Genomic DNA, 72,089 nt, shown 5'->3' with positions numbered 1-72,089 from the left:
TTTTTTTTGAGAGTGTCTTCAAATTCACTGTCTTCTGGCCTTGGTCTCCAAAGCTGGGACTTCAGGCAAGCAACCCTGTAGCTGACACAATGTTACTTTTATCCTCAATTTTAAGTGAACAAATAATCATTGAGCATCTACTGCTTCTGGAACTGAAGAAGACATCCCAAAGTTACAGTTCATGCAATCTCAGTGTGTACTGGAAACGTAAAGAACCTCCCAGTTCAGCCCAGGGTACCCACTCCCCTTCCATGCACCGAAATGTCTTTCCTCCTCGTATTTGCAATCTCATATCTAAACACAAAAAAAAACTTGCCATTTAAAATAGCAATATAATATTTCTACATATTATTTCTTAACTATAAATTGATAAGTGTTACTAGTCTGTTACCAGCTTTTCACCATGCCAAGAAGCTGCCTATATGATATTTACTTCAAGTAATGTTATAGTTTGGTCATTTGTAATTGATCCCTTAGAAAAATTAAAACTTTTTGGTTTGTTTTAATCTCCCGAGGGTCCAGTGACAATTTTCTGGATGCTGGTACAATGCATTTCTAAACTCCTGGTGAGTTTAGAAATATGGGTGTAGATGTTGGTCAATCAAATTACCTTTCAAGCATTCCATGCTCCAGCTCTATCATTAAAACTGCATGGTGCTGTCAGAGGAGGAGTGTGCCTGCTGTGCCTTTCTATTATTTTCCTTTGGTCACACCTGCATATTTACTCAATCAGTCCAAATAGAAAGCAGAACTCATAACGTGTTAACAGATACAAGATACCGTGATCATATTTCTTCCCTAGAGGAACATGCGGCTTACTAGAGAGAGACAGAGGACATACTGATGAACCTGCAAGCCTCTGCACACCAGTTCTTTAACCAGAGTTCAGCTGAGGCAAAAAGCTCATGTGTCAATGAGTCCATGGTGTGAGTATGTGCTCACTGATATGGACAAACACATACATTTCTTTTTATATTGATAAATTTTCTCCCTTTGAGAGAGTAGATAGCCATTTGTCTATATCTTCAGACTTTAGGTTTCACTTTTTAAAAAGTATAGCAAGAATTCACTTTGGAGTCAGGCATGGTGAGTACTTCAGAGGCAAAGGCAGAAGGATCATGACTTTGAGGTCAGAGGATATGGTAAGTTCCAGGCTAGCCTCAACTCTGTAGTAAGGCTCTGACTGAAACAATAAGTTGGTCTGTGACATTTCCATTGCTTCTGAGAGTCCTCATGGATGGAATGTGAATAATATGAAAATAACGTCATTGTGAAGGATGCAGAAAATACTATTGAGCATAAGGACAAAGCCCACATAGTGTTCAGCTTCCTGAGTGACAGTGACTAGCTCAGTGCAATGGAGTTCAGCTTCTGTCCAGCCAACCGTCATCTGAGGTGGGACAGGTAGGGAGTAGAGAGGAGGGAGTGATTATCTGCCCTTGTTTACTTGAGGGGTACAAAAACACTCCCTTCTACTTATGAGAAGACAATTTCTCCAAATCTCAGTTCTGTTAACATTGGGTAACATGGTAACGAATAGAATCCCTCTTGTTTTAATTTGTGTTTTCTTAATTGCTTTTCAATCCATCGCCACATTCAATAATTAAATTATCTTGTGCTTTGTTATAGGTTTGCACATGTTTTTGATGACTTAAATTTTAACTGTGGATCTTATTATAAATATTCTCTTATTCCTATCATTTGTTCTTCAGTTTGATTGCTATTTATTTCCAAATATAGGCTTTTTATTTTTCTTAAATTAAGGATCCATTTTTCTTTTGTACTTTTCTGAGAGAATTTTGACTTCATTTTTAAAATCTGTATCAAGATCTAACTTTAAATGTTTCAGGAACGTTACAAAAAAAATCTGCTATCTAACCTTTATCCAGATTTACCACTGTTGACATTTTGTCTTATTTGCTTTGTAGTTGTCTCTCTGATACACATGGATGCACATGGTGTGTATGGAAACTGTTAGTGAATTAGTTTAACACATTGTACATTAATCTCTGTATATGCTGTATATTTCCTAAGGAAAAACTGAAATTCCATTACATAACCATAGCATGATTATTTGTCCCCAAATGTAGTTTAAATGCATTTTTCTCAGCCTATGATCTAATCCAGGATTGTGGTTCACATTTTGTAGTCATTTCTCCTTTGTCTTCTGATCTAGGAAAAATTTCCTTCTTTTACTGACTCAAGACTTTTAGCAGGGTATGGCCAGGCACTGTGTAAAACAGCCTTGAGTTAGATTTTTTTTTAGTCTCTCCATGATTAGATGCATATTATATATTTTAGAATAGAATATTACATATGTACCCCTGTGTCCCTAATATAGCAGTGACTCTATGCTATGTCCTACAGTCCCTCTGTGACTACTCATCCTGCCTTTGATCATCTAATTGGGTGGTGGCCACTTTAAGTATTTATTGTCCCTGTTGTTGTGTATATTATACAGAAACATATTTCCTTTTTACATATTCATCTCTTATATACTACATCCCAACTGCCATTCCCCTTCCCTCCTCTCCTCCCACTCTCTCCCCACCTTTTCTCTGGCCCAGATACACCTCTGCCTCCCTTTAGAAAAGAGCAGGCCTCCCAGGGACATCAACTAAACATGTAATAGTAAGTCCAGGTGCATACCGGCATATCAAGGCTGGATGGAGCAAGCCAGTAGCAGGAAAAGGGTCCCAAAGCAGGCAAAGAGTCAGAGATAGCCCCCACTCCCACTGAAAAAAAGTACTTTAAATAAATATCCTTAAAACATTTCTAAGTTTATCACCCATTAATAATTCTCACTTAAACTATAACAATAATTGTAAAATTGTGACTTTTTAAAAATGGCATTCTGTTTATGTTTATTAATTGGAGATGTTGGATTTAAGAAAAGTTGCTCCATTTCTCTGAGATGTACTCTGCTTGGGGGAAATCTGACGATGTCCCATATGAAACCAATTTGTTGGTCATAATGTGCTGTGAATGTGTTAGGCAACTTTGATTTCCAAATGCATTGGGTCCCAAGCACACACCTTTCTCCCTACCTAGTCATTATGCCAGAAGCAATGAAGACAAAAGCAATATTGCAAACTGTTACCAAGACCAAAAAAGCAACTCGTAAGGCAAGTCCTGATGACTAATGAGCAGACAGACCATATTAAAATACAAATGGATGCAAGTCACTGGGGACTCTGTTTGGTGGGATGTTCCTAGACATTGTTTCTTTTTGCTGGCAGAAAGAGAAAAAAGCTTTGTGAATTTCTCATTCTACTCATGTTCCATTAGATTGACACCACAGAATCAAAGTGCCCAGTGAAAACCAGCAGTCTAGCTCTTGTGTGCAGGTCAATACCACACTTTTTTGTGGAAAGATAATAGGCCATGTGTGTGAGGCAGGGTGGAGGGGAGTAGTGGAGAATAGGAAATAGCCTAGAATACAATATAACAAGACCATATTATGATAAACCTCGTCCCTCTAACTTTAGTATAAGTCTCTATAGCTCTCCATATGTAAGTCTTCAAATAAAAATAAAAAAGTTGTTCAGGACACAATTTAGCCACTTTGTTCAATTTTGGTTTTGTTTAGATATTTAGACTGTTGGTGAAGTGATATTAATTAGAAAGTATTGATGAAAAATATCTCCACGGGGTATGTGAGTCTAATGAAGAAGAACTAAATTTAATACTCACACAAAGAAGCGAAGATGGAAAAGTGTGGGACAGTCCATCAAATATGCTTCCAGGTTGTAAATCCAGCAGTCTGCATTCCAATACCACCTCACCTCAAAGATCTCTTCTTTAGAAGCTAAAATCTTTATTAAAGAGTTCAAGGTAACCTCCCTAAGTCAGTGTTTTCGTCATTGAATCTCAGCTCACAGCCACCTAATTCCAAGGCCATAAAGGTTTAGAGTTAAAAATTAACAAAGAGAAAAGAGAGAACACATTTCTTATTCCAAATATGCGTGCCTCCATGGTTCCTGCATGGATTTCTATAATTCCATCTCTGTATACGTTTTATCTGGGGCATGACAATACCAAAGTTGGGAAGGAAGGAAAGAGGTTGCTGGAGTTACAAGCCTGCTATAATGGATAGAGTCATACAAATTTACCTCCAAATCCCTAGTCTAGATGTGCAATGATGAGGGTCAGAGCCTGCTCAACATCATAGTCACCAGGAGACTCTGGATTAACATGTTTCTGAAGGCTTACCAGCACTCAGTTTCATTATCTGCAGCATTAAGGGTTTAGATAAAAGGAGCTACAATTCCTCCCAGCTGTGACAGTTTGTCATTCCTGACTCTAGGGAGGAGAAGAGCTGCTGTATTTGTTCATATGAAAATTAAAGGGATGGACAATGGTTGGATTAGCCAGTATGAAGATGACAAGGTAAATAACATTCTCAAATGCTGTCTTTATATTCAATCCTATACACCCCTTAGATGAGAACATAAGTATTGATTCATGAATATGGACTGAGTGCTTACTGTATGCCAAAGATTTATGTAACAAGAAAAATCTGTCACACCCAAGATCAGTTTTTGCAAGCTTAGGAGGGTTTAGGACAGCTGGAGACATATTCTACAAATAAGAACAGTGATGGGGTCTCCCATTCCTGCCCCTGCCGCTGTCCTCTTCTCTCCTCCTTGCATTTCGGACAACATTCAGAAGACAGAATGTGAAAGAAATATTTGCAAAATTTACCCCTAATGGCACCAGCTCTTCAGCAAACTTTACAACTGAATTTCAAGAACCATTTTCATCTACCATGGAGATAATCTCTTTCATCTTTAACAACCCTGTTCTTAACGATGAGTACAGGATGCATGAAAGACAGAATCATTGAGTCGGCCAGAAGTTGCTGAAGTTTACTCCTCACCTGCAATACCCCCACCAGTCCTATGGACACCAGGCCCAGAACAGCATGTGACAGCACCCCCTAGTCAGCATTCTTCTGATGTTTGCCAAAGCCCAAATATCCAGGTTTGATGAGACTTTCTTTCATTGCTGTGGGAAATGCCAAGTAGCTGATCTGATATGCTACAGGTGAAAAGGAATTTCCTATAATATTGGTGACCTTCTCTGAAAACCCATGACTTTAATGGACAGTCACTGACATAGCTGTAGGAAAACACTCAAGTATTTTAAGTCATGTACAGGAGGATGGCAGGATGCTGGCAAACTTATAAGTAGAAAGCCAGAGGTGAGCAGTCCTGAGTTGAAATGTACACTCTGTCCTATATCTGTGTGGCATTCCGTTGCTAATAGAATGTCTCCAGCCTTTCCCTATAGGACATATGGAATAGACAGAAGTATGAGCTTCAGTCCCAAGGGCCTTGAGAACCAGCTGATGAGTATGTTGATTATAGTGTTACTATTGCCAAGATTTCAGAAGTAACCTTTAAACTAATAGGAAGTGTTTTATGTGCATGATTGCTGCATGGTGCAGCATGAAAGCCACCATTTTATCGCAATGTCACCATTTGTCGTTGACAGGAGCTTTGGCAAGCTGTGCTCCGTCAATGATCTGAGTACCACAATTGTGGCAAAATTTTACACACTAAAACTATATAACAATCTTTTCCATGAATGAAATCAAAATAGATATGATTGCTTCATTTAAATAATAAACCTTGATATTTGTTGAAAGCCATCTATATCCTGAAATAGTTGTGAGACAGTACAACTTAGAACAATGGGGAAGGAAGAAGCAAGCATTTGTTGAAAATTCAATAAATCAGACACCAAACTACATATTGTATGAGTTGACCTACTTAACGCTTAATAGAAGATGGAGAATATTATCCCAGATTTGCATTTTAGGGGATGGAAACTAAAGATGTAAGCAATTTGTTCAAAGTCACTGAATTTCAGAATGCATGGTTCAAACATACAGTTTACCTGTTCTGTAAAGTCTCATGGACTATGTCTATTGGTGATTGAAATTTAACAAAGTTCTTGAATTTTATCATGAAACCCATGTTATGGTCCATGTTTTGACAAGTGAAAATTGTAGACTTACCCTATATCTTTGTTGATAGCCCATAAGTTGTCTAGAATTTAAGATACTCTTCATCAATTCAGGCCAAAGATCCCAGGAACTATAGAGAGGGGAAATTAAACAACCCAACAGTCTAACTGATCTTTGAAAACTCATGGCCTTGATGGATAGTCATGAACTTATCTTAATCAGGAAGGCTAAAGGAGCTCTACAGAAGGCTATCTGGGTTATGGTAAAGTCCAATTACATCCCTAGAAATTCCATGCACATTTGAATAAGCAATTATGCCAAATTCCTGAGGCCACAATGTTATAAGGGAAAGTTTAGGTCCATAGGGTTTGAGGGATATTGGGAGTTTAAGAAAATGGCCCTCCTTGCAATGAATAGGACGTCTAAGTGTAAACTCCGTTTCTTGGTGAAAAAATACACTACAGTGACCATATCAATGCCTTAGTATTTGGTTAGTAAATATTTATTAAATAGGAATCTGACTTACCATACTGCAAATCTACCACCTCCATAAGGCTTCCCCAACCCAGTGAGCCCCTGTAAAGTTCATCCCTCTCATTTAAAATTCACTGTCCTTATTGCCATTTTGTGACATAATTCACTTAATTATATGCTCATCAACTATACATCCTTGAGAGAAGACCAAAATCTGTGAACGCCTCTGTCATATAACCTGGAGTACTTGGTAAGTGCCTGCAGAATCACTATTTTAACTGAAAAGATGTGATGGCAAGCATTAAAGACCTGTCTTTAAAAGTAAAATATCCTAAAGTCAACAGTAACAGAAACCTGTGAGTTTTGCCCACTTTCCTTTAACTGGTGATTGACAGTAGTGCCAAACAGCATAGTCCTCTTAGGATGAGAAATGCAAACCAAAGTGCAGGCATCTTCCTCTATTTAAAAACCTGAGACTTAGAAAGTTAGGAAGAAGGGTAAGCCCAGACATTATCATTCTGTGACTCCCTTTGAAAAGCATCTGTGAAGTCAGTCATGGTGGTACTTTTGGAGCCCATACTCAGTTACATAGGAAGTTTAAGCTAGCTTAGGATATATGAGAACCTTGTTTCACACACACACATACACACACACAGAGACAGACAGACAGACAGACAGACAGACAGACAGACAGACAGACAGAGACAGAGAGACACAGAGGCACAGAGACACAGAGACACAGGGACAGAGACAGGGACAGAGACAGAGAGAGATAGACAGAGACAGACAGACAGACACAGAAAGATGTGGAGGAAGAAGAAAGAGAGAGGAGAGATGGCTGTGAGTGTACAGAAAGTAGTAGATGCAATGTCAATGAATAGCAATGCCAGTGCAGAATCCTGACCTGTAATAGGGTAATCCCCCCAACTTATAATATTAATGGGTTACAAAGACATTAAGACCTCACTCCCTGAAGCTTTGCTTCAGTGGAGTTGGCACTGTGACTCTGACCCCTGCAAAGCAGCCTAGCTGGGACTTACATGCCCAAGGCAGCCAGAACTCACATAAACAGGGGATGTGATACATTCAGGTGCCCTGGTTCTAAGAGAATCACAGAAGAGAAGAGTGTCGTAACTCTGTGGGGAGTTGTTCTGATATACTTTTGACTTTCATCCTCAATATTCTAGCACTGTCATAATCAGGAGGAGTTCCTTAGGCTATGCAAGAGTCTGATTTTAAAGTTAGGTGGAAGTGAGTTCCTGAAGAAAAGAATGATGGTAGATGACTAATAACTAAGTCCTTTAAGTAAAGTAAGATAAGTAAAGCCAGAACCTCCTCTGCACCAAAATACATAGACACTTTACGTATTATATGTTTATTTACATAATTCTCTTTCCACAGATTCAAACTTCTCCTACCTAAGGCATATGCACACACATGAACACACACACACAAATACCACTCCACAAGGCCATGTGATAAAATTTTACCAGTTGTTTTCTCTAATGAAAAACCATGTCGATATATAAATTTAATTGAAGTACTGAAATCTGGAACAGCAGACAACTGTCAATAAGTCAAATACTGCACAGTCAAAACCAAATTCAATTGAGTTCCCCAAACTGGGTTTTGAGTGCATCCACTTGGTTGGAAAATCCGAAAGGTGGCATTCAGTTTTCCTCCTGTTTGCCCATTCTCTCTTCCACTGAGCATCAAGCATTTGGCTTTTGTCTGCCTGATTTCTGTGTTCTTTCCTCTGGCGTCAGACCCTCCCACCACTATCCTGGGTGAAGCCTTCCTCTGGACTACATCCTCCCATCAACATTTCCATCTCCACCTGAGGCTGCCTGCTTCTGCCTGTTTCCCAGACTCCCTTGGCATATCCTTTCATAAACACTTATCTGCTTCTCGATATGGTGCTACAGAACCATTGCACTCTTCCTCCCCCTCCCCCCCCCCCCCCCCCCGTGGGTTCACATTTGCCATATAGACCTCTTCTATGCTACCAAACACACTTTACCTCTTCACCGTTCCCGCCTTCATCTCCCAGAAATAGCTGTCACCCCGCCCTTACCTTGCTGAAAAACTCCTTATCCTCCCCCAGGGCGAGGTGGGAGCATGATTTCTGCCACTATTGTTCCATCCTGGAAACTCTGGTACTGAGCGTGCTCCACAATTAAGGCATTAGATCACCCAGAGCCTACACTGAACCTGAGGTCACACCCTTCCTTCTCAAGAGAACGGGTCTCACCTGCAGGAGGAGGTTCCTTGAGCAGGGCTGTGTTTACATGCATCAGTCTTCAGAGATCAACAGGAGCCTCACACTTGAAAGCAAAGCTGAGGGCCAAGGAATTTTTGCGCTTTTGTGTCCCAGGGTCTTAAACAATCTCTCTTATTGGTCAGCGTGTGTAGCGCTAAAAGCAAAGACCCACGTGAGTGCCAGCAAACTATCTATTTAGATGTAGCTTCCCCATGGGTCACAAATTCCTTAATCTGGAATCCTTGCAAACTATTTCAGAATCGCCATGGTGTTTGCTTCAAATGTGCATGGGACTTTGGAATATGCATTTTTTCCAACAACAAATCACTCACTTGGTACTGCTACAGAATTTTTAAAATATTTATTATTTTATGTGTATGTGTGTGAGCCTACAGAGGTCAAAAGAGGCATTGGATTTCCCCCTGGAACTTGAACTACACACAGTTGTGAGCCACCATGTGACTGAGAACTAACCCAGGATAAGGCCCATTTTTTTTTTTTTACTGATTTCTTTTTTTTTAATTTTTTTATTAGATATTTTCTTCATTTACATTTCAAATGCTATCCCAAAAGTCCCCTATACCCTCCCCCGGCCCGCTCTCCTACCCACTCACTCCCACTTCTTGGCCCTGGCTTTCCCCTGTACTAGGGCATATAAAGTTTGCTAGACCAAGGGGCCTCTCTTCACAATGATGGCCAACTAGGCCATCTTCTGCTACATATGCAGCTAGAGACACAAACTCTGGGGTACTGGTTAGTTCATATTGTTGTTCCACCTATAGGGTTGCAGACCCCTTCAGCTCTTGGGTACTTTCTCTAGCTCCTACATTGGGGGCTCTGTGTTCCATCGTATAGATGACTGTGAGCATCCACTTCTGTATTTGCCAGACACTGGCAAAGCCTCACAGGAGACAGCTATATCAGGGTCCTTTCAGCAAAAATCTTGCTGGCGTATGCAATAGTGTCTGCGTTTGGTGGCTGATTATGGGATGGACCCCCCGGTGGGGCAATCTCTGGATGGTCCATCTTTTCATCTTAGCTCCAAACTTTGTCTTTGCAACTCCTTCCATGGATATTTTATTCCCTATTCTAGGGAAGAATGAAGTATCCACAAGTTGGTCTTCCTTCTCAATTTTCTTGTGTTTTGGAAGTTGTATCTTGGGTATTCTAGGTTTCTGGACTAATATCCACTTATCAGTGAGTGCATATCAAGTGACTTATTTTGTGATTGGGTTACCTCACTCAGGATGATATCCTCCTTAATCATCAGGAAAATGAAAATCAAAACAACCCTGAGATTCCACCTTACACCAGTCAGAATGGCTAGGATCAAAAATTCAGGTGACAGCAGATGCTGGCAAGGATGTGGAGAAAGAGGAACACTCCTCCATTGTTGGTGGGATTGCAAGCTTGTACAACCACTCTGGAAATCAGTCTGGTGGTTCCTCAGAAAATTGGACATAGTACTACCAGAGGATCCCGCTATACCTCTCCTGGGCATATATCCAGAAGATGTTCCAACCAGTACGAAGGACACATGCTCCACTATGTTCATAGCAGCCTTATTTATAATAGCCAGAAGCTGGAAAGAACCCAGATGCCCCTCAACAGAGGAATGAATACAGAAAATGTGATACATTTACAGTCTGTTTGCATCACTCATGCATTTTAATTCCTTAGGTACATAGTAAGAACTCTCTGGACAATACCACAGTCCTTCCTCAAAAAGAGGCAAGTGAGAGCTCTCAAGAGGTTCTCGTGAGAATTCATTAGCTTTCATGTGAACAAATAGTTTACAGCCCATAAAAGTGCCACATGCCTGGAGTAGGCTGTTGCTAGTCTCAGGCAGGGAAACCCAAAGAGTTTAGTTGGTTGAGGTCTCAGAGTGCCTGAATCACCGACAGGGAATCAGGTCACCAGGGCTTTTGTTTAAAAGTTTAATTCCAGAGTGTTCCAGTTCAAAGTGAGAGCAGACCTCACTTCAAGTCTAAAACTAGTACTGAAGGCCAGTTCAACTTTAAATAACATTGAGGGCAACTTCATGCATGTCTCTATATTTTATGCATTGTCCTTATACTTCATGCATGTCCTTTTATAATCTTCATAGGGTTTGTTCAAACCCTAGAGAGTCTCTCATGCTATGGAGGAGTAAAGTGAAGCACTGAGTTGTAACACCAAGGTGACAGATCCAAAAATGTAAGCTATCCCAAACACCAGAAAAATAATAAATTAACTGTGACAGCCACTGAAAAACAGTACTCTGGCCTGGAAAAATGGCTCAGGCAGTAAATGGTTATCACACCAATATGAGAACCTAGGCTGAGACCTCAAACACCCTGTAAAAAGCTAGGAACAGTTGTGCATACCTGTAACCCAAGTGATGGGGAAGTAGAAACAGGAGGAGTTCTGAGACTTCTTGGCTGACTGGTTTAGCTGAATCAGTGAGTTCCTAGTTCAGCAAGAGACTGCCTCAAAAACTAAGGGGAAGAGTTACTGAGAATGACATTGGCACAGAACTCTGTTCTCCACAAACATGTGCATATGTGCACATACATGCACACAAAAATATTGTACACTCACGTTCATGTGCATATATATGCAAGTACACAAACAGGTACACATACATACAAACTTTTTAAAAAGAAGACTAGCACCCTTTCCTAAGAACAACTCTCTATGTGAAAAGCATCCTGGACATTGACAAAAACTCTAAATGGGGACAATGACAAATTGAGTACCAAAGAGACAAATCAGACTCTTGGAGAACAGGAGTTTAAAAGAATTCTAACAGCTCATAAAAATGAAAAGGCATTAGCTCTGAGGGAAAGTACCTGGTCTATTTTATATTCTGTGTTGTGATCATGTCCTGACAAAATATAGATTCACTTAGTATTTGCTGACCTCAATGAATTAAATTAAATGTAATCAACACGTCGATTGTCTTCTTTTCCCTCTCGTCTGACAATATCTTCAGTTTTATATAAAAGTGCACATTTACTCAATTCTCAGTTGATGCCTCCTATGGAGGACATTGTCCCCAGCCCAACAAAGAGCACACAAGACAAAGATAGAAGCCAACCACTAGCTAGTCTCCCTGTGGTCCCATCATTGGTTCACTGGGGAATTTTTCCATTCAATAAACACCTACTGAGCACTTAATTTGCTGTCAGACACTGATGTGGGCACTGAAGATGCTGCACACAACAGAAAGGTCAAGGTTTCTAGCCTCACAGGAAGCAGTGGGGTGGGGAGGAGACATAAGATGTATTCATGCATACATCTTTATACATTTCCTCATAGGTGGATACAAGTATGCATGTGATATATACACACATATATATACATACATATATATATACATGTGCATGTGTGGCTATAATGTAGGGAGAATGGAAAGAGGAAAAACAAGAGGTGAAGCAATTTTGAAATCCCTTCAAGTGACCACCAGAGTGACCACAGAATTCAGATAAAGAATTAAAATTACACTTACAAAATTACACTTACAAAAATTAATGTGACAGACTAGGGAAACAGCCCAGTGGGTCATGTACTTGAGTTTGGCTACCTAGCACCCACATAAATACAGGTGTGGCTGTACTCACCTGAGTGAGTCAAAGACAGATGAATACATCCCTGTTCAGGCATGCTAGCCAATCAGTGAGCAGTGGGTTCAGCAAAAGAACACATCTCAAAAACAGAGAGAAAGAGCGAGAGAGAAAGACAGAGAGAAAGGGAGAGAGAGAGGGAGGGAGAGAGATGCCTTTGACCTCTGACCTCATCATCAATGCACACAACCATACACACATGCAGAGAGAAGACTAATGTGAGAAAACATGCTTGTGCATCTTGTGAGTAAAATCTATTGTAGAAAGTGATGAGTACAGAGTGAGCATCAGGTAGATAATGTTGTTCTATTCAGATAAAGGGAAATGAGGAGGGGAGCAAGCATGTGTGAAAGACTGTGAATTCAATGTGGCTTCCAGTCCACAGAGATGCTAAGCATAGTTGGAGCTCCACGAGGAGCCTGGAAGATAGATACTAGAGAGTGATCAGCAAGGAGCTAGTAATGGAAATCTGGGAATTGGGTCATCACAAAAGGTCCCAGTAGTTTAATCATCAAAGTATAGAAGAAACTCCTGCCACTTAATAGTTATAAACTGATTTTAATGTATTAATGACTTGAATAGAGATTTCTCCAAAGACATGCAGATGGCAACAGATATATAAAAAGTGTTTGACATCACTAATCACCCAGGAAATGCTAGTCAGAGCCACAATGAAAGATATTTGCAAACCTGGTGAAATACTTCCTATCAAAAAGTCCAAAGATAACAAATTGTAGCAAATAAGTAGAAAAATTCGAAGCCATGTTCGTGGCTGGTGAGAATGTAAGGTTGTTTTGCCACATGAAAACCATTAAAGGCATGTCAAGAAGTAAAATCAGAACTGCAATCTGACCTAGCAATCCCACTTCTGTGTATAGATCAAAAAATTGAAAAGATGTCATGACTCCAGTGTTTATTGCAAGGTGTGGGGACAACTTAAAAGCCAGTGGAGCAAAACAGGCGCAATACAATAAATACAACACATACAATAAAAAATATATTTAGTGGAAGTAACTAAAGCCCCCCTACCAGATGGAATCCATGGCTGGTACTGTGGTCAGGGCCAAGAACCTGTGGCTAACTAGATTATAGGTCCTAAGGGAGAACTTGTTACTTCTTTTGTCCTGCTAAATAAAAATAGTTGAAAGTCAACTTCTGATGACTTAATGTTAGGCCCAGATTGTACATCTCTCATTATTCATTGGTGAAGCGTTTTATTTCCACAGTAGATCATGATTAACACAGAGTCACCATTGACCAAGGTGAGGAGAATAAGAGACCACAGAATCTTCAGCCCTAACTGTGACCTCTGTATCACAGTTCCTACTCTCAAGGGTTAGGGGTCATTGTGTAGGGAGCAGAAAGACTTTAAGGACCAGAGGTTGTAGATAATTAGAAAGAAACAGTATTCTCTCAACACAATAAGGTAGTAACACAAGAAAACACACAGCAGCTGAGACAGCATGCGCAAGATCAAGTCAGACAAAATCCCAGCATGGAGGGAAAGAGAGGTAATCACTAAGTCCCCTTAACTGAAGACCTCTTGACCTTGAAGGAGAGAGGGTTTTATTTAAAGATACGACATTCACCCACACCCCTTTTATGTCATCCATACTCCAATGGATGGCTCCATACACTAGAATATATGGAAAGTAAACATCGGACTCAATGTTTTGGAGGGTTGGAGTCTTATTTATTGGGTTTTTTTATTTTTAATATTTTTATTACGTATTTTCCTCAATTACATTTCCAATGCTATCCCAAAAGTCCCCCATACCCTCCCCCCCCCACTTCCCTACCCACCCATTCCCATTTTTTTGGCCCTGGTGTTCCCCTGTACTGGGGCATATAAAGTTTGCAAGTCCAGTGGGCCTCTCTTTCCAGTGATGGCCAACTAGGCCATCTTTTGATACATATACAGCTAGAGTCAAGAGCTCAGGGGTACTGGTTAGTTCATAATGTTGTTCCACCTATAGGTTTGCAGATCCCTTTAGCTCCTTGGGATCTGGAAGGAGATAAGGAAGGAGTGAGGGGTGTATATCATCAAAATACATTGTATTAATTTCTCGAAGAGCAGGGTGGGGGCACTTCTTTAATTCCAGCACTTGGGAGACAGAGGCAGGCCAGTCTCTATTAAAGATCAGCCTGGTCTACAGAGCAAGTTGCTTAGAAGAAAAAAAAAAACTAAAGAGATAATAATAATAAAAGTTAAGATACTCTCAGCATTTTAAAAGAAATAAATTTTGTAGTACCAATAACACAGATGAAATGGCAAAAAGTGGAAAGTGACCTAAACCAGCCCAGAAAGACAAATACTGTGAGTGGGAGTTATCATTCGCAGTGTCTAAAATAGTCAAATTTAAGGTATCCATGTATGTGCTTCAAAATGTTGCACAGTGCCTCAAAAGTACATTTAATTTTCATGCATGAATTGAAAAGAAATATCGTCATTTGTCAATATCATGGGATCTTGGATGGTTTTTGACAGTTGAGGGTGAGAAGGAAAATGATAAACTAGTTATCCACAGGCATGAAAAGTCAGTTAAGAAAAATGGATTGGTTTGATAGGTCCACTGCGCGGCTCTGTACCTACAGTCAACAGTTCTCTACTGTTGCACACTTTACAACGTTTGACGACAGAGCTCATGTAAGCACTCACATCGTGATTACAATAGATGGAATGCCTAATACGAAACTGGAAGACATGTTATCATTTAAAAGAAGGAGATGCACTATGTGTTTTTCACTTGAAAAAAAAATGTCCTCAGCAATGCAGGCAGAAAAGGTGGAAGGCACCTCTAGAGCTGACAGATCTTCAAAGGATTGAGTACAACTGAGCATTTGAGACAGTGGGCAGCCCATCCATAGCATGATGAATGTCGCCATCTAGTGGAACATGAGATGAGCAGCTGGCAGATGACCATTAGTCTTCATACACATTGCCCTTGGGCTGTAACAACCTTAGGGGGTTGGCTCTGTGTGGAGAAAAAAGGCCACAGAGACAATTTCACAAGTTCTGCGGTTTCTCAAACAGTAAACCTTGAGTAACACCCAAGTCCCTCCCGGGCCTTGGAAAGGCTGCAAACCAGAGGCATTCAGAACAGGACTTACCACAGCCTGGGGTGGCAGGCTTCCTGCCTGTTTCATGAGTTCTGGGCATCCGTGGCTCAGAGTCCTCCTGTAATGACTAATTAATGGTCCTCAACCTTATACTGGGTTCTTCACTTAGTAGTTCAACAAACATATGAAAACAACCCTTTCTTTTGTGTCAGGAGCGAGGTAACCACTTACAACAAAGAACCCACATTAGACAAAACAACAGAAGCCATTACAGTACAAGAAGGGACTATTTAAAAGTTCCATGGATAGGTCCATTTCAGGGTTCACAGATAGCTCTAATTAAACCAGATGGGTCACAAAACAAAATGAAGTCATGAGCCTGCTAAAGTGACAAGTAAGGATGAAGGGGTGTGGTTGGTAGGAATGGTAAAGAGCAACACAGTGATGTAATCAGATAGAATGTAATCAGAATACCTTATGTCCCCGTGTGAAATTCTCAAACAAAAACAATAATAAACCAGTTTCTGTCTGCACCCAGATCTGATCCTGTGCTCTCTAAACCCAAATAGCAACAAGAGAGAGCTGGTCTCCCAGGAGTGCTGACATACCCATGAGTACAGGTAAGACCTCCAATTCTGCTCAAATTCCTGGCCAAAGAGGGACCCAGCCAGAGTAATCTGGAAACAGGAACAAAGGAACAGGAAGCAACAATCACTTTTCCTTAATATTTCTTGTCATCAATGGACTCCATTCCCTATACAAAGGAGCTAAAACCACCCGGAGGAAAAAAGACAGCATTTTCAACAAATGATGCTGATTCAACATGTAGAATAATGCAAATTGATCCATTCTTACCTCCCTGTACAAAGTGCAAGTGCAAGTAGATCAAGGACCGCCACATAAAACCAGATACACTGAATCTAATAGAAGAGAAAGTGGGGAAGAGCCTCGAACACATGGGCACAGGGGAAAGTTTCTGACCAGAACACCAGTGGCTTATGCTCTAAGATCAAGAATCGACAAATGGGACCTAATAAAATTTCAAAGCTTCTGTAAGCCAAAGGACACTGCCAACAGGAAAATAGGCAACTAACAGACTGGGAAAGATATTTACCAACCCTACATCCAATAGAGTACTAATACCCAATATATACAAAGCTCAAGAAGTTAGAGTCCAGAGAACCAAATAACCCTATTTAAAAATGGGGAACAGAGCTAAACAGAGAATTCTCAACTGAGGAAACTCAAATGGCCAGGAATCACCTAAAGGAATATTTAGGAAAATGCAAATCAAAACAATCCTGAGATTCTATGTCAGATCAGTCAGAATGGCTAAGATGAAAAACTCAGGTGACAGCAGATGCTGGTAAGGATGTGAAGAAAGAGGAACACTCCTCCATTGTTGGTAGGATTGCAAAGTGGTACAACCACTCGGGAAATCAGTCTGGTGATTCCTCAGAAAATTGAACATAGAACTACCTGAGGACCCAGCTATACCACTCCTGGGCATATACCCAGAAGATGCTCCAACATGTAATAAGGACACATGCTCCACTATGTTCATATCAGCCATATTAATCATAGCCAGAAGCTGGAAAGAACCCAGATGTCCCTCAACAGAGGAATGGATACAGAAAATATGATACATTTACAAAACGGAATACTACTCAGCTATTAAAAACAATGACTTCATGAAATTCTTAGGCAAATGGATGGAATTTGAAAATATAATCCTGTTAGGTAACCCAGTCACAAAGGGACACATATGGTATGCACTCACTGACAAGTGGATATTAGCCCAAAAGTTCAAAATACCCAAAATACAATTCACAGACCATATGAAGCTCAAGAAGAAGAAAGAGCAAAGTATGGATGTCTCAGTGCTTCTTGGAAGGGGAACAAAATACTCACAAGAGGAAATATGGAGACAAAGTGTGGAGCAGAGATTGAAGGAAAGGCCATCCAGAGTTTTCTCTACCTGGGAATACTACCCATATACAGTCACCAAACCCAGAAGTTATTGTGGATGCCAGGAAGTGCTTGCTGATGGAAGCCTGATATGGCTGTCTCCTGAAAGGCTCTGTCAGAGCCTGACAAATACAGAGGCAGATTCTCTCAGCCAACCATTGGACTGAGCTCAGGGTCCCCGATGGTGAAGTCAGACAGAGAAGGGACTGAAGGAGCTGAGGATATTTGTAGCCCCCTGGGTGAAGCAACAGTGTCAACCTGCAAAACCCCACAGCTCCTGCTGACTGGACCACCAACCAAATAGAACACATGGAGGAACCCATGACTCCGGCCACATATATGGCAATGGACAGTCTTGTTGGACATCAGGCCCTTGGATCTGAGGCTGTTCGATGTCCCCAGCGTAGGAGAATGCAAGGGCTGGAAGGTGGGAGTGGGTGGATGGGTGGGGGAGCATCCTCATAGAGGCAAGGAGAGAGGGGATGGAATAGGGGGGTTTCCGGAAGGGAGTCCTGGAAAATGGATAACATTTGAAATGTAAATAAAGAAAATATCCAATAAAAGGAAACAAAAAAGCAATAATACCTATAAATTCCCTTTCTTGCCAATAATTTGACTCTTCTACCCTATTGCACAGTTATTCTCCCCAATCAAACACTTTATTTTTTATTAATTAATTATATTTATTTACATCCCAAATGTTGCCCCTCTCCAAGTCCCCCCTTGCAGAGTTCTTCCCCCTTCCTCCATCCCTTTCACCTCTGAGAGTATGGCCCCCACCCTGGATATCCCTGCACTCTGGAGCATCAAGTCTCTACAGTATTAGGCACATCCTCTCCCACTGAGGCCAGACATGGCAGTCCTCTGCTGCCTATGTGCCGGGCACCTGTATATGCTTTTTGGTTGGTGGCTCAGTCTCTGGGAGCTCCCAGGGGTCCAGTTTAGATGACACTATTGGTCTTCCTATGGGACTGCCATACCCTTAGGCTTCTTCAGTCCTTCCCCTAACTCTTCCATAAGACTCCCCAACCTCCGTCCAATACTTGGCTGTGAGTATCTGCATCTGTCTCAGATCTTTTACTTGCTTGGTTAGAGTTACACCTAGATATTTTATAATATTTGTGTCTATTATAAAGGGTGTTGTTCCCCTAATTTCTTTCTCAACTCATTTATAATTTATATAAAGGAGAGCTACTAATTTCTCTTTTTTTCTTTCTTTTTTTTATTATATGTTTATTTACATTTCAAATGTTATTCTCTTTCCTAGTTTCCCCTCTGAAAATCCCCTATCCCCTCTCCCATCCCCATGCTCCCCAACCCATCCAATCCCATTGCTGGTCTTGGCATTCCCCTATACTGGGGCATAGAGCCTTCACAGGACCAAGGGTCTCTCCTCCCATTGATGACTGACTAGGCCATTCTGTGCTACAAATACAGCTAGAGCCACAAGTTCCACATGTGTTTTCTTTGATTGGTGGTGTAGTTCCTAGGAGCTCTGGGGGTACTGTTTAGTTCATATGAATGCTCCTCCTATGGGGCTTCAGACCCCTTCATCTCCCTGGATACTTTCTCTAGCTCCTTCATTGGGGACCTTGTGCTCCATCCAATGGATGACTGTGAGCATCCATTTCTGTATTTGCCAGGCACTGGCAGAGCCTCACAGTAGACAGCTATATCAGGCTTCTGTCAGCAGGCTCTTGTTGTCATCTGCCTAGTGTCTGGGTTTGGTGGTTGTTTATGGGATGGATCCCCAAGTGGGGCAGTCTCTGGATGGTTGTTCTTTCAGGTTCTGCTCCAAAATTTGTCTTTGTAACTCCTTCCATGGGTATTTTGTTCCCCTTTCTAAAAAGGATTCTGAGCTTCTGGGATAATATTCACTTATCATTGAGTGCATATCATGTGTGTTCTTTTGTGATAGGGTTACCTCACTCAAGATGACAACCTCCAGATCCATCCATTTGTCTAAGAATTTCATAAATTAATTGTTTTTAATAGCTGTGTCGTACTCTATTGTATAAATGTACCACATTTTCTGTATCCATTCCTCTGTTGAGGGACATTGAGCTCTTTCCAGCTTCTGGTTATTATAAATAAGGCTGCTATGAACATAGTGGAGCATGTGTCCTTATTACATGGAAGAGCATCTTCTGGGTATATGCCCAGGAATGGTATTGCAAGCTACTGATTTCTTTGAGTTAATTTTATATTCAGCCATTTTGCTGATGTTGTTTATCAGCTGTACGAGTTCTCCAGTAAAAATTGGGGGGGTAGCTGATGTATGCTATCATATTCACATAGAGTGATATCTTGACTTCTTCCTTTCCAATTTATATTCCTTTGATCTCTTTGCTTATTGCTATAACTAGAACTTCTAGTACTATATTGAATAGAGGTAGTGTGTGTGCAACTTTGTCTTGTCGCTGATTTTAGTGAGATTGCTTCGAGTTTCTCTCCATTTAATTTGATATTGGCTATTGTTTTGCTGTATATTGCTATTATTATGTTTAGGTATGAGCCTTGAATTCCTGATCTCTCTAAGACTTTTACCATGAAGGAGTGTTGAATTATGCCTAAGGCTTTTTCAGCATCTAATGAGATGATCATATGATTTTGCCTTTCAGTTTGTTTATATAGTGAATTACATTGATTGATATTTGTGTATTGTTTCATCCATGCATCCCTAGGATGAAGGAAGCCTTCTTGATCATGGTGAATGATGATTTTGATGTGTTCTTGAATTCAGTTTGCAAGAATTTTATTGAGTATTTTTGCATAGATGTTCATAAGTGAAATTGGTCTGAAGTTCTCTTTCTTTGTTGAGTCAGGGTAGCTGTGGTCTCAGAGAATGAATTAGGTAGTGTTCCTTCTGTTTCTATTTTGTGTAATAGTTTGAGAATTGTTGGTATTATCTCTTTGAAAGTCTGGTAGAATTCTACCCTAAAACTATCTGGCTCTGGGGTTTTTTTGTTGTTGTTGTTGTTTTGTTTTGGTTGGTTGGTTGGTTGGTTGTTTGGTTGGTTGGTTGGTTAATTGGTTGGTTAATTGGTTGGTTGGTTAGTTGGTTGGTTGGTTGGTTCTTGGTTAGTTGGTTGGTTGGTTGATAGATTTTAATGACTACTTCTATTTCCTTAAAGCTCATGGAACTGTTTTAATAGTTTACTTAATCTTGATTTAACTTTGGTATATGGTATCTGTCTAGAAAATCATCCATTTCATTTACATTTTCCAATTTTGCAGAGTATAGACTTTTCAAGTAAGACCTAATTATTTTTTAAATTTACTCAGTGTCTTGTTATGTCTTCCTTTTCATGTCTGATTTTGTTAATTTGGATAATGTCTCTAAGCATTTTAGTTAGTATGACTACGAGTTTATCTATCTTGTTGATTTTCTCAAAGAACCAGCTATTGGTTTTGTTGATTCTTTGTATAGTTTCTTTGTATATACAAATAGTTTGTATTTGTTTCTAGCTAGTTGATTTCAGGCATGAGTTTGACTATTCCCTACTGTTTATTCCTTTTGGTGTGTTTGCTTTTTTTTGTTCACGAGCTTTCAGGTATACTGTTAAGTTGCTAGTATGAGATGAGATCACTTGAATTTCTTAGTAAGGACATTTAGTACTATGAATTTTCCTCTTAACACTGCTTTAATTGTGTCCCATAAGTTTGGGTATATTGTGTCTTCATTTTCATTGAATTCTAGAAAGTCATTAATTTCTTCCCTGACCTTGTGGTCATTGAGTAGAGAGTTGTTCAGTTTCCATGAGTATGTGGGCTTCCTGTTGTCGTTGAAGTCTAGACTTAGTTCATGATGATCTGCTAGAGTGCAAGGGATTATTTCAATCTTCTTGAATCTGTTGAGTCTGATTATATGGTCAGTTTTGGAGAAGGTTCAGTGAGGTGCTGAGAAGAAAGTACATTCCTTTGTTTTGGGGTGAAATGTTCTATAGATATCTGTTAAATTCTTCCGGTTCATAACTTCTGTTAGTTTGATTGTGTCTCTGTTTAGTTTCTGTTTCAATGACCTGTCCATTGGTGAGAGAGGAGTTTTGGAGTCTCACATTATTTTTGTGAGGGGTTCAATGTGTGTTTTAGCTTTAGTAAAGTTTCTTTGGTGAATGTAGTTGCTCTTGCATTTAGGGCATAGATGTTCAGAATTGAGATTACATCTTGGTGGGGTTTTCCTTTGATGAGTATGAAGTGTCATTCCTCATCTTTTTTGATAAGTTTTGGCTTAAAGTCTATTTTATTGAATATTATAATGACTACTCTAGCTTGTTTCTTGGGTATGTTTGCTTGGAAAACCTCTTTCTATCCCTTTACTCTGAGGTAGTGCCTATCTTTTTGCCAAGATGTAATTCTTGTATGCATCAGAATGATGGATTCTATCTCTAAGCCTGTGTCATTTTATTGAATTGAGTAGATTGGTGTTGAGAGATGTTAATGAGCAATGATTGTTCATTCCTGTCATTTTGTTGTTGGAGATGGTAATATGTATATGTGATTCTCTTCTTTTGAATTTGTTGTGGGATGATTAATTTCATATGTTTTCTTGGGTGTAGTTACCCTCTTTGTGTTGGAGAGATTTTTTTCTAGTATCCTCTGTAGGGCTGGATTCGTAGAGATATTGTTGAAATCTAGTTTTGTCAAGGAATATCTTGATTTCTCTATCTATGGTGATTAGGAGTTTTGCTAAGTATAGTAGTCTGGGCTGGTATCTGTGACCTCTTAGGGTCTACAAGACATCTATCCAGAACCATCTAGCTTTTAGAGTCTCTGTTGAGAAGTCAGGTTTAATTTTTATATGTCTGCCTTCATATGTTACTTGGCCTTTTCCCCTTACAGCTGTTAATAATCTTTCTTGGTTGTATACACTTTATGTTTTGATTATTATGTGGCAGAAGGGTTTTCTTTTCTGGTCCAGTCTATTTGGTCTTCTGTAGATTTCTTGTACAAACTCATAGGGATGTTTTCTGATCCTTTGAACTGGAGTAGATGCTGAAGTAGACCAACTCAGAGCCCTGGATCTGGGACTGGGTGGGAGCAGAGTTGGTCAGCTTGCCAGATCTCTTGTACCCAAGCCACCAGGGCCAGCTCTTTTGTGCTGCCAGGTGATATATGGAGCTCTCTCGAGTACTGCAGCCTGTGAGGGATGGGGCCAGCTCTACTGATCTCATTCCTTGGGGGTCAGCTCACCTACTGGTCATTGGTAGAAAGTTAAGAGGGCATCTCCTCATGCCACCCACTGTAGATGAGGATCAGGATCAGCTCTTCTATGCCCCCACCACCAAAGTTAGATCTCCCATATTGCCCAAGGGAGAAATAGGGCCAACTCTCCAGCCATCGGTGAGGGATGGGCCAGCCCTTGGCACAGGGCTCAGACATCAGCATGGCCTCCAATGTCAGCCCAGGGACATCCACATGGCCTTTGGTTGTAACACAGGCCTCAGACATCAACACAGACCATGGTTGCCATAGAGTCATAGACTTAGGCCTGACCCTAGAGGCAGCATGGACACTCAGATCAGTATGTCCCCTGGTGTCAGCATGGCCCTCAGACATTCACATGGTCTCAGGTGGCAGCCCAGACCACTGACATCCAATGGCCTTCAGTGGCAATGTGGGACACAGACATCAGCACAGACCCTGGCTGTGACTTTGCCCATGGTGGCAGCCTGGGCCTGGACATCATCATAGAGACCTCAGGTGGTCATGCAGCCTCCTCATACCCACCTGTTCCTCACTACCATCACATCTCTAGATCCACCTCTCGACACAGTGCATCAACTGCTTGGCTTAATCTTTTCTCCCATCTCTCCACTCTATACTACATCTTTCCCATCTCTCTGTCAATATTTGTGTATCATAGTGGTGCCCACAACAGACCCAGGGCAGGCACTTGGGTGTCTTTTTTATGGCCATCCTTGGAGGAAATACTTAATTTATCTTCAACAATGAACTTTTACATAAATTCACAATTGGTTCCTAAGAACATCATATGTGTTCCATTTTCTGGACATTCCAAATACTTTATGAATCACACAGTTGGAACCATCTTGAAATGGCCATAGTGACTTTCCATTTAGAACAGCTCAAGGCCCTGAACTCACTCCAGTAATGTCCCTACAATTACAGCCATTGCTAAACAGCTTCTGTGCAAACTTGGAATTAAAAATTATCTGACTCAGAAAAATAATCATTTGATCTGATGGAGTTTGTTCGTTTGTCTTTGTTTGGTTTGGGTTTTTGGTTTTTGGCCGTGTGTTCATTTGTTTGGATCTCTTTTCCCAGAATGCTACCTAGGAATCCCTTCTGTAGCTTCATGGACAAGTTTTGTGACACCTAAAATTGTGGTTCATTGAAAAGTTTGTGTCTCTGGTTTCATGTGATTGGTGATTTTGCTATGGCCTGCTTTGTGTGGTGTTGTGTAGCTTTATAGTGCTAGGTATTGAACCCTGGCATCTTGCATATGTTAGTCAAATATCTACCGCTGAGCATGGGAAGTTTCTGTATAACTTATATGTTCATTCTCAACTTGTGGAATAAAACTGACCATGGCTGTTAGAATAAGAGTGTCCCTCATATGTTCAATGATCACCACAGAGCTTTGTTATGTAAACCTGAATTTCCATATATTAAACCATCCCTGCATCCCTGGAGCCTTCTGATAGACTACCCCCCAACATAGCTTGTCCTTTTTAGATCCCCTTCTTTTTGTATGCATGTATGTTTATATGTGTGTTCATGTGTTTATGTGTACATATATGTCTGTGCATGTGGAAGCCAAAGGAAAACCTTTGCTGTCATTCCTTAGGAACCATCCTTTTTTAAGATTGATTGATTGATTGATTGTATTAGGAGGTGCGGCTTTGTTAGAGAAAATGTGTCATGGGGGTGGGCTTTGAGGTTTCCAAAAGCTCATTCCAAGTTCAATGGCTCTCCTTGCTGCCTTCAGATGTAGATGGAGAACTCTCAGCTACCATGTCTGCTTGCAGCTACACTCCCCATCCTGAAGATAATGAACTAAACTTCTGTACAAGCCCCAGTTAAATGCTTTCTTTTTATAAGAATCACCACAGTCAACTCATGGTCATGTGCTTTTATTCTAATGTTTTCCTCATATCCCTGATGCCTAATGGGCATCTCAGACTCAGCTTAGCTCTCAAGAGATCCTTCACACTGAGCAGGGTCTTCAATATGTTCTCCACATCCTCTAAGACCCAACTCACACACTGATTCCTGTCATTCCTCATGACAGATCGCTGACCTCCATGTCTTATTCCTGGATCACTTTGAGCCTGACTAAAAAACTCATTCCAACTTTGCCTGAATAGAACATGATAAAGTTTTATTCAATAAGCTAATGGATAAATGAATTGCAGGTTGGTTAAAACCTTTTTGGCAGTCCAGCTTGGTGGTTTCATGGCTGTGTGGTCAAGCATCTTCTCATTAGATGTTCTCTTGGATCTTTAACTTCACTGAGTGGTAACATTATTATCATTGAACATGCTGTACTTAAAAGGCTTAGATAGAGAAGTGTGACTCTCATACCCTGCTAAATGCAACTCCATTATAGGGGTTCACCAAGATGAGGAATAGTACACTCTGTATAGTTTCTTGTACAGCAGCTTAGGCAGACTGGATTTCATGCCAGCAATTTTGCAATGATGCCTCTCCAGGGATGGGTAAACCTGTTCTCTACCTGGGAAAGCACTGACCCAATTACCCTGCCCATTGAATGCTAGCTTTCCCGTAAGTCAGCAAAGAAGATGAATTAAGGGCAGGGGAAAATATTTCATCATAACTTCCCATGGCCTGCCCTCAAGTGGCTAGTCAAATTTAGCAATCACCAACAAGTTTTTGACAAAGAAAAAAGGCCTGTTTACTCACATGCCTTGCACAAGTATCACTGTTCTAAGGACACACACTCTTGGTTCTTAAGCATGAGACTTGCTTTGTGCAAAAGACCACCTAAAAGAATGGTGGTGTTAGTGAGACCAATGACCTCTTTTGAACTATAAGTTGGCCAAGTTGTGTGCAAGGATGAAAACCAGGCTGTTCAGATAGGTCTCAACTTGTCATCACAGCATGCTGGTTGCTCATTGCACCATCTGCTGATGTTACCTGTGCTCAGTGAGTGTGGAGAGCTACCCAGTGCTCCTCACTAGTTCTCCATCCTCAAGGTTTGCATGTTCCCCTAAGCATGGACTGCTCCCTATCACCTTAGACTCCCCAGAAATATTTACTTCTAATTGGACTCATTTCACATAGAATTGTTATTTTATTTTAAAGATTAAATGACTAAACTGATGGGGTTGTTGTCCACTATAGTAATGGTAATATTGATTGTATTATGACATTTTCTTTACTTTGGCAAATTTTACTGAATAGTAAGCAGGCCATTATCAGCCTACACAGAACCTCTCTGTGAATTCAAAAGAGGCAAATCTTCCTCATATGTGAGTTAGACACAAGCTTGCCTTCATCCTCCTTCGCCCTTTCTACTAAATACCCTTTTACATGGATCAACCTACACAACTGTATGCCCAAAGGAAGGTGGAAAGACTGGTGCCCTGCAAGTGAAGAAACAGATCTATGATCATAAATGGACAGATAAAACAACTGTGGGGTACCTGCCAAAAGCTAATTGAATTCCCTTGACTTTGCCCTCCCTCCACAACCATTTGGAGCTTACTGGAGAAAAGCCATTTAATCATCAATATGAGGTTCAAGAATTGAAATAGGGAATCCTTATCACTGACATTCAGAATTTCTTTCTAAATGAGAAGGGGAGCCTATAGCAACTAGACTTCTTCATCTTGGGGGTTCAGGGATATTCCTAGTGTTAAGGATGAATGTTAGATCTTTGGCCATGCTTTGGAAGATGGAGGAGACTGAATGCTTCCACTACACAAATGCTGGGTTTACTTTGGCTCTGATATTTGTTGGCACCAAGAGGAGCCTCAGAAATCACTAAGATAAAGATTTCTTGCTTCCTTCTTCTAGAGTAACACCTGAGCCCCTGATAAGGTGTGCAGTCAGGTGTTGGAATCCAAGGCTTTATCACCAATGTGACAGCCCAACAAATTTGTATGTTTCTTCTCTCCAGATTAATTTCTAGGATAAACAACCTGACTATCCTCAAAGTTTGTTACAATAGAGAGTAACCCTGCAAAATGCAGTGAGAGCAGCATGGTGAGAGGTCATACAACCAAAAGAAACTAATGCGGTCTGTTTAGCTAAAGCACATGTGTCACGGCAAGAAAAATGGTGACAGGTTATTAAAGCCAGGCATGTTTTCCCTGCAGAGATCAAGATGAGTGGGGATGTCGCTGATTCCACGGATGCCAGCAGCAACTTGGGTCAAGTGGAATCAGGAAATGATCGACATAGCCTAGATTTCAACAGACAGATTAAGACGGAGGATCTGGGTAACTCTCTACAGCAGACCCTTTCCCACAGGCCATGCCACCTGAGCCAAGGACCTACCATGATGCCTGAAAACCAAATATCTGAGGACATGGCTTCTCTCCATCCACTCCAGCAGCTTGTGCTGGCCCCTGGCCACTTGCAGTCCATATCCCAGTTCCTGCTTTCCCAGACCCCACCTGGACAGCAAGGTCTGCAGCTGAATCTTCTCTCCTTTCCACAGCAACAAAGCACTCTACTCCTCCCACAGACAGGGCCTGGCCTTGCCTCCCAGGCAGTTTGGGCGCCCTGGGCTGTCAGCATCCTTTTTAGAGCCCCACCTGGATGCTCCTCAGCACCTGCCAGGGCCCAAGCATCTGCCTGGCCCCGGAGGGAATGACTGACCTGCAGGAGCTGGAGAAGTTTGCCAAGACCTTCAAGCAGAGGCGCATTAAGCTAGGCTTCACACAGGGAGGAATGGGATTGGCGATGGGAAAGCTATATGGCAATGATTTTAGCCAGACTACCATCTCTCTATTTGAGGCTCTCAACCTGAGCTTCAAGAATATGTGCAAACTCAAGCAGCTGCTGGAGAAGTGGCTGAACAATGCAGAGTCCTCCCAGTCAGATACTTCAGCGAGCACACCCAGCTCCCACCCCACTCTCAGCGAAGTGTTTGACAGGAAGAGGAAGAAACAGACCAGCATCGAGACCAACATCAGCCTGACTTTGGAGAAGATATTTCAAGATAACCCTAAACCCAGCTCGGAAGAGATTTCCATGATTGCGGAGGAGACGGAGGTGGTTAGAGTCTGGATCTGCAATCAACACCAAAAGGAAAAGAGAATCAACTGCCCCTTGGCCACCCCTGTTAAGTCACCCATCTACAACTCCCGGCTGGTCTGGTCTCTCCCTCAGGGTCTCTGGGATCCCTCTCTATCTTTCCTGTCCACAGCACCATGCCAGGAACAGTAACGTCATCCTGTTCCCCTGGGAACAACAGCAGGCCTTCGTCTCCTGGCTCAGGACTCCCTGCCAGCAGCCCCACAGCATCTCAAAATAACTCCAAAGCAGCAATGAACTCCTCCTCCTCTTCCTCCTCTTCCTCCTCTTCCTCCTCCTGCTTTAACTCCTTGGGATCATGGTACCATTGGAATCATCCCACCCAGCTCCACTGAGACCAAAAACTTCCTCCTTTCCTCCTGGCCCCTGGTTCCCAACTGAGAGGAGGAAGAGAGTCATGCCTTCCTTGTATGGACAGACATTTTGAGAAGAGCGGGAGCAATGGCCGCTGCTGAAGAACAAACCCATAGTCTTGGCTTCTCCTGGATCCAGAGCCTCCGTAGAACCTAACCTAAGAAAGGCCATCGATTTCCCAGAGGTTCAAAAACACACAACCTTCTCAATAGTGCCCAACTTTATTTAACATAAGCTCTCGAAAGGCTTCAACCATGGAATCCTGTTTTGTACTGCAGTGTCTTTTTCCTGAAGACCTACTAATTTTTTAGACAAGCTTTCAATAACTCTTAACAAGTATAACCTGTGGACTGAGAACCCTGGAGTTTTAATCCTGGTGGTAAATTTATTTCAGTTCTCTTTATCTCCTGCATGTTGTCAGAGTACTATTCTGAAAGCTGAATTATAATAGTACATCATTCATAGCAAAGAGCCTAACTTCCCCAGGCATGATGAATAGTGACAGTAGATACCACGGTTGCAAAAAGCAGTGTCTATAAATAATAACCTATTAATGATAACGAAAATTGAAAATTGGAAAAATGATCCAGAACTGCACACAACAATATGGAAGGTGTTTGTACAGCCACCTAGAAAGAGAACACATCATGCCTTCATGTATTCAAATTACAAAAACAGGACAGATGATGTCTCTGTTGATGGTGGTGGATATCAGCTTATCTTGAAGAGGAGTGTCATGAAACAGAAGAGGCAAGCCTAGAAGAGTTTCTGAGACTCCTGATGAGGAACATAGATACAGACAGTAGGGAAACCTCATTCAGCTGTATAGACATCTTCTTCTGCATGTGTATTTTTGAAAAGAATGTTTAGATAGAACAAACAGTGGGTGCTGTTGTTTTGTGAAAGGACGGGCAGTCAGGAAGCAGTTGTGTTGCTGCAAGCTATAAGAGCCTCAACTTCTTCCATGAGAATCTATAATATATCCCTGGCTTCTTGGGGTCTTACATAAAACAAATGCTTGTTGATGGATCCAATTCTTGTGGAGTCCCAGTGTAAGATTGCTTAATGTTACACTGCCACTGGCAATTTCCAGTGTTTTGATTGGCATGAACAGGTGGCAAATGTTAGACTTGGTATTATTGGAGGTCATCCTTAATGTAGATTATCTGGTTAAATTATCATTCCCCTGAAGACAGAAACTAATAGCTCTTAATGCCCATCCTACTTATCCCAAAATGACATAAACAGCAGACCCCCTCAAATAACACTGCTTGATACAGTCATGACAAATACTTTCAAAAAGCAAACTTAGAGCTTGTGAGGATAAGTGTCCAAATGCAGTTTTGAGATCATTAGTATCTGTCCTTTGCAAATTCTCTCCTGTCTATATTATGACTACAAGCAGACTGGGCATTTGACAATGGAGATGGAAGTTCAGTAGTGGAGATAGCACTCATGATATCACACATGACTCACTTTAGACTGTAAGGACATCCTCCTGCTACTCCATGGCCAGGCCTCACCTTACATACAATCCTAACAAACAAGTGAACCCTTAGCTTCCTTGCTAGCATACCTTCAAAGCCACAAGTAGGGTCAACAGAGGAAGTGAGGGGAATGATAGGGACCTGACACATGTGGTGTTCATAATCAAAAGATGAAAAGTTTGCCCCAACCATAGTTGGCAGGAAAAAAAGAAAATACTAAATTGCACCTCCCCTACAAAGTCCAGTTGGTTTTAAGTATTAACTGGAGGAAAAACTTGGAAGTAGGAGACTTTGGGGATATTTAAGTGAAATAATGCATGTGTACAGTCATTAAAACAAGCAGAAAAGTGGTGTGTGTTTTCCTGAAGTTTGACTTAGATTGTTAAATTCAATATAACAAAATTAAAATTCAAAAGAAAAAAAGACCTACTAGTCATGGCAAAGACTGACCTCTCAGTTTGTGTATGATGTTCCCCAGCCACTGCCATATATCATATGGACATTTCTAGAAATGAACAAGCTTAGAAACCTAAGTCAGGATTGGGTCCTTTCTGATAGAAAATTTCCCTATCCTCCATAGTTAGGTCTGCCTGAGACCCACAGACTCACAGGAAAAGGTGGTAAGAGTGGGCTTCCTTCCTATTTTTTCCCACCACACATATCCTTCTGTTCCACTCCAAATACAAAGAGCATGGAGAAAAGAAGAGGTAGAAGGCCTTGTTGGATTGGAGCCACTGTGGTATGCTATCAGGATGAGAGGAGGCAAATGTTAGTTCATGTGCACAGTGTCCTCTTGGGACTCTAAAGACCATCTAATCCAACTGGAACCCATGTCCCAACCAGATAGGTCCTCTAAGCAGGCTCTGCCAAAAATAAGCAATCAAACAAAATTTAGGTCTCATTACAGCTGCCAGAAAGAAGACATCCTTTATCCTCTAGTGCAGTTCCAAACCATTCTTCTTTCTCTGCGTCAGGGATGCTCTCTCTGGATCTGTCTTTTAGCAAGTGCCATGCTGATATCTCCTAAGTCACTCTAGGAATAGTGTACTGGATAATACTATTCAGGGAGGAGGGGTCTTTTCCCATTGCAGGTATTAACCAGACCAAGAGATGCTCTCTCAGTAGTAATAAGAAAAATATCCCCTAGAGGGCAGACGTTGTCTATGAATGGAAACCACCAATGTAGACTATCCCAGGGAGACACTGACCAAAACTGTCAGTGTTTTCCAAGTTCTGGGACCCACCTGAAGCTCCCTGAGCCCTTGGCCAGGAGGTACCAGGCTCTTCCCTCCTCTCCACACTCACGTGCCTTTCCCAGAATCAGCCCATATTTTATTTATAAGTTGGAAGGAGGAAATGAGCAAGAGTGGGGAGCTTGTACAAGTGACCATTTTCCTTTTACAAAACAAAAAGAAAACACATTCGAGGATGTTAAAAGTAATTAAAAAGAAATGAACATGTCATTAAAGGAAAATGCAACAACTAAGAAAACACCACAAACGTATGGATCCTAGTAAAGTTCCATTTTGAGGAAGAACCCAAAGAGAAAAGAACTGGAGAGGAACTGTATGTCCTCTTCGGTGGCTGTGGTTTCAACTTGGAAGTGTTTGAATGATCCTGATACAATCTGGCCTTCTCTTTGTTGGATTACTCAGAGTGCAAGAAACAATGGCCAGGGAGAAGGAAGAACAGCAGGGACATGACTCGTTTGTATTCTTTTTACTCCACGTTAACCTAGAAGGGATTTACACATATCAATGCTTCTAATAAATAGGTGTCTTGGTTCTATTTCAAGATAGTAATTCTAAGCCAATAGAGCAAGAACAAGGCACATAATTCAATAGCATTTTATTGTCAATAGCACAGAAAAGACGTCACCATTGAACCTCTGGAGGAAAAAGAACCCTATTTACAATAAATGGCAAGAAACTGGGTAAGGAAAGACACATAAGAAAAACTGCAGCAAATACTTCCTTTTGGTGGCAACTTTAAAATTAGGTTGCAACATAACTGACTTACCAGAACCATTTTATAAATTATTAATGTAGACTACACACTGTTATCTGAAATCGTTAGATTTGTAAACTGAGAAAATATATGCCAAAGAACTATGTGTACCTAAATAGTGTTGCTTGTATTTTTTGAAGGTTTGAGATCCCTTCTCTTTCCCCACTGCCACATTAGACAAAAAAGGAAAGTTCCTTTAATGGCCACAAAACTCTTAGCATCACGAGACTTCCTGTAGATTTTAAGTTGCTGGCGCTGGAGATGTCAGGGACGTTGTGATCTGGTTAGAAGCCTGCCAGAAACAACATTGCCCAAATGACCACATGGGAGGTCTAGGAAAAATAAAAGCCAACTTTTGTAAAAGCTGAGCTTTCCCTTAGGGTCTTAGTCTTCAGCTAAAATAGGCCCATAATTCTTTATTCAACACTCCAAGATCTAGAATGTTCTTCAAAGTGTTTCCATGAGCTGATAACATACTCATTTTTCAGGAAAAAAATGATCACTTATGAACTATCTTTATGTACTTGTTTCGTGTGAATAGTCTATATTTATGGAAGAAATATTAAGGTATTGGTTGATAGGGTGATTGTCCATATGCTATTTGTGGAGTTCCATTATATATAGTATTTACAACATGTCATCCTTCTATAATCTCCAATTAGGATATTGAAGAAAACTGTTTCTTAAGGTTTAACATGAAGACTTCTAGACCTACAGTATTGTGACATGTATAGAAATTCACTTGAAAATGGGTACTTTGTGAACCCTATACTCTTGTTCTTAAGAGTTGAAGGAAGTGGAGATCTCTAGAACATTCTTTATCTCAGTAAGGCAAAGCCCTGAGAATAATGTCCCCCACATCATCCTATAGAAGTTCCTCCCTTGAAGACTGCATTTTTATCCATAGCTCTGAATGCTTTGACAAATGAAGAGCACATATTTTCTAAAGTGATTTCCTTTCGCAACAAGTATTCGCTGTTTTCTTTGACAAAGGAAAACAAGGAAGAATTAGGAAAAAAGGTGTCTGTTAGTGTGAAGGTTACATATGACAAATGTGGACTGCTTCCTGATTCAGCAACATTTACAATTTATTGTATAGAAAGTGATTGTCTGGATACAAAGTTTACAGAGCTCTGCAACTACAGACAAGTTCCCTGAGACTTGGCAAGGCCCTGCCAGCTAAGGAGAACAGAATTTGCCAAAGAAAATGATGTTTCGAGTTTTGTTGTGTCTAATGATATAAATAAATGGATGGTCAGCATTGAATTCATCCTTATGCTGTAAGATCCGGGACCCTGGCACCTCGATGGACTCACCACCATCTTCGGTTATTTCTAGGCATACTCTATGAATCACATTTGATAGGGACACTCCCTTGGTCTCTGACATTCCAGAGAAATCCGATGTACTTTCATTGAAGAGACTTTTCAGCCCTAGGCTTTCCAGACTAGCCTTGGGATCAATCATCTTTTCTACCTTAAACTTTGGGAGGGAAAGTTTGACTTTGGCATTGGCCATGGTACTGGGGTTGGTCCACTGTAACAATGTTTCTGGGTTGAGTTGCTTTTCAATCTAAAGACAAAAAAGAAAAATATTTAATTTTATTTACTTCTAATTGTAAGTATTTTTAAAACTAGCTTGATCATAAATAACAAGTGCTAAGCATAGTTTTAAAGAATTTAAATCAACCTTGATTTGAAGACAGCCCAGCACAGAGACTAGTTCCTCATGTAAGATCTACCAGTCACCCAGACTTCTCTTCCCCACCCTACAGGAAAGATCTCTTCTCAGTAACATCTATGATAGCATGGTTTTTATTTGCTTAAATTGTAGTGCAATTTTTCAGAAAGAGATTGTGATCACACACAACAGTGAAATGAATATAAAATTAGAAACTTTCCTGTGGATATCCTGCTTATTCTCTACAAAGGTGCTCATAGTATTCATGATCTAGACATACCACCAAAGTTAATTAGAAGCTATTCCTTTTTTTATAATAGGAACTTAGACTAGTTCTGATTCAAAAGTGATGAGCAAAACCATTTCAACTGGTTTGAAAAAAATAGATATGCAATGAAGCATAAAATAACTTCGTCATAAAATTCTTCATGGAGCAAATGAAATTAAATTGCTCCTTGACCTTCACACAGGTACCACCAAGAATGACAGTAGCTAACTGCTGCTACTAACATGAAACAATAATGTACCAGTGTTATTCTCCTGGTGCAAATAAAAGCCAAGGGTGTGCTAAGGTCATAAGCTAGTGCAAGTGCATTTTCTAACAGGAAAAGAATAATTTATTCTCTTATTAGTCTACAACAATTACTTTTTGATTAATATTCTCAGTTTTGTTTGGTACAAATTACTAGGACAAAAAAAAAAGCGAAAGCATTAGAGTTAACTAGCTTTGCAACTAATGGATTTATTTTTCTGTCCGTTTACAGCATGAGCATGGAGTTTAGGCCAAGGGCTCTTTTCCTCCAAGGCTCAAATCCTAGGTCTTCATGTCTTCCTAGGACTGATTGATCATGTGGTGATAGACTGGCTATTTACGCTCTGTGACTTCCTTCCTCATCGGTAAACAAGAACATTTATAACAGTTTGTGTTATAAATGTTATAAAAACTAAGTTATCCTTTGCCCATTGTACATGACAATAAATGTTGGCTGTTTTTTCACTTTAAGGAAGAAAAGCCACAGAATGGACTTCAGACCCCTTAAAGATGACTGAGCTGAGGTGTGTGAGGCTGGCCTCTCTGGGCCTCCCCAGACTCCATCTTTACTTCTTTACTATGTTGGGCTTCTCTCGTCTAAGTGCCCAACTGCCTCCTAACCTTCTCCAGGCCTGTGGACTCATCCTCCACGTCCTTGGGGAGCACAATGAGCATGCTCAGATGCTTATTCTGGAAGGGAAGTTCTATGATCTTACAGCTGATGTCATCAATGTTACCCAAGCAGAAAGTGGCCTCAAGATTCATCATTTGTACGGGCTTGGTGTCTGTCTGTTAGAAGAGAATATTTTGAAAGGGTTAATTTTCAATTTATAAAAGAACACATGAATACATGTATACATATACAAGCATATATACATATGTACAAACATAGATATAGATCTAGGTGATAAAAAGATAAATACAGAAATAAAGATAGAAATGGCAGCCCAGATAGATAGGAGTATACAAAGTTCTCGTGTGGTTTTGGAACATTATGGTTTAAGCACACACACAAGAATCTACATGGTATGCATCTTTTAAACATCTTATGACTTCCTGGAAAGTTATTCATGTACTACTTTACTATCCTATGTACTCTACATTATAGGAAATATATATTTACATATGTAAAAAAGAAAAATATGACAATGAGTTCATATTTCATATGGCAGACAGACAACAACAATCAAAATACAAGGAATTCTATAAGTCCAGTAATCCCAGCACTCTCGAGATAGAGGCAGAAGGAGTATGAATTCACGGGAAGCCTGAGACACACAGTACATACAAAGCCAGTTTGAGCTACATATAAATACCTTGTCTCCAAAACAACAACCACAAAAACACACTAAGGACATACCATTTGCCTATCATATGAAAAGCTCAGGCTTCAATCTCTAACAGTACACACACACACACACACACACACACACACACACACACAGGAGGGGGCAAGGGTGGGAAGGAGGAGGAAAGCATATGGAGTGAGAAAATGTACAAAGTTATTTTCAAACTATGTTTCTAAATGTATATGAAGTATAAACAAATTTCTTGGGTAGATTTGTGGTCAACCCTCAAGATAATTCATCAAATAAATGAAAATATTACAAAATTTGAAAGAAAACATATAAAATCAAAACCTCTTCTCGTCTCAAGCATTTAGGATAAAAGGGGCATAACTTAGAGATCTGTATGCCATTTCTCAGAATAGGTATTATGCTAAGCTCTTACTCTAGTTTTCTCAGTATAGCCCAGCCCTTAAAGGACACCAAGGAACATTCTATCACTCAAAATATTTAGTGACTGGCAAATGCAGTTCAAAGGACACACACACACACACAAAGAAATAATAAAACGTTTTGAAAGAGAGTGTTTCCCACACAGTACAGAGTCAAGTGTAGTTGCTCATTAGGTAGACAGTGAAATATCACAATATCAAACCCCTATAATTCTGTTAAGGATCTAGGTTTCCAAGCTCTGATGTTACCTGGCTTTATGATTTAATAGCAAAAATAAAGGGATGGCACACCTTCTCCCTCTCCTTTCAGAAGCATGCTTTAGCACTTTGGCAAATATAAAAACTACAACTCATAACATGACCAGAGCCAAAGTCCAAGTTCTACCCACTGCCATTACATGATGTGATCCTGGGGATTCGTAAGTGACACCACTAGCCACATGCTTGAGATTTCACCTATACTCGGGGGCCCTTTGGCATCCCTTCCCAGAGAGGAACATCAACCACCAATCACATCACCAATCAAGTGTGCAGTGTGATCTTGACAGGACTAACAGTAGGGTGATCGATAACCCTGTAATAGCAGAGACTGTAAATTACATGCTGCCCCAGCCGCACTGAAAGGCAGTGCTAAGAATGTCCAGGGCCTGTTTCTGTGGACTATGCAGTGTCCGAGATGTCTAAAATAGGACAGCTAGTCCTGCCCCTTGAAGTCGGTGAAGTCCACTGCAGTCAGAAAGCTCAGGAAGAGAGTGGAGGAAGAGTGTGCCCCCTCTTACACAGAACCCTGGGAGACCTCGAATCTATTAGGAGAGATAACAGGTTTTTTCCCTTCCTGAGAAACTATGCAGTCATGGACTGTTGTGTTTTATCTGACACTGACATTTGGGCTGAGGACATAGCTCGGTTTGTCAAATGCTTGCTAAGCTTGCAGAGCTCTGGTTTGAATCTCCAGCAATACATAAACCAGGTGTGGCAGTTCCTGCCTATGATCCCAGTGTTGGAGAGGTAGAGACAGAAGAGTCAAAAGGTCAAGGTCATGTGGGGATATAGTACAAGTTAGAGACTACCAAAAAGAAAATTAAAATTGGTCTTTGGAAATTGATTATTCACCCCAAAATATTCAGAGCACTTAGTTGTAAGACACTGTAGACACTAGGGTGAAAAGACAAGGTGCCTACCCTTATGAAGTCCACACATTAATGCTGGAACTAGGAAAGTAAATTTGTCTGAAAGAAATTACATTTGGGGCGAGTGTGGTATAAAGTGAACTCCATGGGGGATAAGGGGAAGTCACAAAAAGCTGCTCTCGCCAACCCCAACCAAGTTGGTATCTGACAGGATTTCCTTCCAGGAAAAAACCTGACACTAGATAGGTCGTGGACAGAGGGAAAAAAACCTACTATTATTATTCTGCTAAAAGAACACGGCAATAAAATGACTACTAATGATGTACTGCCATATGCAAACATCAGAGCATTAATCAACTATCATCAGAGAACTTTCTTCTTGAAATAGATGGTAATTAACAAAGAAATCCCCAGCTGGACAATCTGGAGAGAGTGAGAGCCTTCAGGGCACTTGGCCCTAAATGGGATGTCATTATCTAACCCCTCACCTCAATGCTCAGAGATCTATGCAGAAGAAGAAGGGGCAGAAAGACTGTAAAAACCAAACATAGTGAGTGGTTCCACGGAAACAGCATCTTCCAGACACAACAGTACGGGTACACATATAAAGCTTCAGAGGCCGGGGCAGAACGCATAAGACCTGCACAAGTTCAGGCTAGATTGGATCCCATTCCTGAGAAGGGGAAGTGGACAAGAAAGCTCTATGCCTGACCAAAAAGCCATTTGCAATTGGTACCTGCTGGGAAAGGGCAAAGACATTTTCTTCAATGGAATGTCACTAGGTATATGTCACCCACCCTCCAGGACAGGCTTCTCGCTCAGGAGTATGGTGCCAGCACAGACTCCATGTGTTTCCTGTGCATGCTCTTTGCTATTTGCTCTATTTTGTTTTTTATTTTGTTTATCCCTTTTGACTTTTTTGTTGTTGCTTAAGAGTTTGTTGTTTTCCTTGTTTAGCTGGGATTTTTTGACAGAGAAAGAGCATCATGAGGTTGGGTAGAGAGGGAGGGAGAGACTCTGAGAGGGTTATGGAGCAGAAGATGATGGAGATATATCTATTTTTAGAAGACGATAGGGAGAAATACAACACTGAAAAACTGTTGCATGATATCTACAGAACAAGATAGTTTGAATATTGCAGCTGAAGGGTTAACTTCTTTGGGCCTGAGCTCTTTTGTCATTTTTTATTGCATTTATCCATGCCTATGAGAATGTGCACATATATGCAAGCACCATTGCAAAGGCTTCCATAAGTCAGAACAACTTGCAATACTCATTGCTCTTCTTCTACCACATTGGGTTCCACCAAAGAAGACCACATCACATACAGATCCCTGAGCCTCCCTAGTTTCTCTCAAGACTTTTCCAGTCTTGGTTCTTTAGTATAATTTATTTTTTTCTAAACAAAGAGCTTCTTTACTTATGGATATTATTTTTATTACATCCACATCAATAGTATAAATGAGACAGCCCTGAAAAACAGGTTTATAATTCTGATTACCAGGAATGTAGATGAGTAAAGCTATACTTTCTTTTTCTTCATAGTCAACCATATTATAAATTCTTTGAGCTAGGATGGGCACTACAAAAGGGAAGGGGAGGAGTCAGGGGATAAATATTAAACCATGTGTTTTATTGCTAGATAAGTAAAAAAAAAAAAATGAGATCAAAGTGCAGTGACTGAGTCAGGAACCTAAGTCCTAAGTGACCAAGACTTCCTGACAATCTGGTGGCCTCTAATTTGCTTTGTCTGCTTGCTTTCTCTCCTTTTTCCTCCTTTGGTTTCTGCACAGAGATTCATTCCTGTACCCTGCTCTACTGCCACATCTTTGGACTCTACTTCCCTACTTCACATGCTGCACATACCTTGCTGATTCTGAAAGGACATTCTTTTGTTTCTGATTCCGGAAATTTCTTCATCCACTTTCCAACAAAGTAGGCAGCATTAACCACAAGGATTTTGGTCTGGTCACTTATACTGTTCTCTGACAAAATGTCCTCAAAGTGGCCTGCAAATGGTCACAGAAAACCACATATAGCAGTTATTTATCTAAGTTGCTGGCGGCTGCAAGCTTGTTCACTCCAGCAGTGGAGCCCTCCGTAACCAGCAGTGACTGCCAGTTCTTCATAATTACTTTCTATTTCCCAACAAATTCCCCCTGTTCAAACACTGTAAACACATTCTAGGAAAGGATATCTAGACACTGATTACAACCCAAACCATCTTCATTCCAATTCTTTCCTGGCAGGGAAGACAACTGACTGGGACGTTTAATGGGGCAGTGTGTGCGTGGGGGGTGAAGTAAGGGCAGAGACAGGGCTGAGAAGGCTTTACAGGAAGCAGGGATGGACACTGAACTCAGCATAGCCTGAGCAGTGGAGGAACTCAGGACAAACTTCCACCATGATTCTAGGTTTGATTTTGTTCTCCATTTACGTTTGCCTAAGGCCTTTTGTCCTTTTTCCGATTTTTTATAAAGTTGGAAGAATTTTTAGTTGGAAGTAGATTCAAGGATCATCTTTCCATCTCCAGACTTTCAAACCTGCCTTCATTGCTTGCCAAAGCCCATAATATAAAAGGAACAGCTGGGCCTCTACCAGAGCCTGTGGGCCTGTGGCAGCTTGTCAGAGAGCAAGGCAAAGCCCATAGAGAACAATGCACCACGATAATTTGCCAAGTAATGAGCTGCTATGAGAAATGCCCAGAAAGCCAAGTTGTTGACATGGCTTGATGGGCAAAGAATTTTGCTTGTGTACTAAAAATATCTAAGGAAGCTTCCAGATGTTCAATATTTCTAAGCTTAAGGCAAGGATTCTTAAGCAGGGAGGGCCAGCAGAGTATTAAATGGTACTTGCCATCTGTGAGCTCCTTAATGGAGCTATTAATTTGACCTTTCGTTTCTTCCAGTTTGTCTTTGAAGTCAACAGTTTCCAATTCTTTTGCATATGGTCTTTTGGTAGAACTGATAAATTCCTGGAAAAAAAAACAAAAACAAAAAACAAAAACATCCAATTCACAAACTCTGGGCAGCTCTTTGCAAGTGTAAGTGGAGCTAATGCAGCATCATACTGTGCTAAGAAATGGTTTCCTTAAATGCCTATTATTATACATATTTTCAAAATTGGTCACACTATCTGAAGCATTGTATAGAAGGAAGTATTTTCCTTGTGTTAGATGTTTTAGTTCTTCAATTATAAGACATATCAATTACTAAATTATTAATTGGATATCAGCTTTGTGAAAAACAAAAGAAACACTATATTATTAAATATATATTTAGATGTTAATCTCTATTACTTAAAAAATATTTATTTATATTAGTATATGTATAATATAAATATATAGATGTGGTTTCGGTCTAAAATGTGCCTCAGACAATAAAGGTTTAAACACTTAGTTCTCAGTTTTTGGCACCATTTTGAGACTTTCTATAACCTTTGGAAAATAGGGCCTAACTGAAGGAAATAGTTTCTTGAAGATAATATTATCTCTGACCATTTCCTGTCACTCTCTACTTCTGGTCCTTCATACTATGAACAGCTCTCTTCTGCTATATACTCCTACTTATGTATCTACCCAAGCAAATGGGAAGAAACAGCCATGGACTGAACCCTGTGAAACTTGGAGCCAAAACAAATATGTATTCCATTAAGTTGTTTCTGGGTGGTATTTTGTCACAGCAACAAGAACAAATAATGAACACTGTGTGTGTGTGTGTGTGTGTGTGTGTGTGTGTGTGTGTGTGTGTGTGTAAAACAGAAAATAAAATGAACAGAAAACCTTTATCATCATTAAAATAAGTGAATATTCTTTAAAGGTTCTGGCTCTCAAATAAGATCCAAAGATCAGGGGTCAGGCATGAAGTAAGCTCTTGTTAGAATGAATTCTTAGGCCTTTAGACTTACTAACTTAGACTGGGCATTTTAGCAAGATTTCCAGGATTTTCATCTGCACATTGAAGTGTGAAACCTAGGGCTGTAAAGAACACAGCCACAGCGGTGTTGTCTGTGTCTAACTCTAACTCACATTTAGAATGCAAATCCTATCCTGACTGGTATTGATGCAAGAGATCTGAGGCCACAAAGTTGGGCTTTCAATGAACAATTTAGTGGTTTAGACTCAGGTGATGCCCCTCAGAGCACATTTGTTTGTACTTTAACGTATATATTTGTAGGCACTACCTAATAGGAGTAGCAAAGGAAAATAAAATGAGAAAGAGAAAGGAAGGGAATGGGAAGGAAGAAAGAGAAGAGGGGGGAGGGAAGGAGGAGAGGGACAGAAGGGAAGAGAAGGGAGAAAGAAAAGAAGATGGGAGGGCAGAAAGGGGAAGGGAAGGGAGAGGAGAAAAGGGAAAAGAAATAAAGGAAGGGAAGGGTGGGAGAGGGTTGGGGAAATGAGGAAAGAGAAAAGAATGGGCAAAGAAATGAAGAAAGGTTTAAACTCCTAGTTTGGTAGAAATCATTCTAACTGTGGAGTGACATCCAACCAAGCTAACATAACTTAAATGCCACACCAGTCTACCCTTGAACTCCTTTTCAGAAACAACAGTCTTAGCCAATTAACTTAGCTCTGGTCCATTGAACCCCAATCATGGACTGACTAAGGCAGCCAGCACTACCTAAGAACACCAGAAAGACAGTGAGGTGAAGAGCCTCTGCTGTCATTGCCAATGACAAAGTCTTTAAGTATCACTCAGGGAGCTTTTAAAATGTTTCAATGCCCAGGTGAAATTCACATCTCAATTTTCTTTAATTTCCCAGGTGACAGCTAGAATTTAAAAAGCTGTGCATATGTGTCCTCGAGCCATAAGAGTAAACTGACAACAATATCTAGTAACTTAATTCCCAGAGATCTTACACAAAAACAAATACTGAATGCAGAACATTGTCATGCTGTGGTGGGACTTTTGGCTTGAGGATTAAGAAGCCTGAAGTTCCGACCACAGAAATTAAAGTTGAGTCAGTCCTGCATTAGCAGAGATGGGAAGGTCCTGTCATCAAGAATCTTGGCTATGTGTTTAAATAGAGACCTCAAAAGTCTTATGCTACACTCTGGGATGTAACAAGAGTAGACCACAATGCTCTTCATATGACTGCCTCAAGAAAGGACTTGGTTTAAATAACTACAGCAGCTTTGTACAAATGTCCTTGACCTGCCTAGGAAAACAACATCAATTCACACCTGATGAAAACTGATCATTTGTAGTGGTTATCTTCTCACTGGTTCTAAAAGATATCTGGACCATGTTAAAATTTGAACTGTGGAATTTCAGTCATCATCAGGCCATGTGTTCCTTGTTTAAAGAGAGAGCTTATTGCAAATTGTCTTGAGCCCCATATGAAGATCCATTTGCTAGATAGTTGAAGCTTCCATTATCCCTTTTCTCCAAAGAACTAGGGGTTGGGGGAGTACTTGTCAGTGCTTGCTGGGGAAAGGGGACACATTTCTCTGTATTATGAGAAGAAGTGACTGTTGTTTCACATACACACACACACACACACACACACACACTCCGCCCTACATTCAACATCTGCAGTGGGCTGCTTCAGAGCTGTCACTCTAGAAAAGAAACCTAGCAACAGTGTGAAATGCCCCTTCTGGGAAAAGGTCTGCACCACTGTTATAAACAACTTACTGTAGAAGGGTTCAGAGATTTGTCTATGTAGAGTCGCTTGACAAGTTTCAAAGAGTAAAAAGAACTGAGCTTATTAACATCAGAAGTGACTGTTTGAAACCCAAAGGGTACATCTTTGACATTCTCAAAATGAAGGACCTGTTAAGAGAAAAAAAAATTCCATTATTAAAAAACAAACAAACAAAGCAAAACATTGTCCCGGAGACACAGTACTTGCTCTGTAAGCATGAGGCCCTGAATTGGATCCCCAGATTCAGGCATCAATAGGTCTTCAGTAAGGGATGAGGCATGGAGATTAGCTCCTCACCAATCCAGGACTTGGGCTGCATGGATCTTATATGGGTCTTGTGCAGGTGACCACAGCTACCGTGAGTTTATGTGTGCCTAACTATGTCTAGTCCAAAGGTTTGCATCTCATGGCACTTCTCCCTACCCTCCATCCACATTCTATCTAGCTCCTCTTCCACCTTTCCTGAGCCTTGGTGCTGCAAAGGCAAAAGATGTCAAGAGAGATGTCCCATGTCTCTTATCCTCAATTATTGACCAGTCAATACGACTGCTGCCTACTGCAAAAAGGGGCTTCTCTAATCAGAATTTAGAGCATATATAGCCACTGGTATATTCCCCGTGCCTCAGAGAATGGCCTTGCACCTATATACATACAATCACCATTAACTGAACTAAGTAGATTATAAGAAATAAAAAAAGACATGAAACTGGGAAAAGGCTATGTTTAGGGGGGATATGAAGGGAGTTAGAAAGGGTAAATGGGAATGGATCTGATCATGTTTTATTGTACACATACATTTAAGTTCTCAAGAATAAGAAAAAAATAATATTACAAAAAGGCTAGATGTGATGGAAAAGACAAACAGGTCACGTGTGAATGAGGCATGGACCCCATCCACCACCACCCCCACAGTCCTTCCAGAAAAAGAGATGAAACCTGAAGAGTAGAAGCTGGGTTTACAGCATATGAAGATGAGAAGTTCAAATGGTACAGCTCCTCTCCCTAGGACTGAGACAGTCCCTTTTGCCTCCCCCAATTTCTCATCCTGACCCAGTCAACCTTGTATCAGTTATAATTTTAGGGATACTGGTGAAGCAGGTGTTTCTATTCTAAATACTGATGAATTTGTGACAAGAAAGGGGGTTTTATTTTCCCTTTGAACCTTACAGCAATCTGCATAAGGAAAATAGTAGAAAGGAGTTGGTAAGTACACCTACTATCTAAAACTTAATCTCAAAACAGCTATCAAAGAACTCATCTCCTTTGAAGATCCCAGAACTTCAAGGCTAATCAAGCGTAGCGCCCAAGAAACCCTGAAACATCTCTATACATATGTATGGATTTGCCTGGGAAATTTTACATTACTCCATGCTTCTTAAATGAGATCTCAAGCGATTTCTTTTCCTCACCTACTCTTGTATGAATATGGATCATTTAAGTTGTTAAGTTGCATATATTCTAGGATAGAATGCAATTGTGCTTTCATCTTAATATTATGTTTGATGTCCTAAATAAATTGTGTTTGAGGAACAGTGCTTTTGTTCTCTGAATATAGGGCAGGGTGCAGGGGATAGCTTTTCCCCATTTACTAAGGGTATGTGCAATGGAGCATTTAATAAGTCATTTTTAATTGAGCTTCAAATATGTCAGGTAAGGGATGTCATATGACCTGTTGACAGCCACTGGTGAATGGGACATCTGTCAGGTCCAGTGTTCTCCATCTCAATCTGGTACCTGTGCTAAATATAGGTTCTGCTCCCCCTAACTCAGTGCTCACATTTAGAATAGATTAAAAGAGCCCTGGAAATGGTAGTTCTCAGTCCTGAATAACTCCACTCACACTTGTTTTCCAATTCAGCCCTGACTTTGAATTGCAGTAACTATCCCCATTCAAAATCAAAACAAGGCATGGGCAGCTTACCTGTCCAATTTCATTTGCTGTGTCGCCTTTGGTGCCCACTTGCGCAAGGGACAGAGAAGTAGAGAGGCATATTGGAGAGAAGAGAATGTTTCCTGCTGGCTCCCTTTCACATAGTTGTTTGAACAAGTCAACAGCAAAAGCTGAATTTGCCAGTCTCAGGGCATCCATCCTGGGCCTAGAACCAAGCATAAAACTTAATTTCTAATGCAAAATGTGTTCCCAGCTACATCCTGCCAACAATAGTAAGAATTCTACATCAGTGAAGCAATGGTTTTGGACAGGAGACAAGAAGAAACTTTGGGTGAATTCCAAAAGAAAGGCAGCCATGAAGAAACATCTGGGCAGATGCCTTGAGGCACATGGTGTCTTACTCTGTGGCCAGCATCAGGAGCCCAGTCATGTGTCACTTCCTCAGGAAGTGACCAGAGCAACCTATAGCACCAGTAACACTCAGTTCACTTTAAGATCACATATTTCAATTACTATTTTGGTTAATCCATACAAAATAATTATTTTTATATCAAAAAATAATTGTAGCATCTATGTGTGATTCTATTTAATATTTAGTTTTATTTAATAATAAGTGTATAATTTTGTCCTTAAAAAAGATACAATGAATTCCTAATTCCTAACACCTATGAATGTTACATTGTTTGCAAGTATGGGCTCTGCATTTTTAATTAGTTAAAATGGGGTCATATGGAAGTTAGGTAGGGACTAATCCAATGTGATAAGTGTCTTTCTAAAAACAGAAAAGAAAATACAGAGACATGTACAAAAAGAAGAGAAAGATAACCTGTACACATACAAAGAGAGGAAAAACCGTCACATACCTTGGACAGGATGTGCACCCCAAGGTCAGAGAGACAGTTTCACGACTCAAGGTCAAAGGCTTCCTTAGATAAGACCCAGAGGTGTGTTAGAGTCAAGTGCATGGACAGGATTGCAATTTGTACCTTAGACCTTAACAGAAATTCCAAATGCAGACAGGAGAATAAAGTCAAAAACTGGGTCTTCACATTGGAGTTCAGAATTCTCTGTAAAGGGCTGTATACAGAATAAACTAAAATAGATCATAGTATTCCTCAGAATCTGAAAAGTGTGTTTATTAGCAAAAGGAAGACAGAGCTGAGTGCACTGGTGACCACCAGCCATGCTCGCTGACCTCCTCCTTCTGCTTATGTCCCTTAGGCTAGTGTACCTATTGCAACAGATTTATCACAAGGTACCCAAAAGTTAGGCATTTATACGTTCTTTAAGGTCGAGTTCCATTCCTTCTCTTTGACAGGGTTGGGATAAGAAACAGCATCATCACTCCAGCCTAGGGGCTGACTCATGTTAAGTACATAGAAATCAGCAGAGTCGCCTGCTGTGGATGTCTGTGGAGGGTTCTGTGTTGTGGATTTGGTTTAATGCTTGCATTATAGGTTTCCAAAGTACACAGGAATTTGCATGTCTACATGTAAGATGCTCTGGGTCCCTGCCCCCAGCTGACTCTAATTGGTAAATAAAGTTGCAGGTGGCCAATGGCCAAGCAGGAAGACAAAGGTGGGACTTGAGGTTCCCAGGAAGGGAAGCAGGAGAGAAAGGAAGGAGAATATCCACGGCACACAGAGAGACTGCCAAAATGTAAGAGTCGGGAATCGTGGCCCTGGAGGATTGTAGGCCTGGGTCCAGGGTAGCCAGGATTCGATATAGAACTTAGTAAGAAATAATTCAAAAATATTGGAAGTGTGAGTGTGTTAGCCACAGGAAGGTTTGGAAGTGCCCAACCATTGTGCTGTTTAAGGCATATTAAGCATAAGGCTCTGTGTGTGTGTGTGTGTGTGTGTGTGTGTGTGTGTGTGTGTGTGTGTGTGTGTGTCTTTCATTAGACAATCAAGACCATTGGGGCAGATAGCAAGGAAGTCGGGTTGCAGCAGACAGTGGGGAAATTTGTGCAAATTAGAATACTCTTATAACAATTTTGAGCATCTGCTTACCACAAGGGAAGCTATGAGAGACTTTTCATTCCAGGTCCAAGAAATACACACGAGAGACATTCAGAGCAAGACCTGGGGCTTCCTGTAGTAGCATTTGTAACACTGACAGTTCTTGGTTCACCACAAGCACAAGTCAGCATGAGTGTGAATTGGTATGAAGTGAATAGAGAAACCTAAACTCTGTTTCCTGCAAATTTGTCAATGCTACATCCAGAAAGCATGCCCAAGCCTAAGGAAATGTCCACTCTGCCGTTCATTAGTCACAGCATGTGCAGAGATACACTTAGCCTAAATGACTGTTCATGAAGACTCATTCAGCTTTTAATAAGGCTAATTACCAAGTATCTCAGTGCTGTGCTCCAACATGAGGCTTGGATCCACATTTTGCTTGGAAACTATAAACGGATGCACATTTGACAGTTCCTATCTGCCAGCTCTTTCCTTCCACAGAGAACCTTCTTCTGACTGGCAACTTCAGCACTTGAAGTCCAAACCTGTTTATCTGCCTGACAAGTGGCTCCTTTATCAGAAAATCTTTCTTGGCTACGGAGAACGGTAGCAGCTCTTAATATGTGAGGTCCCTTCTACAGCACAATTGCCTGATAGAGCTCAAAGGTGTCAAAAGTAAGGTCTGTATATATGTGGAGTCAGAGTCTCCGACGAAATAAGAAAGGGAAAGCAAGCTGAGCACAACCACCATCCCACTCTGTTTCCTGACTGTGGATCCAGAGCTACCAGTCGCCCAGTCCCTGGTCCCTGCTGTTGTTCCTTCCCTGTCAAAAGAGGCTGTATCTCCTCCAACTCAAAGACAAAGGAAACACATCCTTCCTTACATTGTTTGCCTCTGGCATTTTGTCACAACAACTAGACAAGTGGCAAGCAGTCCTGAGTTCAATTCCCAGCACCCACATGGTGGCTCACAACCATCTGTAATGGAATATAATTCCCTTTTCTGATGTATATGAAGACAGAACACTCATATACATTAAATAAATAAATAAGAAATCAATCATAATGTCATATGGAAAATCACATTAGTGGCTCTGTGATTTGTTCCAATTAACCCGAAAGCACTGAAAAGCTGCTGTCATCCAAAGTAGCTTGAGAGAGGCCTTGGACACAGTCAACTGGCACCACCACTCTCCCAAAACAAAGAACTTAGAGCAAAGCTTCAACATACTGGCAGTAATGCCTAGAACAAGGTAAGAAGTTCCTCCACAGGCCATTTTGCAGAAACAAATTTTATTTTAAAACTGTCAAATGCCACATCAGAGATGAGTGGGCCCCACACAGGAGGCTTCCGTTGTCAGCTCAGCTTCAAAATGCAAATGTCAGTCAAATTTGTCACCTGCTCATGGGGTTGTTTTCTTTCACTTTCATGAAAATCCAAGACTTTCGTAAAGATATTCTTCTAGTTTACACCAACAGAAAAGCTGCACCATTCAAAACCACTTAGGAGTTTTAAAGTAACCTTTATCTTATTAGAAAGAAAGTCAGTAACTCCTCAAGTAGTAACACAAAGTCAGTTTGCAAGAATCTGTAGTTCTGTGACTAGGGGATGACCCCACTAATTTATACAGTACTAACCTGGTCAGCCCTGAAATGGTAAGCATAAAAGCAACACTAAGTAGACTCAGTAGGCTGTATTTATATGTTTATGTGTTTATAAATCTATGTGAAAATAATAAGAAGAAAAAGAGGCTGTGAATTTGAGAGGTAGTAGTAGGGGGATAGGAAGGGTTGGGCAGAAGAAAGGGAGGGGGAAATTGTGTGATTACATTTTAATTAATTTTTTTAAATTATTAAGAAAAATGAGAGTTAGAAGTCAAGAGAGGTATTCCTGCCATTCTTTGCTAAGGTATTGTATAATCAACGTTTAAAGTAAGTAGGACAAGATCTTGCAGCAGGATCTAGTCTGGCCCCACCTCTTCATTTTGCAAATGAGTGAAATGGAGGATGATGCCGTGATTCTCCCAGGCCACCCACGCAGGAGTGAGAGTGGCAAAGCCAAACCTGGAATTCATTTCTCCTGGCTCCCAGCCCAGGCTCCCCACACCTCCTCACCTTCTTTCTTCATATTTGGACTTTGGCCAGCATTTGATATTTCTGTAGCCTCTCAAGTTCCCAAAATCCCATATCCTAAATGATCTCCTTCAAAGATCCCAAGATACTGTCTGTGTTGGGGAGGAATATTGCTTTTGTTTGGATTTTGCGGTGTTTGTTTAGTTGGTTGGTTTTAATGACACAGGACTTTTCCCTTAGGGTTTTCCTACCTGAAGGAGCTCTGGTTCTCCTTTCTGCCTCTGGTATTTCAATTCTTTCATTAGTTCTACAAGGCGTGGACACCTAACTCAAGCCAGGCAGAAGTAGGCATTAGGAATCCCAAGGCGAGGGCTGGAGAGATGGCTCCGTGACTAAAAGCCCTGGCTGATCTTCCAGAGGAACCGGGCTTGACTCCCAACACCCACATAATGGTTCACAACCATCTGTAACTCCAGCCTGAGAGGATTTAATGGCCTCTGTAGACACTGTGTGCATGTGGTACACAGATATACATGCAGGCAAAACACCCATACATATAAAAAAAAACATAAATCAGAACAATTGGCAAAAAATAAAATCCAAGATGCACACATAGTAGCTTCCGTCTCCAGCAAGTTATTAGCTAGTGGCCTAAGAGTGATACTGGAGTGGATTAGTTACCATGGGGATCCTCATCAACACCACAGCCCTCGAGGAAATCTCAGAAGCACTGAGATCCACGTGAGTCAGATGAAAGGATAAGGTCTTAGTCTGACAAATATGGGGGGCAAGGAGAGAATACAAACAAATGTGTGGGTGTAAGGATAAGGTTTAGAATATAGTAAGGAATTATGCTGGTCTATCAACATAGTGATAGTAGATTCTTCACTAAGGTCCATGGCTTGACTAGCTCTGGAGAGCTGGGTAGGTTTCTAGGACCAGATGTGACTTCCTTCCTGTTGAGTGGACCCTAGGTGCAATTAGACAGCTTCTGGTTACCACTAATGTGTGAGCACCACAGCACATTTTGCACACCCTGCCATGCCGGTAATTGTCATGGTTCATATGTGTTGCAGCTGAGCAAAACTGACTAACAGCATCCCTCCCTTGGCAGGTCACATAGTGTTTTCTGGAAGCATGGGCGTGACTGTAGAAGTTTGCCTTGGTTCCTCCCAGCCCCATGTTCCCAGAAATAAGAAATATATCAAAATATATTTACAAATACCTTGGCCATATAGCTGGGCTTTTCTCTTATTATATCATAACTAAAATAATCTATTTATTTTAATCTACATTTTTTTCTATGTGGCTGGTTACCTGTGCTCAGGTACCTTGTGTCCCTCTTGTCACATCTTCCCAGTGAATCTCCTGTGCCTGACTCTATCCCAAGAGACTTAACTTCTGCTAAGATAGGTAGATGATTCATTCATCAATAAATTAGATAGATAGATAGATAGATAGATAGATAGATAGATAGATAGATATGTATGTATATATGTGTATGTATATATATACTTAACTATTGTGTATAATTTTAAGTTAACATAAAATAATATAATTCATCGAGGCATATTAAATAACTTTGTTTTTATTTGTCCCTTGTTCCTCTTTCTCCTCTATATTAAACTCTCTCCTCACCAGCTGGAGACCCCTCCTTATTATCCCCCTCACCTAAAAAGCTTCTATTTACTGCAAGTGGAGGAATCCAAATTACAGGAAAACACAAGAACCCACAATTGGGCACAATGGAGAAGTTGACAGATCGTGAAAAGCCCAACTCCATGAACATCTACATCACAGCTCCTGTATCTATGACTCAGGAAACATTTTGTGGAAAGGGATAGAAAGATTGTAAGATCCAGGATACAGGGAACAGTGTTGTGAGTCTTTCCTATGAATGGCCTCATAAGCAGGACCAGAACAATGGAAATATCAATGAACACATCAACATGGAAGGGGGAGAGGGTTTGATGGGATCAATACCTAGACAAAGAACTATTGACTGCTGGGAGAAGTCCTTTCTAAGGATGATGCCCTTTATTGGCTGTCCAATGCAGAGTGGCCAGCTTTGAAATCATATACACACAAACAAAACATATTCAGCAGGCTCTATTGTATTCACTCACAGAAGCATATATATGATATGGGTGTCTCTATGTGGTCTTTGTATCTGTGTTCTCTCTCTCTCTCTCTCTCTCTCTCTCTCTCTCTCTCTCTCTCTCTCGTGTGTGTGTGTGTGTGTGTGTGTGTGTGTGTGTGTGTGTAAAACAAATACTATCGAATAAATAGATGCTATCAATTTCACAGTGAGGGCCGTGGGAGGGATTTGAGGGGAAACCCCCTGGGAGGGGCTGGGGAAGGATTGAGAGGAGGAAATGATGTAATTCTGTTTTAATTAAAAATAAAATGAATCAATGGAGGCACATGCACTAGGAAGAGGGAAGAAAACTCACTTCTCTGAACTGATAGCTTACATAAGGATTTCCCAAGTATTAAGCCCCAAGCCAGTGGTCAATCTGGAGAGATAAAGGTCCCCATGGGCAGGGTAATTATACATTCCACTTTGCCTGAGAACACCCTGGTTTATGACTGCTGTCCTACATGCCTACAGTTAAGATATAGGTCCATCCTATCTACAGACTATCTGCCACACTCATCTGATGCGCACACATGTGAACTCTCATATACAGAGGTGGGGAGGGGGACTACGTGCATACTTTTTCATGTCATAAAAACTAAAATTTGCCAGACCTGATAGTTTATACTGTAATACCAAGACCAAGAAGGTTGAGATAGGAGGATTGCCTTGAGTGCTGTGAGTTCAAGACCAGCCTGCCCTACAGAGTGAGCTTGTGGAGCTACATGGTAAGTTAAGATACTGTCTCAAACACGTTTGATTTTCAGCATCAGAGCTGTATGGATAGTCTGTAGCCTAGCTTGCCTCATTGTACAGAATGGACATGATCCAAAGGCTCTCTTAGGTATTTATTTATTTATTTATTTATTCTTTCACTATTGAATTGAAGATTAAACCTGGAGCTTTATGAATACTTGGCAAGTATTCTACCATGGAGTTATGACCCCAGTCCTTGTATTTAAAACAAACAAACAAACAAAAACAAGTCTTCCTATGTTGTCCAGGCTGGATTTGAATTCTTCCTCACCCATCTGGGCCTTTAACTTGGCCATTCTCCTGTCTCAGCTTTCCAAGAGACTAGGATCCCAAGCATCTGTCACCATGCCCATCTCCCTTGGAGCTTTGATGTGGCTAGTCCTTGGGCAATAATATGACCCAAAGCGTAAGAACACAGCCTCTATGGATCACTTTCTGACCCTGGGAGGAGAAAAATTGGTACCAGAATTTTAAATACATAGTCTCATACAGTCTCTGCCATTGTGACAACACCTGGTTCCTTAAAGCCTGAGCTTTGCTGCTGACCCACTGAGTTACTGCCAGACAATGCCAGACCAGGCCACACCTAGTTAGCCCAAACTGCTGAGACTGCATGCTCCAAAGTCAACCCCAAACCCAGAGGGACTGAAATGGCACCCTATGAGGAGTGAGGAAGCATGGTACAAAGCCGCTGACTCACCTTCTAGACTCCCTTTCTGCTAGGGTTCCTTCTCTCCACCCATGTCAGAACTCATCCACACTTGCACTTACTTGAAGGTGACTGAAGCATGTAACACAGTTTGGTTAAAGATCCTCTTGGGACAAGGAGGATGTGAAAGAAAATGTTTTCAGAACTTGTGTCATGAGGACAGTCTGAAGGCCTCCTTCCGTTTAAGTCACCTCACCTTTAAGTCATGTGCCACCTTGCCACTGAGCAAAAACTGGTCAAGGTCCCCCAGTTCTGAGATCCAATTTGGGTAAATGAAACAACTTGTATTAAATTAAATTAAACAAATTATATTAAATTGTATTAAATGGAGTTTTCAGTATGAAATCTTTGAACAATGGCATTAAACTATTATTGTTATCATTATTTTTATTATTATTGTCGTTATTATTATTACAACCCATCAGGAAAAGACAATAACCATTACATCTCAAATGTTCAAGATTTATGTTGTACTCAAGTTTTCTTAAAGTTTGCTGAGCGAGGAGGGCTGATTTCTGCCTAGAACATGGGTGTCAGACAATGAGCACTGATCTAACACTTAAAATGACAAGAAGTTCAACCCCTTAATGTCCACTAGGAAGGTAAGCCCCAGTTCCCATCTTTTCGACCTTCTCTAGGTTTTCAGTACCACACCCTTTCAAAGACTGGCATCTTGAGTACATCCTGGTTCCTACCTCCTCACTGTCCGGCTGTCTTCCCGGAATCAATGCTGTTCCCCCTCGCCCCCAACCCCACCCCCCAGCACCATCAGCCAAGCCTCCTATCCTATGCCTTCTTCATATTCTGAATGTAGGTGGTGGTAGTTCCCCCAGAGCCACTTTGGGTACACAAAAACCTTAGGAGCTGGCACCGAGGCTCATCATACTGAAGCCACACTACCCTTGATAAAACACAACCATTTTCTTCAACATTTGAAGTCAACCCCCTTAAACTTTTATATGGCTTGTCCCTGAGAGAGAACTCAACAGCCCTGCGACCTCCCTTTGCTTACCTTGAGTTGCAGGTATCCCGGGAAATGAGATGCAAAAGGGGGGAAGAAGCCTACGGAGCTCAGAGGCAGTGAAAGCTGTGCTCTCTGCCTGGGGAGAGGTGCTCACCTGTGGCCACACCCAAGCCTCCCAGCCTGGCCCCGCCCAGCCTGCGCTGCCTGCACCACCCAACTGCTGAGCTTACTCATGACTCTTGGCAGCCTGTGCAAGATTGGAAGACATGATTCAGGCCCAACTTGCTGTTGCTGTCTGCACTGTTTCTGATGGCCTGCGACAAGCACAGGCAGGAAGGTTCTGTTGGTGAATCTTGCCCTGAGCTAAGCATACACACGTAGAAGCAAATAAAGACAACCAACCCTACCTGCCAAGGCAGCACCAGAGGGATAAATGGGAGGACATAAGAGGAGAATAGGTGGTGATAGAAAAAATTACTACAAATTCTAACTCTGACCTCCCATTTTTTCTGTGTAGAGGGCTAGAGCGCCATCGCTCATTCTGATAACATACACAGCATTACAGGCAAAATACACACTACCAAATTGATTAGGAGAGATAGTTTACTAGGATTGCAAAGGTGGGAGTGTCCTAATAGAGAACACAGCTTTGTCCTGAAGCATTTTCGGGGAGTCTGATTAAACAATTCCAGGACTCCTGCAGCTCCTCGATCAGCTGCGAGATCTGTTTTTTGTTAGTTAGTTAGTTAGTTTGTTTGTTTGTTTGTTTGTTTGTTTGTTTTATTTTGCTTTGTTTTGTTTTGTTTTCCTGTCCTGTTGTCAGGGAAGCTCCTGAAAGTGAGCCAGTGTGTTTTCCAATGCAAACATCCTTGTTGTTCATGTGCTAGTTCGTTTCATCATCACTTTTAACTTCAGCATCCTCCACACTGACTACTAGAATTTGAAAGATAAAAACCAGCCTGACTCATTTCTTAACAGCCCTCCTTGATATCCCCATGACTTAGTACAGTCAATGGGTGCTTCTTGACTCAATGAATGAAAGGTAGACAGCTTCTCCTTCTCCCCTGTCCTGAGTACTATTAGCCAAGACCAAACTCATTAAATAAATAAGTAAATAAATAAATAAATAAATGAGTTCAACTCTGAAAGGAGCATTTCAGGCATCAATGGGCCAAGTGAAGCAACATCATAAAGATAGGGATATGGATTATGCAGTTAATAAAATACCAGTATCTAGCTGAAGTGGAGGAAGCATGGGTTAGAGGGTAGTCTTAAGTTTGCAAACTGTTCCTACCACTTACTGTTGGAGAAATCCTAAACAGCATGCTTAATCTCTCTCCCCCTCAATTATTCACAGTAGTGAGGTGAAATGTGTATGCACATATATGACAGCAGTTAATAGCACTTTCCCTAGTCCTCAGAAAAGCTCAGAGAACAATCACAAAAGGCTGGACTGGGGTATGAACATCTAATTCATCACAACTATTCGTTCAACACTGGGCTCCTCCCTGATTGTCACTGTGATCCAGAGACCTCCAGAGATCTTAAATCTTAACTCTTAGTGACTGCTCAACTCTCCCTTTTTCATGTTTTAATTTCCTCTGCTAAATTCTTGTTCATTCTTTGCCCATTCTGGGGAGATGGTAGTAGTTCAGCAACCCCTAAGGATCCCAAACAAAGCATGATTCTGATTGTTTGACAGTTAGAGGCATCATATTCTTAGGAACATGTCATCTTCCCTCTTCCTGGGGGTCTTACAAGTAACACAGTAGGAAGTAAATATATAAATGAATTAAAGTACTTGATCTTGCATAATACGAGACTAAGATTGGTGTGGGACTACATACACAAATGTAGTCCAGAGACGAGTACAAGTCTTTCAGCCTTCAAGTGCTCAGGATCCATGGGGACAGTGTCCTTGGACATCAGAGGATCAGGCAGGCCTAGAAACAAAGAATGAAAAGTGAAAACTGCAAACAACAAATTAGACAAATATGGTAGCAAATGGCTAAATGGAGCTTTTCCTCACAAAAGCCCTCATTGCTGAAGTATCTCTGGACAATGTACCCAAGTGTCTATGTTTTCTATTTGAAGTCAATGTTGAGTGTAACATCTCTGACAAGAGCAATTACTGATGGAAGACAAAGTTATTCCCCTTCATAGTTAGGGGAAATAAAATTTTGATTCTATTTGACTAAAAAGTTTTCCTAAGTATGTTTCTCTATGGTGGCCATATATTTAAATATTCTTATATTCCACATTAAAAGACAGAAGAGAACAGTTGAGTAGGAGAGAATAGAGTTCTACAAGTATCTCATATGTCTAAACTCTCACATTCCCAAACAAGCCTGTAGAAAACACAACAGATTCATTGTAGGAGAGAATGTCCTGGAAAGAATCTCTACTGCCAGCATGCAAGTTTCTACTCTGTCCCCTCCTTCTAACTCGGCCTTCTTGACAGGAGTCTTGGTTGATTAACCAGTGATCTATTAAGTGTGTCAAACATAACCAAGCCCCTGGAACACCTAGACACTAAGAAGAAGACCTAGATACAGGTCTCAAGGAGGCTTGAGCTCAGCTTTAATACCTGAGTCTGACTGACATCTGTGGTCTTCAGTGTAATGTGAAAATCCACTACCTGGAGAGAAATTCTGGAAAGATCACTTGTCAGTAATGTTAGCAAGGACACTCAGAGGAATGGGACTTGTTTTTAAATCCTATATTTTAATACCAACATAAAACCATTTATATGAACGCTGATGAGAAAGAGGGAAACTAAAGGTGGGATAAAAAGGAGAGGGGATGAGAGACAGGTGAATATGTCCCAAATACATATATATTCATGGAAGATTGTCTTCATGAAATGACACTATCCAATGGATCCCCACCAATATTTTAACGTGTTGTAATCCTAGTTCTGCAAGGGCAACAGTATCCACGTAGCATCCTTATAGTCACCAATTGCTTGCCATATAGCCTCATAAAAATCCAAGTCCTCTTGAGCACTGTTGGTATACTATTCTGTTTGGATAAAATCCAAACCTTTGAGAAACAGATACAAAATTAAATTTGACAGTTTTCACTATACCATAGTATATCACACTACAGTATATGGTTAAGTCAGCGTGTACACTCGGTTGCCTCTTAAAACCTAAGCAGGGTTCACTGTTCCCCAGAATTCTGAATGGCCTTTGGCACAGTGGCTGTGGTTAATAACCTCTCTGTGGAACAGGTATGCTACACAGATGCTGCTAATTCAAACAATGAAGAATCCAATTCACGCATTTGAAAGCAGGTATTCTGTTAAATACAGCTATCTTTCCCTCAGTTCTCTTTATGGATTCTTAAGGCCACTTCATCTGATTCATCCAACCATGTTCTATTTCTTTAAAGAAGGTTTGATGGGAAAGAATATAGCTGTTTGCAGAAATTTTCTTTGCTCTAAAATTCCCAAAACAATTCATAATGGTCTCTTTTCTATATAACACAAAATGCATTTTACAGGCTATACACATCAAAAGAGTGTGTGGGCTTTAGGGGTAGAGGGAAGAACCACAGCTTAAAGAATGAACTACCCATCCATTCAGTATGTGCTTTTATCAAACTACAATTTTCTTTAGTTCAGCAACAGTAATGGAACAAATATTTAATAACCTAGGTGACTGGTTGGTGGTTTTTCTTGCCTATGGGTTTAAACATTACAAGCATTATGACTGGATTACCCGGCATTCTGGATAAGGGATGACTAGACACACCTAGCCACTCCCAGCAGCAACACAAAGGAGAGTTGTTATAGCATGTTTTTTAATGCGATCTCTCTCTCTCTCTCTCTCTCTCTCTCTCTCTCTCTCTCTCTGTGTGTGTGTGTGTGTGTGTGTGTGTGTGTGTGTGTNTGTCTGTCTGTCTGTCTGTCTGTCTGTCTGTCTCTCTCTCTCTCTCTCTCTCTCTCTCTCTCTCCCTCTCTCTCTATAAATCATCAGGAGTTTTAGCTTCACTGGTAAATGACGTTCCCATTGATTTGTATGATCTCTCCCCAGCAAAAAGCTTTACACTTTTCCAGCAGTTTATAGGAAGTTCACAAGACTCACACCTACTCACCAAGGACTTTTCTCCTGTGAAGAAACAGAGCCAGGCAAGATAGGTTAAATAGACAGACAGACAGATAGTTGGGTTTTTATTTTTGTTTTATTTTGTTACTTTTTGAGATAGATCTCATGCAACCCAGGCTGGCTGTGATCTTCTATGTAATGGAGGCTGGCCTTGAACTCCTGATTGTCCTGCTACTGGCTGGTAGGATTATCATCAGCATGTGCTTCCCTGTCTGACTAAGCCTCAGATCTCTAACCCATGAATCTACATTCCACTCTGTGCAATGACCTTCTCCTTGCTGCATGATATGGCTAGTCTGTTGTGAGAATCTAAGTTCTATACTTTTTGTATTATCAAGTCCTAGGTTTTTCCAGGGAGAAGAAATATTATATTAAATTATAACTAGTCCTAGAAAATAAGGGTGAAAATTTTACTAAGATTTATACTTAAAGAAACAAAAGCCGAAGATGGATAAGGCAAGACTTAGAGTTAACTCAGCTTCCAGACTTGACCTCAAGCTTCTCCCATGCTACAATTAAAACATGGAGAAGCAATGCTTCCTTCTAATGGACTCATGACCATCACTAAGTTTAAATCACTTAGTTCAGTACAAAGGTGTTTCTAAATGATGAGAGGACCACACCCAGGGCTACATGTGAGAATGTATTAGTAAGACCTTTTATATGTACCTTGCAAAGGCTTTGCTTTATTTTATTTCTGATTTTGGTTTTTGAGACAGGGTTTCATTATGTAGCTCATCAGGAAGACCAGGCTGAATTTGTACTCACAGAGATCCACCTCCCTCTGCTTTCCAAGGGCTGGGATTAAAGGTGTACATCATCATGCCCACCTTATAATGTTTATATTTTATAAAATTATATAAATAAAAACCAAAACAACACAAGTATGCAGTGTACCTGAGCAACTTCTTCCATGTCAGAATGTAGTGAACAGTAGATGCATATGGAAACCAGGAATGTGCCTACCAAATACTTTGTTATGCAACTGTCTGTCATTAACTTTAGATTTAGTGTCAGTTTCTGAGTGGATTGAACGAAAGATGCTTTCCTCTAAATAGAATTCATTACCATGTGATGACAGATCAATTTCATGAGAGATAAAGTATAGAAATCCACAGGTCTCAGAACTCTGACCTCAACATCTGGAAAGGAAGGGAGAAATTTTTACAACGGCATCAAAGGAATTTGGATCTGCAGAAGGTGTGAATCTGCTTATCTTACACATATGTGTCCACGACAGACTCTTTAGGTAAGAACTCTAAACTCTGGTCTCTCCCTCCTGCTTAGCATCTTTGATCTCCTCCAGAACCAGGGGGTTCTTTTCATGTGTTTTAACTACATGCGCTTCCAATATAGAGAACAGACACCAAACACTGTTCTGAGCCCCATTCTCTATTTCCACTCTGTAATTCATGTGTATATGTTATTCCCATTTAAATCCAGGCCCTTCTTGGGCCACAAACCACATAAAAGGCAGGACCCATGGTTTATGTGTTGTTAGGGTTAGGCTCTGAAGTGCCCTCAAAAGGTTCAAATGCTAAAAGCCTTGTCCAAACAGCAACACAGAGATGGAGCCTAGAAAACTGATAGGACCTTTGATGCATTTTTCCTTCTCAGTGGGAAATTCCCTGATAGACTCACAACTGAATGGACTATTGATGTGTGGTAGACTCTATGTGAAGTAAAAACCAATTGGAAGAAACAAAGTTCTGAGGAATGAGTTCACAATCTATCTCTCTTTTCCCCCATTTCCTCTTATTCTCTCTCCCTGTCCCTCTCCCTCTCCCTCTCCTTCTTCCTCTCCCTGTCCCTGTCCCTCTCCCCTCTCCCCTCTCCCCCTCCCCTCTCCACACTTCTTCTGTCTCTCCCCTCTCCTCTTGCCTTACCATAGGTCACAGCAATAGGGCCAAACGATTCTAGACTGAAACCATACAACAACAACAACAAAATCTTTCCTGGGTGGGAGAGTGGGAGAGATGGTTCAGGGGTAAGAAAACTGGTTGCTTTTTTTCCCAGAGGACCTGTTTGATTCCTAGCACCTACATGGAAGCTGATAACTCCATGCTTCTGCAACTCCAGCTTCAAGGGGCCCAACAGCCTTTTCTGGCATCCACGAACACCAGGCATGCAGGCAGGCAGAGTATCCATACACATAAAATAATAATTTCTTTTTAAAAAGGAAGAAGGGGAAGTTCCCTTGCCTTCAAAGCCGTCCTGAGTTCCAGGCCAAATTAACTACAATATGAAATCTTGTCTCAAACAAACAAACAACAACAACAAAAACCCAAACACTAAAAAACAAAAACCCTAGGTAGAGAAGGGAGCATAGAGAGAGGCAAATGGCATGAAAGGCCTTCCTTATGGAAAAGTACTACAGAAACCTACTACAGTGGAAACTTCCTAGAAAGGAATAAATTTCACTTATTATATATGTATATGTATATTGTACAAGTATATGAATAACATATAATATAGAGAGATTAAAACGTTAAAATTTGTTACCCTATAATGGGGACAACTGTACCCCTAATAAACATCAGAGACCAACCAATAAAAAGCCCAGTACCAAGAACAGATTACTTACCTTGGAGTCACTGATCAGAGGCATATCAAAGATCCCAAAACATTACAGATTATTGCTACTTCTCTTTGCTTTTGATCACCCTCCATCTAGGATATCCTGCTTTTGTCCAGAGCCAGGTTAATCATGTGGCTAAGCACTATCTGGGACACAGCCTGGGAGACATCTAGGCTGCTGCACAGGACCCTGAAGGCTCTACTCAGCAATGACATGTGCCATCCTGCACACCCCACCACCCACCACAGTTCCTACACCTGTCACCCCTTCCATGGTGTGCCTAGTTCCACCCCACTTGCCATACGCCATGAGCTGCTCCATTTTCCATCTCTCCTACCTCTCCATTGCACATTTATTCATCAAAGTAGCATTGCAAAGTGCTGCATCTCACACAGCATTTTTGGTTTGGTTTGGTTTTGCCTAAACAGCTTTACATACAAATACTTATTGCAACAAGTCATTGGTATGGTCCAAGGTTTCTGGTTTCTGAAGAATGGTAAACACTGTGCTGTTCCTAAGATTTGCCTCTGATATTCTGGTGTTGTCCAGAGTCAGGGTAATCTTGAACCTTGGCAGAGTTTCTGGGCACAGAATCTGAAAGACCTCCAGGCTGCTGCACATCTCTCTGCCTTCAGCACCAATCTTCGCTCCATGACCCTCATGCTTGCAGCCACTGGCTGCATCAAGGCCCTTTGCTCTCCTCTCCCACCAGGCTGAGGAGTTCTAGCTGTAGGCTAGTCTCTTCTGGGCTAAGTCTCCCAGTGGATAGAGGCTATGATATGGTCTTTCTGTTGTTGTTTTGTTGTTGTTCTTCCTCCTCCTCCTCCTCCTCCTCCTCCTCCTCCTTCTCTTCCTCCTCCTGCTCTTCTTTTCTTTTCTTCTTCTTCTTCTTCTTCTTCTTCTTCTTCTTCTTCTTCTTCTTCTTCTTCTTCTTCTTCTTCTTCTTCTTCTTCTTCTTCTTCTTCTTCTTCTTCTTCTTCTTCTTCTTCTTCTTCTTCTTCTTCACCAGTTTCCCCTCCCTCCACTCCTCCTCTTCCCCCACTTCCCCTCTCCCCAAATCATCTCCACCTTTGTTTCCCTTCAGAAAAAAAGACAAAGAGAAAGAGCAGGTCTCCCAGGGATATCCACCAAGTATAGCCTAACAAGATACAATAAGACTTGGCACAGACTCTCATATAACACCAAGCCAGTAGGAAGTAAAGGGTTCCAAGTGCAGGCAAAAGAGTCAGAGACACACTTCCCTCCCATTTTGGGGAGTTCCACAGGAATACCAAGATACACAACCATAAGGTAGACACAAAAGACCCATACAGCATCCAAGTTTGTCAAATAAGTCTCTATGAGCCATATGAGCCCTGTTTAGTTGCTTCTGTGGGCTGTGCTCTTCCTTCCCCACTTTGTCAGGGTTGCCCTGGCTCTGACCAATGTTTGACTGTTGCCTCTGCATCTATCCCCATCATTTGGTGTATGATGCCCCCTGATGACAATTGGGCTAGGCACCAATCTATGAGTATAACAGAATAGCACAAGAAATAATTTTATTGACATTTTTTGTTAGTTGTATTTGGTTCTATTCTGGGTCTCTGGGCTGTCTTGCCTCTGGTTTCTAGTCATCCAGGAAGTGTCGCATGTGGGCTTCTTCTCATGGTGTGGGCCACATATTGGCATAGTCATCAGTTCACTACCCCCACAAGTCCTTTGCCACCTTTGCCTCAGCATGTCTTGCAGGCAGGGCAGACTGTAAGTTGAAAGTTTTGTGACTGGGTCACAGTCTCACTGCTAGGATCCTTGCCTGGTTACAGAAGATGACCAATTCAGACTTATAATTCCCATTATCAAGAGACATTGCTAGGGTCACTCTTGTAGATGCCAGAGAGTTTCTATTTCAATAGGTGTCTGCATTGCCCCCAAATGTGCCCCAATCCCAGTCATTTGTCCCAGTTCTCTTCCCCTCCATCTCTCCCCCTCCCTCCTGTTCCCATCTCCACCCATCGGCAGTCTACCCACAGTCCACCCACAAAATTTATTCTATTTCCCCTTCCGAGAAAAATCCATGCATTCCCCTCCTTGAGCCCTCCTTGTTACTTGGCCTCTCTGGATATGTGGGTTGTAGCATGATTGCCCTTTACTTAACACTGAGTGTCCACTTTGAATTGAGTACATGCCATGTGTACTCCTTTGTCCACTGAGCCATGCTCCCACACTGCTCCCAGACTCATCACTGTCTCACCTACAGCCTCAGTTCTCTGCTCTGCCTACCCACCTCCTCTCCCTGCTTTATTTGGTTTGGTTTTGAGGACACAAAGTTGGGTGATCATGGAAGAGAGGGTGGATTTGGGAAGAACTGGGAAAGAGAATGAACGTAATAAAAACACATTGTATAAAACTCTCTCAAAGAATTAAAATGAATTAATTAATTTTTAAAACTATCCTCTGGGTCCTTTCAGCAAGGTCTTGCTAGTGTATGCAATGGTGTCAGCGTTTGGATGCTGATCATGGGATGGATCTCTGGATATGAAGGCCACACCTTCTAATAGTGTCACTTCCCCTGGGCCAAGCATATTCAAACCACCACAGTTACCTTCCAGAACTTGACTTTGTTGCTGATGACACAACACACATGAGCCACAGAACATGACAAATCAAGCCTGTGCTGACCTGTCAACTTCATCCACTATGGGGCTAGCTTTTATAATGCTGGAAGATGCTATGCACAGGAGGAGAAGGGTTGGGGGAGGAGGACGGGGAGGGGGAGGAGAGTGGAGGAGGAGGGGGAGGAGGAGGAGGAGGTACTGGAGGAGAACCAGCTGTGACTTATATTTTTTTACCTTGCCTTCTTCTCCTTCGCTCTTCCTCCTCCTTCCTTCCTCTCCATTTGCTTCTTGGTGGTTTCCCTCACTGACTTGTGATCTCAGCAAGGTGTTTTTAGCTGTTTGTTGTAATTTATGCATAAGTTTCCTGTGTAGCAGCAGGGCCCTTTGGAATATTCAATCCATTCCACTCCCAGAAGCCATGTTTCTATCTACTTCTCATGTGGCATAAATTTACCGAGGTCTCTCATCCGTGGGCAGGCCCTTCTGGTTCTCTCCATTGTTGCTGATTTTGTCCCTTTTCACTCCTGCAGTTGCATCTTAACATGTTCCCTAGAGGGGAAATAAATGCCTGTGTGTTCAGACATAAAAAAAAAAAAAAAAACTATCCTCTGAACTGACAATCAGTGATCCTGCATGAATCTGACCCAGACCTCTGCATATCTGTTGCTGTTGTATAGCTGGGTGTTCTTGTGGTTCTCCTAACATGGGGCCAGGCTTGTCTCTGACTCTTGCTGCTCTTGGGACCCTTTTCTTCTTATTCAGTTGCCTCATCTAACCTTAACATGAAGTGAAGTGCCTAGCCTTATTGAAACTTGATATGCCATGTTTGGTTGATAGTCTAGAGAGGCCTGTTCTTTTCAAATGGGAAAAGGAGGAGGAGTGGATCAGAGGAAGAAAGGAGGTTGTGGGGTGAGATGAGAGGAGAGAAGGGAGGATGGGAAACTGGGTGGAGATGTAATATGAGAGAAGAATAAAAAAAAAAGAGAGAAAACCCTGTTCTTTCTGAAGGGGCTCTCATAGACCCATACATGGTTAACATGGCTGTGGCAGGCCTTACCCTCCCTGAGCTCCATCTGCTGTTTGGCTGTGGGTCTCTGCATCTGCCTCCATCCACTGCTGGATGAAGCAGCTCAGAGAACTATGCTATCTTCCTGTCAATCCATGAGCATGGACTGACACTTTCTTATGTTTCAAGTGTTTAGTCACAGAAGTGCAAAGTTCACCAAGACATGTGCATCCATACTCACTGAATGAAAAAAAGTAAAAAGCAAAGGAAAGGCCATGACTGTTCCTAGGAGTGGTGGAAAAGGTTTACTAGACACGTGGGGGAGCATAGCCAGAGGCAGACACATCTGGGAGAGGCCAAAGCGGTCAGGATCCTGAACTATGTGGGGGTGGGGGTGGGGGGAGAGAAAGAGAGAGGAGGCAGAGAAAGGGTAGGTGACCAAAATGTCTGGATTATACAGGGAAGAACCTCTGGGGGAAGGGCAGTTCAGCCCCTGGTCTAGAGAGTTCAGGGTAGAGGGTGAAGTATGCCACCCATATACTGTAATAGGTAGGGACTGAGGGATGCTGGGAGAACCTGGAGGTCAAGTCCACTTTGACGGGTTAAATAGCCACCTCAAGCTGCATGTCCCAGGTTTGAAACTTAATATTTCTTCCCTAAAACTTAAATCTTCTTAAGCCTCTTAGACCTCTAAAGGGTCACAGGAGGAGTATCTAGGACAGACTATATATCAAAAATGCTTGAAACCAAACACCAATGTCGTTTTATTTCATGGGTTTTTTTTTTCCTAATTTTACATTTCCATATAGAAGATGGAATGTCCTGTGGCTGGGACCCAGGCTTGGACATAGAACTCATATATTTTCATACCCAACTTATACACCCAGTCTAAAGGTAATTTTCTGTAATATTTTACAATATTTTAGTGCATTCCGTTTAACTTTGCCCTATTTCCAATTATGGTATGTCCATATTCAGAAGTTTCAGATTTAGGGCATTCTGGACTTTGAATGTTCAGGTTTCAGGTGCTCGACGTATAATAGAAACCAATAAATAATGTAGCACTGGCATAAAGACAGCGATTATCATGAAGGGAAGTAGAAGAAAATGCTACTGTGTTAATTGTGCATCAGGGTGCATATGTACATGTGTGCATGCATGCATAGATGCACACACTTGGGAGCCAGGAGTGGACACTGGTGCCCCTGTCTGCTTTGTGCCCTTGAAAGCAGTCTCTCACTGAACCTAAAGCTTCCATTTTGGCTGGGCAGGTTGGCCAGCTAAATTCTGGGATCTGCCTGTGCTGCCATGCCTGGCCTTTTCACATTGGTGCTATGGGTTTAAACTCAGGTCCCTGTGCTTGCTCAGCAAACACTCTTGACCACTAATCTATTTCCCAGCCTCCATTTTAATATCCTGAAGTGAAAGAAAAGAGAACTATGGTAAGGAAATGAAGAGTTGGGTACAGCTATGTGGAAATGCTTGTATACCGATTCCTTGCCATGCCCTTGCATCCAGACCACAAGGGAAGAAGGGGGGAGTGGGGAACAGAAATAGTACAAGTAAACTGCCAGTTCCAGACTCAAACTCCCTGAGGCAGTAATTACAGAGATCTTAGGTCAAGCCAGGGATCGGATTGGGATTGGTCCAGGTGACATTGAGTTGGTTGTTTAGAGACCTTCACATTTAGAATGACAGGCTATTAGCACCTTCTGCCCTGCCTCAGGCTGCCCCATGATTTTTGCTGCTTCTGGCATAAGACAGCCTGGTTCCAGCTATCTCATGCACTCCATGCCCAATAAATGACTAACTGGCTTTGCCCCACCTCCTACATCAGTAAAAAGGAGAGTTGCATTAGCAACTCCTCTCAGGGCGACAATGAGAAGCTTGTAAAGTGCTTGGAAGCCATTCTAAGTAAATGTGCGACTGCCAGGAGCTGTAGCCAATGTCTGTTCTCTAATGCTGTCACTGTTGTGGAGTGGTAAGTCTCAGACAACCTCTTTGACTTCTGTACTGCCTAAATAGAGAAAAAGGTCAATTACTTTTAACTAAAAAAAAAAAAAAAAAGGATTACATCTTTAAAGCCTAGGAAGATTTGATTGGCTATGTCACACATATACACATGTATATATACACAGTCTAGATTTGATTAGCTATATCACAAATATACACATGCATATATACACAGTTTATGTGACAGCTTTACTTTCTATGTGTGCCTAGTGAATACTTAGAAAGGGGATTGAGATTTCAAGGAGAATACCAAATTTAATATTTCATATTATGATAATATTCAAATGGTGAATATTGATCAATACTGGCATTATAGTGACATAACTATGGTGCATGGCTAAGTTGCCACCATGAACTCGCAGTTTTCCCCAAAGTAGCTGTATAGGATGTATTATGTTTTTCAGATCTTACAATAACCATTCAGTTATGATTATGGACTCATTTTACAAGTAGAAAAAATGGTATTAGAGGGTTGGTGTGACACTCAGGCACAGATCACATGCTGTGGTTTGAGACTCTCAGTCTATTCTAGTGAAGTGAGAAGCAAGTGTCATGAAGAACACACTCAGATCGCAGGAAAACCACACAAGCCCTGCACCCTCTTGTACACTGAAAGAAGGTGGGAATTGCTCTAGTGTACTAACTGATAAAATATTAAGCAATCAAAAATAGTCCCCTTAGCCAGCTTGCTCCAGAGACAAATAGATCTCTAAGTTCAAGACTAGCCTGGACTACAGGGTGAGTTCCAGGACAGCCGCCAAGTAGAAAGGCCTAGTCTCAAACAAACAAACAAGAAAGAGTCCCCTTGAAATTCTCTGTCAGTTTTCTTTGCAAAGAGACTTTGTAGGCTGTGTGCAAGGCCAGAGCACTCTGATGCTGGAGGGCAGCACTGGTCCCTTAGGACCCCAGGTCCTCAGGTCCCCACCCACCTCAGGAACTGACTGTCATTCATCCAAGGTGAAGCCATACTGCACTTCATAATGCATTCTCCCACACGTTCCTTTTTCAAGCAGGAATTGTCACTGGCCCTGATAGCATACGTGGTGGAGACTTGGTTCCAAGCTTTGGCACTGTAGAGAAGTGGTGACATTTAAAGAAGTCTCATCACTGGGGCTGACCCCTTAAAGCGCGCATTCCCTCCTTCACTTCTCTGTGGTAATGTGCTAACTTAGCAAGACCTTAAAATCAATGGGCATAGCAGATCCTTGACTGGACCCTCCAAAACATTTTCTTTATCAGTTTCAAGAGCTTGTTAAAATGACAGGCAGGCTGACTGATACAACTTCTACGTGCATGGTATTGTTAGCTGCACCAGCTGTATGTGTAAGAAGTGTGCTATGTTTGCTTTCCCTGCACAGAGTCTGAATTTTATTAACATGGGTTGCTTTTCCATCATAATGAATTTCACTGCAGCGGTTTCATGTGTACAATCTATTTTGATCTGATCCTCTCACCTGTGATTCCACCGATCACTTCCTCTTCCAATCTGGTCTCTCTTTTACTTTTTTATTGGTTTGTTGATTGATTGGTTGATTGACTGGTTGGTTGATTGATTTTGATGATCCAATGAGTTTCATTAGAATTATTTACAGAGTTCTGGGTGAGGATTTGTTTGTAGGAGCATGGGTCTCCTCCCAGTGGCTCTACCACTGAAGTAAATGTCTCTCCATCCCCCAGGAACCATAAAATACTCACGAAGGTCTGGGACCTCATGAATCACTCCCCAGTAGCTGCCATTATCTGTCTGGAAGTTCTGTGAAGGGCCTCCCAGTCCCTTCTCCTCACTTCCCACATGGCAGCATGTTGACCAGCCCAACCTTCTGCAGATCTCGGGTCAACAGTCTGCCACTGGGGGGGTTGAAAACACTGTGATATCATGTGTAAAGATAATGTTCTTCCCATTTCATGCCACTCCTTCTTTTCGGTTCTCTCTCCTCCATCTTCTGGATGATTCCTGAGTCTTGGAGGAAGAGATATTGAAATCCCATTTATGGGTAAGCATTAAACCAAGCACTTTAATCTCTTAATGAGTCTCTGCACTTACTGCTGTCCACTGCACAAAGGAACTTCTTTGCCCAAGGACAACAGTGGCACTAAGATATGACTCTAAACAGAACTATAAACAAAGCAACAATTTGACAGGCATGGCTTGTCCATTTAGCAGAACAAGAGAAGGAGCTTCTCCACTCCGGCCTTCAGTGCACTTTTCCTATTGATTCCTTCTGTGAGGCTCTTAGCATCCTAGAGTTTGATGCTCAAACCACTGTTTACCTGACAGCAAGCCTGGGAGATGTTCCTGGTCAAAGAAGGAAAAGCCTGAGTGCAGTGGATCAAGTCTCTTAGTAGACTAGGGAATGAGAAGGCTGTGGGAGGATTTCAGGATCACTCCTGCCTTCCTTTTTATTCTCAGGAAGATTAAAGAATATCTTTAAACAGCCAAGCACCCCTCATGTCAAAAGTGGTTTTATATCAGGGGAAGGAGGAGGAGGGGGGAGCAAAAGAGAAGAAAAAGAAAATGTGGTTCTTAATACAGCACAAGAAAGTTAATGAGTACAATCATTGGCCTGTGAAGCTGGGATTAAATGAGTACAATTTCAACAGAAATTTTTCTAACCAGTTAGGTCAGATGTGCATTGTTTGTGCTGAAAGATAAGGGTCTATAGTATGCAGAAGGTATTGGTTCTACTCCAGATGGGCTAGGCTAGAGGGGATTGTTAGATGACTAATGAAAATCTAATGTCCAAAAGAGGCCTCTGGGTGTCTCCCCTTTGACACACCTTGTGTTCGTTCCCTTCTCTCTTCAACTCAAATCACTAACAGTGGGTTTGTGCTGATGAGGCAAGCTTACTCAAGGCCACACAATTACAGGGTGCTACAGCAATTAGTCTGGGTGGAGAACATCTATTTAATATAGTCGAGCTCCAGGATGGATGAAAGTATTTTAACTTTAATGTCTCTACCTTGAAACCTCCCAGCACTGAGCCAGGTGTGAGGGAGGGCAACTCTCAAGCGAAAGCAGTTCCTCTGTCCCAGAGCCCAGCCACAGGAAACCTTTTATTGCATGAGCAGCAGGCATTCCAGATTTACTAGAAAGATTAACTTTGCTTAACACAGGAGGTAGGATATCCATGGAGGAAAGTGGCTATCATACCATACCTTCCTGGCACCAGTAACTGAGTCTGAAAACGGGGAAGGCTGTACCACTATCCTTGCCATATGACAGAGGTGTGAGTAATGTGTGTTTAGAGCCATCTAATATTTTCCCATCACGTCCATGTGCCAGTCATCACAATGCCAAACACTTTATCAATAACAGTTGTATTGTAATCTATATTCAAGTTTCTGCACATGGTATGATTCATGGTATCAAAACTGAGTCAGAGATCTCTGGTTCTCCATTCTCTGGCTTCCTGTGGACCAGCCTTGTTAGTGTCGCAATTAAATGTGTATAAATTTCCACCTGGTCTCCCAGAGTGACGCCCTTACGCCTTGGGGTAAGTTGCTCTCATGCCTTCTTCAGTCCTCCCTAGTCCCTTATCTTTAAAATGAGGTTAATTATACCTACTTCTTTGAGGATATGGGTACATAATTAGACTGGATACAGAGTCTGAGGATGAGAAAGAGTCTGTTGCTGTTGTGCTCATTATTCAGGTGATGAATTTTCCAGGTGAAGTGGCATGTTCCTTTAAAAAAAACAAATATAAAATTATTCTGTTGTGATGGGGTTATGGTCACCTCTCAGTCATTGAGCAACCATCATATGGATCAATATTCTATGTTAGCCCCTGAAGAGTGTGCTTTTCTAATCAATGTATTGCTTTGAAAACTGATTCAAAGAGAAAGAACATGTGGTTTCTGTTTATTTGTTATGAATCTTAGAAACAAAACAAAGTAACCATATAAAGATAAATAAAAAGAGACTTTCATTTAGCTCATAAACATAAGAGGAGATTGCAATAGAACCCCTAGTTAATTAATGTGTCTTGGCTTACAGTTGTAAGAATTGTCACCATCACAAAGGAAAACTAATCAGCTATGCATGTTTCATAACAGACAGCCAATGTACCACATTTAGAGTAGTTTCCCCAAAACAGTCAGAGCTGAATATAATGAAGCTTTGAGGTCTAACTATAAATTTCAGGAAACAGAGGAGATAAAGAAGTGACTGCACAGAAATTCAAAAGTTTTAAACCAAACTGCAAGAACTTCCCTATAGCCCATTTCTTCAGTAATTAACTTCAAGGAGAAAATAAGCTAGAGAGAAAACATATGAATTCAAACAACTGTATATGAGACAAGTCAAATAATTGTCCTTGGTTGCATCTTGCATCATCCAAGCTGTTGAATCATAATAAGGAGGAGAAGGGGAGAAAGCCAAAGAACTTGAACTCTCATAGTATATGGATGATATTTAGAAACTGGGGGTGGGAGGAGGGACTCGGTGACAGTGTTGGGGACTGGGAAGGCACAGCGATGAGGATGTAAAATTGATAAATTAAATTAATTAATTAATTAATTAATTAATTAATGGGACAAAAAGAAAACTGATGTAGGCCTCAGTGGTACCATCATGACTAGCATATGCAAGGCCCTGGGTTCAGTCTCCAGCACAGCAGAAATAATAAAATATAAATGAACTGAAACAATTATTATATCAGGTTACAGATTCTTAAAACTCCCCTCAAGTAGGGATAATCCTAAGTGCAGGAAGTGTAGACTGGGAGCAGAATGCTAGTGTAGCAAGAGCTGGTACTCAACCAGCACCATTGCAAAAGCAAAACAGAGTACTGATTGTTTTTGTAAAAAAAAAAAAAAAATAAGCCTTCATTATAATATTTGTTTCATTTCCAGATGTTACTGAAATACCCTATAATATATGTTTTTAAAACCAAAGGTACATCAAGTAAATCATTGCCATCAATTGGCTCCTAGGAGACTCTTGCTTGCCTGGAGTCTGGGGCTTTCTAGAGGCTAATCCTAGTTCCCTGTTCTCCTCTGCTACATGTACCCATTCAATTTCCGGATCTTCTGTACTTCTCTCCCGTCCCTCCAATACCTGCCCCTGCCTCTCTTTTCCCCTTCCCCCTTCTCTCTCCCTCCATGGTCCCTCCCTTCCTTTAGCTCCTGTGATTATTTTGTCCCCTGTTCTGTGTAGGATTGAAGCATCTACATTTTGGTCTTCCTTCTTATAAAAGGTAAGGGAGTGTGATAGGTTGGTCACTTTTGAAGTCAGATCATTTTATCAGTAAAACAACAGCCTCAACAGTGAGGTGCATCATAAAAGGACACAAGGCAAAAAGAAGACCAGTCTGCCAGGGGAGCACTTTGAGGTAGTTTACAGTAATTCATAATTTATTAAGCACTTGTCACAGGTCAAGTCCTATACAGGAACTAATAGCCCAGGCTCTGTGTGAGACTTCAACTCTCTCCTTCCTAGCTTGGTGAACTTGAGGCAGTTCCTTACCATGCTGTTCCTACCTCTTCCTATGAGGTAAGAATAGTAGTGAGGCTTACCTCCTAGAATTCAAGGAATGAACTGATTAGTGCAAGCAAAGTAGTAAAGCACAGCTTAGCATCACATCTACATGTGGGAAAGCTATTGTAAACAGATTTTTAATTTTTGTTGGCTGATGCTCAACACCATTGATTATTAGGGAAACATAAAACCACAGTGAGAAAGCCCTATGTCTTCTGGATCGCTCAATTTAAAGCAACCGGGCACATCAATTGTTGGCAGCAATATGGAGGAAGTAAACCTTTCATACATTGCTGATGGAAATGCAAAGTGGTTGCATTGCTTTATAAAGTAATTTGGCAGTTTCATGCAAAGAAAAACAAACACTTAGCATATGTTGCAACAGTTCTGCACAAGAGGGATGAAAATGTATGTCCACATGAAGATTTGCATAAAGATATACATTCATGTGTAAAAGCAAAAGAGAAAAAGGAAACAGACCAAATGGCTATCAACAGACAACAAACTGTAGTACGTTCTTACAACAGAATATTATTTTACAACTGGCATAGTGCTATATGACAGTAATCCAGTACTCAGGGGGTAAAGAGAGAATTATTAATTTGAAGTCAGCCTGGGCCACATGGTGAGAGCATGTCAAGAAAAAGGGGTGGGTGGAAAAAAGGGATGAGAGAGAGAGAGAGAGAGAGAGAGAGAGAGGAGAAGGAGGGAGAGAGCAAAGTAGAGACAAAGAGAAGAGGTGAAACACAGACACAGTGAGAGAAGGGGTCAGAGGGACAGATGGACAGAGTTGGGAGGATAAGGAAGAAAAGAGAAAGAAGGGAAGAGAGAGAGACTGAGGGAGAGAGAGAGAGAGAGAGAGAGAGAGAGAGAGAGAGAGGAAATTATGGTAACAAGGAAGAATCTGAAAGCATAGTGTTAAGCAAAGAAATGTTGATCTAAAAAGCATAGACTGTATGATTTCGTTTGAACAAAGTCATTGAAAGGATAAATCTTTTAAAAAGTAAGTGGTTGCCTAGTTAGGGGTGGAATAAATTGGGAAGCAGCAAAGAGAACAATCCTGGTTATGGAACTACCAGAATCAAGCATTTGTCAAACTATGCTACAGCAAAGGTGGATATGCTATGATATGTGTAAACTTTAACCTCAATACAGTTGATTTTTAAACACCCGATCAGGTAATGAGATGAATATATAATCCTGTATTAGATCTTGTACCAGAGAGGAAAGGGAGAGAGGGAGAAGGGGCTGAATGAGGCTTGTGGGTTAGGGACATTTAAGTATCTGGGATCAGCATTATATGGATAAGCAATGATAGTTCACTGATCTTGGTACTTGTACTAGGAATATACAGAAAATTTTCTTGTTTTGAGGCAACAGGACAATATGTCTGCAGTTGTTAAGTGAGTCAGGAAGGAACAGAATGATTAACACAGTATTCATGATAAATAATGTCATTTGAAGAATTAGGATGAATATATGTGGGAATTCTACAGACTATCATTGCAAATTTTCTGGGAAAGTAATAGGAAATTATAAAAATATATTTAAGCAATCTTAAGGTAGGTGGAATTTTTAATTTTAGTTATAACTTCTCTTCTTAACTAATAAAATGAATTGGGAGTATCAAATCAAATGCATTGAACTCAGAATACATAAATA

The 72,089-nt window shown here is 41.1% G+C and overlaps 1 protein-coding gene and 1 pseudogene across 4 annotated transcripts; one reads left to right on the top strand and one right to left on the bottom strand.

Annotated features, from left to right (window-relative positions):
• The first annotated feature begins 22,953 nt into the window (after positions 1–22,953).
• LOC110295823 lies at positions 22,954–27,831 on the top strand (annotated as a pseudogene).
• A 3,429-nt stretch (positions 27,832–31,260) lies between these two features.
• On the bottom strand, positions 31,261–52,785 carry Serpinb5 (serpin family B member 5). 4 transcript variants are annotated; one of them, XM_021174167.2, is made up of 8 exons: positions 52,700–52,785; positions 44,915–45,044; positions 44,082–44,250; positions 42,151–42,288; positions 39,371–39,488; positions 38,381–38,523; positions 34,268–34,435; positions 31,261–33,006 (listed from the first exon to the last, which is right to left on the bottom strand). In XM_021174167.2, exons 3-8 carry the CDS (start codon positions 44,247–44,249, stop codon positions 32,614–32,616), a joined length of 1,128 nt encoding a protein of 375 aa, XP_021029826.1. In that variant the 5' UTR covers position 44,250; positions 44,915–45,044; positions 52,700–52,785; the 3' UTR covers positions 31,261–32,613. The 4 variants fall into 4 exon arrangements, with proteins under 4 accessions (XP_021029826.1, XP_021029817.1, XP_029338018.1 ...); XM_021174158.1 differs by lacking the exon at positions 44,915–45,044; XM_029482158.1 differs by lacking the exons at positions 44,082–44,250; positions 44,915–45,044 and having other exon boundaries at positions 52,700–52,779.
• Between the last annotated feature and the right edge of the window lie 19,304 nt (positions 52,786–72,089).

The sequence above is a fragment of the Mus caroli genome, chromosome 1 (assembly GCF_900094665.2).
Source record: "Mus caroli chromosome 1, CAROLI_EIJ_v1.1, whole genome shotgun sequence".
In the NCBI taxonomy this organism is placed as follows: Eukaryota; Metazoa; Chordata; class Mammalia; order Rodentia; family Muridae; genus Mus; species Mus caroli.
Note: the sequence above shows the minus strand (reverse complement) of the source record. Positions and strands in the feature narration are given on the sequence as shown.

Excerpts from the sequence above, each read along its gene's own strand:
- Serpinb5 (XM_021174177.1), bottom strand. The coding sequence starts at position 44,270 with ATGCTTGGTTCTAGGCCCAGGATGGATGCCCTGAGACTGGCAAATTCA. Across the intron at positions 42,289-44,081 it reads CAGCAAATGAAATTGGACAG|GTCCTTCATTTTGAGAATGT; the intron begins GTAAGCTGCCCA and ends TTCTCTTAACAG. Across the intron at positions 39,489-42,150 it reads AATCTCTGAACCCTTCTACA|GAATTTATCAGTTCTACCAA; the intron begins GTAAGTTGTTTA and ends TTTTTTTTCCAG.